We start from the raw sequence: 72,089 nt of genomic DNA, 5'->3' as shown, positions 1-72,089 counted from the left end.
CCCTGAATCTCTAGAAATATCCATGCTTCGTTAAGATGTAGACCTCTGTTCACACATAGTGTTATTTCCCTTGCATCTTCAAGATCTATAAGTTGAAATATGTGAGTCAGAAGCATGAAATAAAGAGAGCTCTATGAAATGGACGTTGAGAGGGCTAGAAAGGAAAACCCTAACAAAACAACAACAACAAAAATCTGCAATTCATCAATCTTTGGTTGAACTATAAATATTGTCTTTTGTGTAGACTTTTAAAAATTAACGAGTAACAACTATTGGTGTTTGCATTAGAACATGGGTCAAATCCTTTCTTACTTTTCTGTAGATTTAAAAGAGAAATCAGTTTAATGTTTCAGAATCCAAATTGCCAAAAGTACTTTTAATGTTGTTCATTTTCTGGAAACGTTATTTGTGTGAACGAAACCTTAGGTGTTGATCAAAATCTCAACCAGCACATTTAATGAGGACGCTCACTCCCACATATTTCTCTCAAAATGAAGTCACGTTCTTGCATGTTTTCAGACTTAATTAAGGGCGTAACGTTTGGAATCTTATAAGTATTCATGAATACATTAATGTGTGTGCACTCACAGTCATTTTTTTGTGTGTGAATAATGGAAGCAAAATAAAGTACTGGTAACTATACCAAGCATGGACTAATGTTTGCAATTTTTTGTTCTTCTTCCCAATTTGAGTTGTTTTGTTGGTTGGGTAATAGGGGTAGATTATAGAACCTATTTGCAATAATGATAGTCTGATTTCAGATTGTATTTTGTATAAATGAAATGAAATAGGTACCATTGCTCTGTGTTGATCTTCCTATATTCTAGATGAAATGATAAAATTAACCCATTGTTCCGGCTGTAGTAGTATATGACTCTGTGATGCAGAATAACTGTGAAATAGCACCTTTACCTCCAGTCATACTTTCAAACTTCTGAAAGGTCTTGTGACCCTGCCCACTAAAGAGGACCAGAATTTGGTCTAGTGCCAGAGACTTCCGAGATATCTCGTCTGGCGCCTTGTTTGAACGCCCTAAAGGGAAAGTCCACCCCCAAAATAAGTTTGTTTCGATAGAGACAGAATAATAAGAAAATCAGGTGAGTGAAAGTTTGAGCAAATTCTGAATGAAAATAAGAAAGTTATGAATTATTGAAGTTGTGATCAATCAAATACAAATTGGCAACTCTGTGACTTATTATACGAGCTCTCCTTCATTTGCTTTGTGCATAATATTCCATAAAATCATGTTTTCTTCGTTATTGATGACGGAATATATATTTGTTCCTTGCAGGTGGAGTATAGAAACATATTTGCAATTATTATATTTAGGGTGCATGTATGGTTGAAATTTTTCTTGAGGGAAAATGAAAATTTTAGATTTTTTTAGTACTGAGCAAATGGAAGTTGAGCTCACATGATACGTCATAGAGTTGCCAATTTGTGTTTGATTGTTCACAACTTCAAAAATCCTAACTTCCTTATTTTTAATCGGAATTTGCTCAAACTTTCACTGACTTGTTTCTCTCATTTTTCTACTCCTATTAAAACTAACTTAATTTCAGGGTGGAGTTCCCCTTTAAAGGGCCACTCTGACCAAAACGTGCTAAAAATTGAAAAAAAGACATGTAGAATAATTTTTGACAGAGATTCCGAACATGACAATGATATTTCTTAGACATCATCATAATTCTGGAATCTAGCTTTAAAAATAATGACTCAGAACGCTCAGGAAAAAAAGCCAGATTTCGGAGCTGTATCGCCCAACTGTTTATGATGTCACTGCAGGCGCCTCTCCCGGTGAAAAGGAGGGTGATTTAGGCATTATGATGTAAAAAAGGCAAACTATGATATTAATTGGGGGAAAAAGATGTTAATCCGAAAAATAATATGCACTTGATAATCCCAGAATGTTTCTGGCAATTTCATCATTCCTAATGCGTCATCAAGGCCATGTGACAGTATTACCTTTTTTCGAGGGGTGTAGCCCAGCAAGCGTGAGAACTGTGAAAAATGGATGGTTATTATCACTTTTGGTCCATTTAGAGATTTTCTGAAAAATCAGAGGCTGGAATATTAATAAGTAGAGATGTATTCATGTTTATAAAGGCTATGTTAGTTGGGTTAGAGTGGTCCTTTAAGTGCATTCAGATATATATCTGTGTCATATGTCAGTTTATTTTTTCATGACAGTTGTTGTTTTTTGCGGCAGTTTAAGTCGTCATATGTGAACAATAGCTTGTGGTTATAACTGTGCAGCAAAGCAAGGAAGTAGTTGTTCAATATGTTGCCATAACTCATGAATCAGGATTATGTTTTCAAGAAGTCACCTCAAGACCCTCTTCAGGGGAAATGTGAACGGAAATCGTTGATTGTCTGCTAATTTGTAGTTTTGAGAAGGGGTATCTTTATTCAGGTAGACCCAGTATAGATCTGTCATTTGCCATTACTTGAATGCTATTATTAACAATGGTCAGCACCACACCAAATTAGCTTGTCAAAGAAATGCTCATCAAAAAGTTACTGATCAAATTTACTAAGGAATATTAGGTACACATGGGGGCTTACTCACTTTTTTTGGTATACATGCTGCAATTGTTAATTCCATTCTTTTTTATGAAGCTATTTCTGATAAGGAATTGCTCTCTCAAGAATTAGAGTCGGACAGAATTTTAAATATTTATCAAGAACGTAATCTTCTTTAAAATGTACTTGTTTAGTTTTAATATCCTAAATTTAAATTCTTATGGCTCAAAAACTAAATGTGTTTTTTACATAAAATTCTTGTAAATCTTTACATGTCAATAATATTTGTTGAAGGTTTTTTGTTGTTGTTGTAATTACGAAGTCAAATATATATCAGCAGAGTTCATTACTACAATCAGTGCCCTTTTGAAAGCACTCTTACATCGGGTCAGGAAGGGGGAGTTCACGCTGGCATGACAGGACAAGGAACGAAAGATGAGGGGATGAAATATGAAGGAGAGAATTAGGCCCTGACCATTTCCCGTCAGTAATTGCTTTCATCTCGTCTCCTGTCACATGCATGCAGATTAATTAACCCATCAGAGATGCATTGCCAATTTGCCACCAACATGTTATTACAGAATCACTGTACTTTATCTTACTTTGTTTTTGTAACAATGGAAATTTAATTTACTCAAATAAGCAGAAGCTGCCAGATATGTGTACAGTGTCCTTTTTTGCTGTACAAAGTTAAGATCATTGAATTCTTTTGTATTGGGAAATAAGTATTCTTCTTCAAATTAGTAATACCAATTAAAGTCAATGCAGATAGAGCTTTTTCCTTTCGATCGGTGGACAACATTCTTACACTTGATAACTCTTTGTCAATTGTTAATTTGCAGCGACAACGATATTGATATTGATTTTGATGTCAAATTATAAAGATCAATCTTTGTGTTTTGCCATTTTTTTTTGTTTTGTTGAAAGACACAAAATATTGTGTTGTCTTTTGCAATTTACCTTACCAAACCCTTGCAGTAATTCACATTCTGTTGGATAACAATATAAAGTACGGTCATGAGCTGTATAGAATGGTACCGTTTTGCCCTTAAAAGTTATTTTTCAATTATTGATAAAGTAAAGAATGCAATTAAATAAAGATATTGGGTTTAGAGAGAACTTCCAAGGAGTAAATGCGAGAGGAATTTAAAATGGTCCTCAAGGATTTGTCTTCCAGTGACGTACGAAGCACTTCATCAAGAGTGAGATTGATCTTTTATTCCTAATATCATCTCTTGGCACATGCTCATCAATTGTCTCGTCAGAGATTAGTTGCCAATTCACCATATTAAATGGAATTATGATTTCATGTTGTGATTTATAATGTAGGGGGGAAAAAATTGCATAAGTCATCAGCAGCAGCAAAATATCACAGCACAATTTTCTATAGTGCCCTTTTTCCAGTCAATAAAGCAGGTTTGAGGTTTGATGATTTTTTTTTTTAATTACGAAATAATCATAGAATCTTGAAGAACACAATCGAAGATGATTGGTTGAGGGATAAAACTTGTCACGAGGGAATTTAAAGGATGCTTGAAATATCCTTGCAATGACGTACTATGCAGTTCATATCAACAAATGAGATTAATCACCTATTCCTCAATCCTCATCGTCACATGGCTGTAAGAGCCCTTTGATTAGTTCTGACCTTTTCAAAACTAGCAAGTGAAAGTGAACAGTCATCCAAACAATGGCACTTTAGTGACCATTAATTATCATCGTATTTTTCATCTCTCTGCATTTAATGGGTTTCAGTGTTATGCTCTCTCTAATCATGGACCATGCTGTAATGGAAAGTTGTTGTGTACATCTCAATTGCCTTCTAATTGTCTTGGTGTCACAAAGTACCAGTAAATGACACTAGTGTTGTTCCAAACTTCCGGATGCCATGGCCGGGAAGTGGGAATTTTATGTCTCTGTTGTAATTAAAACCGGAAGGGGGAATCTTCATCATTGATTGTATATAATATCCACATCTTATGTACATATGCAAATAGGAGGGGAATATATAGGATGCTCGGAAATTTGGAAATCTTTGCAATAAACCATTTTCTTATTAAATATAACAACGTTTAATGCACAAATCTTTGTTAAAGATGAAGTTGAGTTCTGGTCCTGCGATTGCAATGTGAAAGAAACGGTGTGGAATCGACCAGAAAAGGTTGATCATCTAGCATATAAGAATTTGTGTGTATTACAAGGTTCTGGAATCATCAGAATGATAAGAAATTGGCCAAGTCTTGGTAAAGTTACAAACACTGTACACAGAAAGATGCATATGGGACTACATGAACACGTGGTGTAAAAAACCTACCCCCGAGTTTTACGATGTACATGACATATTTTAGAATATGAAGGCATTTGAAGAGCCATGCTTTTCAGGAAACATGTCTTATCTGATGTTCTTCCACACTTGCATAATAAGAATGATAACGCTCACAAATTATTTTTCATCTCTTCCCAGAACTCAACCTTCTCTTTAAGTGCCATAAATAATTCCATTCACCTATTATGAATAATTGTATTTCAATAGTCAGAATGCAAATTGCATATATTAATTATTGCCAGGTAATGTATGCAATTCATATACTGACTATACAATTATTTGTAACAGTGAATTAAATAATCAGTAACATGGCACCAAAGATTTGTGCATTTAATTGGATTACATTACGAAAATGGCCTATTATGTACCATGCAGTTAATAAACAATGAGGTTAATTTGTATTCCTGATAGTTTTGCTGTTTATGTGATTAATATGATCATTCATGTTAAAGAGAAGGTTGAGTTCTGGGAAGAGGTGAAAAATAATTTGTGAGCATTACTCATTCTTATTATGCAAGTGTGGAAGAACATCAGTTAAGACATGTTCCCTGAAAAGCATGGCTCTTCAAATGCCTTCATATTCTAAATATGCATGTAACATCGTAAAAATCGGGGGCCGGCTTTTTACGCCACGTGTTCGTGTAGTCCCATATACATCTTTCTGTGCAAGTGTTTGTAACTTTACCAAGACTTGGCCAAATTTCTTATAATTTTGATGATTCCAGAACCTTGCAATACACACAAATTCTTATATGCTAGATGATCAACCTTTTCTGGTCGGTTCCACACCGTTTCTTTCACAATGCAATCGCATGACCAGAACTCAACTTCATCTTTAATGCTGCATGTCAACTTTTGATAATGTACTTCTTTACTATAGTTATAACCAGAATATGAAACCATCACTTACAAATATAATGGGCAAATACATGGTTTCGATGTATATTTCCAAAGCATCGATGCGACCCAATTGAATAAATCTATATTTATCATCAAATGTGAATTTTTCAAACGGTTGTGGCAGTTGATCAAATTCAGTGCAATAGTGGATAGTGTTGAGGTTTCAGATTAACATGACACAGAAAAAAATTGAAAATGTCATTGTTTTGAATCACAGGATGAACAATAAAAAGTTTTTAAAAAGATTTACTCTTCACAGAACAAATTTTGTTCATTCTTTTAAAACCTCACTATTTTTATCAATTGTTGTCATGAAATACCATTTCCAGTTTATTAGAACACAATCACAAAGACTTACATCCCATCGAAATCATGTTCAGATTGTGTAATGGATCATTGTAATGTTCGCTCATTGAAACGGGTGATGGACAAGGCTATTGATATTGCCTTAGATTAATGTTTACAATGTCTTTGTGAAAGTAAAACAGTCATTATTTTTACTTTACTATTGCTATTGAATAAAGCATATTTTTCTTTCTCTTTGATCAGGTACTTGGACTGCCAGAAGATACCCAATACCGAGCCTATTGAATGCGAGTACAGGTGGGGTCTGAGAGCCCAGAAAGAGATGGATAAAGAGAAAGTCCTGAACCTCGTAGCTAAGGTGTGCCTTTAATCCTCTTTTAAAGCCTATCTGCACTAGTTTGGCCAGGAGGGATAAGGGATTAGACCTCCCAGCTTGGTCACTGACGAGTGGTTATCTCATCAAATCAGCTCTCAATTAACAGGGGGACCATGGCATGGGGGACAAACGGGTACTGCTTAGGCGTTGTTTGCTATATATAGAGTACCGAAGCTGTGACGTCATAAAAATCTATTTTTAGAATTTCTCAATTTTTTCTTCATTTTCTGAAAGAGCATCAAAAATAATGTCCAAATGTCGAAAACCAATTGAATATGTTAAGTATTGGCTGAGATATGACCATCTGAATAAATATATGTCCTATGGGAACTCAGTGTTATATGCTCTGGCTCCTAGTGGTTAGGAGCCAGAGCATATAACACTGAGTTCCTATGGGGAGTATATTTATTCAGATGGTCATATCTCAGCCAATATTTAACATATTCAATTGGTTTTCGACATTTGGACATTAATTTTGATGTTCTTTCGGAAAGTGAAGAAAAAATTGAGAAATTCTAAAAATAGATTTTTGATGACGTCACACTTCACCACTCTATAGGGCCCGATATAGGGCGCAAGTAGCTACAAAACTACATGTAGTGCCGTCCTGCTTTAAAAGAAGATGAGAGCAAAGACTTTCAAAATCCACTGAAGGCCAAGTTCAGTACCCTATTGTTAATCCCATAGAAATCATATTCGACTTACGTAATACTTCTTTGCCAAGTTCACACGTGTTGATTGTTATTGGGCTAAGCTATCTGGTTGCTTACTTACAAGCATTTATGCTCTCTTAGCAGTCAGGTAAAATAAACACCACAATTCAATATGCCTTAGTCTCTGCGGTCATGTTAAGACTAACCATTCCTTGTTGTCTAGATTTTTATCCTTGTTTCTGTTAACCCATTCAGTTTCCTCATATTTCAAAAACAACTCATATCAGCTATTACACTGTAAATGTTTTGACTAAATGTTGAAGGTTGTGTGTAGTCCCAGATACCCATATGAGTGTGCACTGCTTTTCCCTGCATGTGATTTTCGGCAAGGTCAAGTCAATTGGTAATTACAGTCAAACCTGCTGTAGCGACCACCTGTCCACAAAGAACACATTTTGATGACTCAAATTTTTTCCACAAAACACAGTTATTCGCTCATTCTACATAATAAACGTTTCCCAGTATCTTCTAGACCATTCCTTTCAGAATGAAATTGCATCACCAGACCTCAACTATAGTTTTAAACTCCCATCACCCTTCAATAGCCCTCTGCAGCAGGTGTATTACAAATACATGTTAGATTTGTTTTATTGGAGGAAAAATAAAAGGGTGTTGTCTCTTCCTACAAGAAGTTTGGTTGAGAGCCCATGAAATTGACTAAAGAACAAAGGAAAGGAGTTGGGTACCCCAGGTTGACCTAGGTATGACCTTTTTATATTCCAAATGACTTCATTGTTTTTTTTGGTCTTAAAGGGGAAATCTCTCTTTCATGGAGTTTGAAGACATACAGAGAATGAGAGGAACAGATAGTGAAAGCTTTCAGAAAAATCTGATGGAAAATATTTTCAAAATTTGTAAAATGTAACAAAAAGTTCCCCCCCCCTCCCTGACGCAAACGATCACACTCAAATTGGAAACAACAATTTCCTTTTCAGGCAATTTTACCTTGCTTTGAGTTGAACCCGGCATTGAAATAATAAAAAATCTTCCATTTCGACCATCAAAAGAGTATGTTAATTTTGCGCAGAGTGACGTCTATGAACTGTTTCCACTGAACTTTTAAATTTGGGCAGGTTTTAGAGAGCATTATCTTTTGGAGAAAAAAAATATAAATTTTTGAAAAAGCTTGTCAGAAAAGTATGACCAAATATAGAAAATTGTCATAAAGAGAGTAACTCACAGAAGAAATCACAGTTGCTGATTTTTTTAAATCTTTAAAACTCTTTAAAAAGTTCATTTTCCTGTCAATATTTATCATGTCAATATTTATATTTTTTCTCAATCAATATGACCAGATTTTCTGCTTTTTATATTAACCAACTTGATCATAGGATTCCCCTTTAAATGAAGAGTCTCCATAAGATAACTTGTGGTAAGGGAATCAGAAAGACTGCTCAAACCACAGTTACTTAAAACCAAACCACATGTTCAGGGGATTAAAATTTTGCAAACCTGGATGGCCTCTTATCTCTTTTTCTTCAAGTCTTTTTTATTTTGTCTTCATGATTAGTAAGATTTTTTTTAGAAATGTGCACATAAATAACATGAAACTCTCATCTTTCCTCCTCCTTTCTGTCCTTCCTTCCCCCTTTCTATCCTTTCCTCCCCCTTTCTATCCTTTCCTCCCCCTTTCTATCCTTTCCTTCCCCTTTCTATCCTTTCTTCCCCCTTTCTATCCTTTCCTCCCCCTTTCTATCCTTTCCTCCCCCTTTCTATCCTTTCCTCCCCCTTTCTATCCTTCCTTCCCCTTTCTATCCTTCCTTCCCCCTTTCTATCCTTCCTTCCCCCTTTCTATCCTTTCCTCCCCCTTTCTATCCTTTCCTCCCCCTTTCTATCCTTTCCTCCCCCTTTCTATCCTTTCCTCCCCCTTTCTATCCTTCCTTCCCCCTTTCTATCCTTTCCTCCCCCTTTCTATCCTTTCCTCCCCCTTTCTATCCTTTCCTCCCCCTTTTGTCCTTCCAACCCCCTCTCTCTCATTCCCTCCCCTCTCTGACTTTCCTCCTCCATTCCGTCTTTATTTCTCTCCTTTTTCTTTCTCTGTCTCTATCTATCTCTCTCTCCCTTTCTTCGCATCCCTTTTCCTCAACTCTGTTTCTCTTTTTTCCTTTCTCTGTCTTTCTCTCTCTTTCTCTCCCTGTCTTTTCTTCTCCCCTCTCTTTTCTTCTCCCCTCCCTCTCTCTTCTCCCCTTCCCTCCCTCTCTCTGTCTTCACTCGTTTCATCTTCACCCCCTTTTCTCACCGTCTCTTTCTATCTCTCTCTCTCCTCCCTTCTTCTCACTTTCTCCTTCCATCTTCTTTTCACTTTCTCCCTCTCTCCCAATCTTTCTTCCTCTCTCCCAATCTTTCTTCTTACCACTTCACCCCCCCCCCCTCTCTTCTCTCTCTCTCTCTCTCTTTTCCTCTCTCTTTTCCTCTCTCTTTTCCTCTCTCTCTCTCTTCCTCTCTCTCTCTCTCTCTCTGATTTATTTTTATCTGTTCATCTCTGTTTTTTGTCTCCTCATAATCAGATCATGAAGGAAAACAACCCCAGCATCTGGAAGACACAGTATAGGGAGGTCCTCATCTCCAAGGGTCTGGACCCAGACAAAGCGGTTGAGAACGAAGAGGAGCGCAGCGATGATGATATGGATGATGACTAGGAGAGCAGACGATAGGTCAGCCATCGATGATGAAAAATTGTGCAGCTTTTAAATGCGACGTTCACCCTTAAACACCTTTATCCTTCTGCAATATTCTCACAACTACACAGCAAAATGTAGGGTCTGGTGTTTGTTGAGTTTTGGCTCTTCCATTGTTTTAGCAAAGGAGAGAAAAGGGGCAGAGAATCGAGCTCACATTGTTGAGACTGTGAAACCTGTATAATTATGAAGACCACTCTGGAGGGACAAGAAAAGTGGTCTTTATAAGCAGGGGTCTTTATGTACAGGTTCCTTCAGAACACAATTCAATGAGAAAGACTAGTGAAGGGAACCAGAAAAAGTGGTCTTTATATACAGGTGATTGCTATGAGGTTTGACTTCATAACACTGGCTGATTATCTTTGCAGAAAACCTTTTCTGTATGAATTGCCTGTTGTCAAAATGAATTGTGTGCAATTTTCTCATTTTTAGAGGTTGATTGGTTACCCTTCAAATACCATCAAAATGGGATCCAATTGCCTTTAGAACTGGATATAATCATCCAATCATGCAGCTGATTTTGAAATGCTCTGTAAAGTAATCATAGATGGGGGGAAAGTAGCATGTATGTAGGAACCGTTGTATATTTTCTTCTTTTTTACATGTTTTTGGAAGTACCCCATCTACTGGTGAACCCATGTAGAATGGACTACTCAGTATACAATAGCTATGTCTAACCTTCATGTCATGTTGTCTTTGTAAAGCCAGAAGGGTGTTTAAAGAGAAGGTTGAGTTCTGGGGAGAGGTGAAAAATTATTTGTGAGCATTTTCATTATTATTATGCAAGTGTAGAAGAACATCAGAGAAAAATGTTCCCTGCAAAGCATTGCTCTTCAAATACTTTCTAAATAAGACATGTAACAGCTTGAAAATTGGGCCTCATTTTTATGCCACATGTTTGTGTAGTCACATATACATGTACATTATTCTGTGTACAGTGCTTGTTACTTTTACCAGGATTAGGCCAAATTTCTTATCATTTTGATGATTCCAGAACCTTGCAGTACACATCAATACTTATATGGTACATGATCAACTTTTTCTGATCCATTCCACACCTTTCCTCCACAATGCAATCGCATGACCAGAACTCAACTTTATCTTTAACTCTGTGTAAAATGATACAGGTTAATTCCCTTTTGGCTCGGAACAGCCGATATGCAAGTCTTGTGATAAACTTGAACATACTTCACTCTTACGTGCCTTGTATAAAACAATATTTATAGTCCATATGTTTTGATAGGCTTTTTAATTTAAGGAACTGTTTCACTTCTGTAGTGTAAAATGAAAGTGTTTCAATTATGCATTAGCATCCAACCAGCTGTATGAATTATGATTTTGATATATTAACACACACATTTTTCATAGACTTTTTTATAGCTCTATTTAAAAAATAAAAAAAAATTGGGGGGGGGGGGAGGGCTTTATATTCAACAGATTAAACTGCTTGATTAATCATTTAGGGCTGTCTTGTGCCAAACAATGATTACTTGACTTATTGTCTTTAAAGATAAACTTGAGTTCTGGTAAAAAAAGAAAATGAATTCTCACAGAATCAATTTCACACCTTTTCTTTCACAATGCAATCGCATGACCAGAACTCAACTTTATATTATCTTTGAAGAGGAGTTTGCCTCATTTTGTTTAGTCTGTGGAGTGAGTTTTGTAAACACTAAATATCAAATAACTATCCAAATTTATTTGTGACACAAATATTTTCACTTTTCCATCATTGAATTCCACTATTATCTTTGATGGATATTTCATCATGGCCCCAAAAATGGTGATCAGTATTTTTTAAGAGTTTTTGCCTGTGCACAATTGCTTGAAATAATACAGGAAAGTTAACATTCTCTTTCCAAAATTGTTTCTAAATGCTCTCTTCTTTCTTGTATCCTAATACTAATATGTTTCCTTTTTTTGTTATTGATGATTATGTATACTTAGGTTGGCTCATCCTGCTTTTAGCCAAAGATGAAAATAAATCTGTCATAATGAAGTATTGAAGATATGTTCTATTTTTACCTTGACATCTGAAATGATTTCCTGGTTTTGTTTGTGAGCCATTAACTTCTACTGGAAGTATACACCTTGATAGCTCAAAGAACTTGCATGAATTATCGAATGTTCAGCTGAAACAAAGGGATTCTGATGTTCAGAAAATGATCTTGTAAATACATGTACAGTATCTGCTATTTAGTTTTTTTACCAATTTGTTCACAATGCACGTAGGCCTCTATGCGTAAAATGATAACAGACACTGTGCAAATACTTGCTGTGCTATAAATGTATCTGGACTTTGATGATTACTGGGTCAGCTGGGCCGAATTCCCAGAACAGCTAAGACCATGAATAAAGAGAAGGTTGAATTTTAGTAAGGATGAAAGAAAAATTTCATTCTCACATGGAAGAAACTCACAGAACAAAATGGAAATGAAAAGGATCTCTCCTGAAATTTGCTCTCCTTTTGCACGCAGGGCAAAGAAAAGTTTCAAAATTAGGACCCAATTATAATACCACATGTTTGCGTAGTCCCATATACCCATTTTGGGGTCCAGTGCTTTCCTTTGTATGGGAATGAGCAATTGGTGCCACTCCTATGATTAAAAATTCTCATACTGCACAATTGTTCCCTTTCTTACACAACCAACTAGTCAGAAAATACACCCTCCCCATTTTCTGCTACTATGTGCCTGTTACTTTTGACTGGATTATCTTGCCCACAAATTCTTAGTTACATAATATATCGTGACTTGATATTAGTGATGTCTCTGTCAAAGGTTCTTGTTCAAACATGTTTTTAGTTTTATTACACTGTAGTATGTACTATGTAAATATGTAGAAAGATTTTTATATTAAACATATTTCATACGTTTATACCATGCAAAGTGTTTTGTCTGTGTGTGTTGTGTGAATGTTATTTAAAATTGGCCCCTTTCAAGACTATGACAATGAATGAAATAAATGTTTGTTTCCACTTCAATTACTCAGTTGACCTATCAGTTCTCTCTTTTCTTTGAATAGATGGAAATCCCATCTCAAAATTAAGGGAAATCCAACCTACATGTAAATACATACATGTAGTAAACTAATGAAAGAGAAAGTAGAAAAGCATGCTGGTGAAATTTGAACAAATTCTGACAAATGATAAGGAAGTTATGAATTTTTGAAAATTGTAATCACTAAAGAGGTATGGGGATTTTGAATTGGTAATGAGGGCCTTTTCTTTTTAGAGGACCTGTAATGATATGCTATCCATAATATATGTTGAGTAATGCCTAAAGGGAGAAAGCGCTTAGATGATAAACAAAAAATAATGATATTTTTGTAGACGGTAAACGGAAGAGTAGTCTGTGCGTACGTCATAATCCACTGACCAAATTGCCAATTTGAGATTTGCATATGTATTATTGGTCTATTTCAAACTTTCGCTTATTCTGGTTCTCTTATATTTCTGCTTTCATACAAATTAACGTATTACAAAAAAGGTTTGATTGCCCTTTAAAATCTGCCTCATGTTTAGAATATCAATACTTTTAGCAAGTTTTCTTCATTAAACTCAAATGCACACATGCATTCTGAAGTTTGTCCCTTCACTGATGAATCATTTTCTACGAGGTTTTAGGTTTTAATATGAAACCAATGGTTATAAACTAAAATTTTGCTTTGTGAACTGTTCATTACTTATTGGCATCAAAAGGGTTGGTGTTTCAGTACGAAGGGGTAAAAAATAAAATAGTAATGTATATTGACATGAAAATCAATGCAAATCAACTTTCCTATTATTTCCTATTGTAATTTTCTATTTTCGCCAACATCAGTTATGACAAGTTGAATGTGAGAAAATAAAGTTGGCAAATTCACTATGTGAAAAACTATTTCACCCAGCACACATGAATGTGCATGATAGGTCATCATACGTAGGTCTTGCGCAGTCTCTAGCAATGACTGTTCATAAAAGCAAACATGCACTTTGGTCACGGTGTACCGTGCAATTATGGGTAAGCCTATTGAAATGCACGTAGGCCCTACCTAAGTTATAACAGCTGGTATTGAAATACATTGCACCAGGATTGCTCTCAATTACAATGTCCATATGGTTATATATGTACATGCATATCCCTTATGTAGGAAAACTATCAAGTGTCATGAAGACAGCATTCAAACATTTCATCTCTATTTCATCAAGGGAACTACATGTATTTATTTCATCAGATGATTATAAGAATACATGCATGTCCCACAACATGTGTGTAGCTGATAAGGCATTATGGCGAGAAGCTGTGTCATTAAGGGTCGATGTAAATTCTAGTCCTGATTTTTAAACTGATTTATATATCCACACTCTGAGGGTTAGGTTGTCCATTACATGTGTACCAATAACTGAAAGGCAATAGGAAAAATCTGGAACATTATTGATTTGCATGCTCATACAAACGTATTGAACAGTATTTCAACTACAAACGTGCAGGTCATGTGGATGTATTATTTGATCTGAAGCAAGAATTTTCATTTATCTTATTGCAGTAGTATACCTGTAGGTTGTTCTCGGCAAACATTGACAGCAAAAATAGTTGTGGTCTATATATAATGCCATTCTGTAAAAGGAATAGGCCTACATAAGAGTAGTAGAATTAGTGTATCATTGGCTGAAAGCTAGATATGTGTTGAAACCTTGGTTGCTTTCTTTACCTCTATGCATGGTTGCTCATTTTGCGCAAAACAATAGTCATCATTCAATGGAGGGATTGCTTTGTGCAACACAATTGCTTTGCGAAATTAGCCATTTCCGTTCTTGATTAGCTCTGTGACAATCCTTTTACCATCAATATAGATTAATCTTGCCCAGTTAATAATTTTGAAGCATTTGGTACATCAATCCCGTGATACATGTACATCACTATATGGCACATGAAGATGGTTGGTGTGGCGTACATAATGATTGTTTCCTTCGTAATATTATATCAGTGTGTACCCTTTTGGCACTCAGATGATGCAGGAAGGGAGATATAGCAGTCCCTGTACATAGTTTTTCAGTGTATTATTAGTGTAAACAAGCCAATGTATGCAAGGAACAATGACCTACATGTACCAGCAGAAACAGCCGAGGATATCCTGTTTTGTAACCACTCACCAACCAAACAAACGAGCACATTAACCCGACTAAACAGGAACCTCAATCCACCAAACCGACGACAAACATATTGCAAAATGGCTCACTTCGAATCAACGGGTGGTTGCGTCTGGCCGGGTGGTCGCGTTATCCCACTTTTCGTGGAACGAAAGCGGAAGATGACGAGACCTTACGTAGATTTGCTGTTGGATTTTTACAAAGTCTCTGGTAAATTGGACCAGAACATTTGTAGATAAGGGGGGTTTAAACTTTATTTCACAAACAGTTTGTAAATAAGTGGGGCACGTTTTCTCAAAAGGCGAGGTGACGTGACCATCTGACCTGAATACCTGATGATTCGAAGTAAGCTTTGTAAAATGTATACCTTTAATGTTATGTCTTTTGTCGACCCGTTGCCAGTTCCATCTCAGAGATAGAGCCATTGGTACAGAGTTTGGCCAACTTGGTTTCACTTGGTCACAATATGGCATACATGTACATGTACCCTACATGTATAATATTTTGCTTAGTGCTTGCCCAACAGAAAACAGCAGTATTTGCCATATTGTGCCCAGCTCAAACCAGGAGGCCAATATCTCCTTATCAATGGCTCTACTCAACTACACAATCCTTTCACACATAACCAAGCGACACACCCACTTAATATAAGTGTAGTAATTATTCTTGTCATAATTATACACACTATATTTATTACCACAGGATATTGATAAGAGTGTTGCTAGACCATATCATTTTTTAAGGGGAGTGGAGGGAGAGTTGGGGCTGATGAAGTGGATAAGCAAACAAAACTGCCAAGAATCTTCTAACAAGCAAAGAACAAGGTCCTCCAAATGTCCACAAATCCAAAATCTGAACAAAGATACCCCCCCCCCCCAACTTTCAAAACCCCTCAATATGAATACTCATTCACACTAACATGAAATCAAGCTTACAATGTACCAGATATAAAGCTTTAAAAATCAACAATGACTCTAGGATATTATGATGCATGAACAAAATAGTCTTTAATTTGAAGCTTTCCATTCAAAAAACAAAGTCATCTTTTAACAAATCTGTACAAGGTCAATTTTAATATACAAATCCAACTATTTTTATTACAGAACTGTAAAAAATATAGGTCACGCGTTACTCTCACTTTAATAGTTACACGCCATTGCACAATACAAGTGACCTGTCAAGATCCTTCAACGAAAGGGTGGAAAAAATTCTCAAAGATCTACAAAATATACAGTACATGTCAGAATAAACATTACATATTACTGCTTCATGTCATAGTCAAGGGAAAAATCAGGTCAAAACGCCTCGGTCTCGCTCAGTAAACAGCACCATAGCAACTTGAATACAACGTAAGGTACTTGTGTGATTTTTTTTTCTTATGTCTTTACTGTTTTGATAAAAAAATGATTGTGCATGTCAACATAAAAGGAACATATATTGGTACATGTATTTCAAAGGGGCATAAATGCAGTCATACATAGTGAGCACAATGATAGAAGGGTGTACAATTGTATTTGAAAAAAGCTTTGAGGCGGTGAAATGGTGAACAGAGCAAAGTCGAAATCTGCATGAGTGTATGGTGCAATAGTACCATACATTTCTGTGATAAGAAGCTATGAGATACGGCACAGATACGGGGTGAGCACACACAGCCATTGTTATAGGGGAAGAGGGACGTTCTAGAAGAGTACAAAGGGTAGGCAAAAATACAATAGTTACCTAGAGTGTGTATTCAATATGGTGTACATGTAATTGATGAAGTGGAACTGCAATAAGGAACAGGATTATCATTGATGAGTTATCGGACTGAAATGTTTTTGTAACTTGGTAACCATTCAATTAAACCTTTGAGTGTATTGTAATTGTAAAGAATGCAAATCAATGAATGTTGTATCTAATATTCTTTGGCAACACACCACAGGTAGGATTCATTTTTGTAAGTGAAAACGCCTCTGTGGATTCTAATTTTCAAGAGAAAAAAACAATTACACCAGAATATGGTTTAAAATAGGAACATCCTCATTTTGTGGGAAGGTGTAGACCGATTGTATTGAAACACCCCTTGAGTATGGTGTAGTTTGTTAAAACCAATTTACCTCATCACAGCAAACAAATTTGGTATAAAGTCAAAACTCCAGCAGTGAAATATTGAAGAAAACAACAAACATTATGGCTTGAGTACTAATTTAGGTTATCATTTCCTTTTTGAAGTAAAAATATACATGTACATACATTGTACTTAATTCTTTCTTTCAGTACACTACTATGTAGCCATTGGATTAATAAAAATAATTGAATACATGTTCTAATTTACAAGATATTGATGCTCAAGAAGTACTGATAAATTGTTAATTAAACCAATTTCAGAACAAATAATGATTTTTTGAAGAAATTAAAAACAATTGCCCAGCTGCTTTTCAGGCTTCATTACATGTCCAAGCCCTTCAAAATTAATGCCATAATTATTCCCATTTTGGCAAAATAAACAAATTGTAGGGTATTTGACATAAAAATTACAATGAAATGGATAATACATTAATATGATCAGCTCAATTGTTGATCTGTACAATTGTCGATAAGAAGACATTGATGAAATAACACTTACAGTGCATTGCACATTATATCTTTAAAAATGTATACATGTAGAAGGACATTGAATTCCAAATCGGATCATCTTAAAAACAGTGTACAATATTCCACAAATTGGACAAAATAAGCAATTTAGAAATCTTTCCAAAGCCATAAACTTGCTATTACTGTGCTAGTAATACTGATCTTGTCCATAAAAACACTTTAATAGTAGGCACATTGTGATGGGGAAAGTTCTGAGTTCTTGCACATGTTCAAATTGCCATTTGGTACTAAGTACATGTATGTATTTACTTTCATTCAGCAACATTTTGATAAACAACCATCAATTGTAAACAACCAATTACATTCTTCATTAATTTTACAAAACAATTCCTACAATCAAATGCGAGACCAGCTGGCAAATGAGAAGTTGTTTTTTTAAAACTTTTTTTTTCTGTATTCCAAATGGAATCGGTCATTTTGAGATACATATAAACAGTTATACACCAATTATGTTGCTGAAATTAAGTTCCAAATATGAATTCTTGGATGTAAAATTTGCAAGTACTTTATCAGTAAAGGCCTTTAGGATAGTTGCACAGGCATTGACAAGCCAGTGGATCTCTCTTTCTAGCTAAAACAATTTACCATTGCATGAAACGTGATTTAACATCTGTGTGACAATTTTCAAAAAGGCACATTTAGATCAAGCACCATTTCAGCACTTTCCTTTCAATTCCCCCCTTTTTCTCAAAAAAACAGAAAACGTGTGTACACAGAAGTGGACGGAGTACATACTACTAAGAAGATGACACACATAAACAAGAATATTCATTAATGAGTTGACAAAGAAATACGTTACTAATGCACAGTAGTCTTTTAGTTTCATCACACAAGTTTGATCTTGTTTGGAATATAACATAAATCAAGGAATGTGGCTCAAAACACAATCTTTAAAAAAATTGTAGAGACAGTGAAGAAAAAAGAAAAAAAAGCCAATGACTTTGTAGTTAGAGACATGTCTGTTGCTGTAGGTGAAATGAGTTCTTGCAATCTCGAAGCTCCTTCATCGTATTCAAGGTGGTTGCTACTTGCTATCGCCGAAAGTCTGTTCGGAAGTCGTTGAGGTCGAGATGTCAATGGAAGGCAGGTATCGGGCTATTGAAATTGAAGTCGTAATCAGCTGCACTTGTGCTGAAATGTTCCTGAGAGTACTGTGGAGGCGACGATGATAAGTCACTCATGTTGGACGACGAGGACGATGACGAATCTTCGTCGCTGCCATCGTAGAGTACGCAGATGGAACCTTCCTCACCTATCCTGTAGGAGACCTCCGAGGGATCGATCCAAACGGTAAGTTCGTGGGGGAGGAGGTTGTAGAGTGCTTCGTGGGACATGCCTACTGCTTCACCAGCTTTACCTACGACAGGGTCCATACCGAGTTGGGTTATCCTCACACACCTGTAAGCACTGCCTTTGAAGGGCTTCTCTGGAAACCAATGGGTATCGAACTTCTCGCAAAGACAGTTCACAAGAACACGGCTGAAATTGTCCACTAGAGCAGGGTCAACATTTCTGTTGGTGGTCTGTAGTAATCTCGCCACAAAATTTACTGCACTATATATTTCGCTTTTCATTGTAGGTGGAAGCCCCAAACCGAGATACATAACTTCTTGAAATATAAACCAGTCTACACTAACTCGCCACTACAAATGGCTGGACTGTTCTCGATGATCTTCGAATGGAAGTATGAATCAGAAAATGGCAAAATGTTATTGCGACATAACCAACTCCAAAATTCCCTAATCAATACTACCGTTTTTCCCTGAGCGGGATAACAAGCGTCGCGTCATATACTTGTTGCAAAATATATGTCTCTTTCGGAATATATTCCGTTTTTTCCTGAGGTATATTGTCGTTCAAACTCAAAGAGTAGATTGTTCAGATGATTTTGGAAGTCTTCCAGTCGAAACATCTGCATGGAACATGGAATAAAGCTGGAAATGTTGGTGATTTAGGCGATCGTGATGCCTTGTGTTGCTTGTGTCGCAGGAAAATGGCCAATGCATGGAAAGCGAAGCGAGCTTTATTATGATGACCACACTAGCGCGAAGTCCCCCAGCGAGTTATTTTTTACCTCTCGATCTCGTCTATGCAGGATTGTATGCAAAATAATAGGGGTACTTAAGTGACGTCAGTCGCGTCGGATCCTAGTAGCCAATCAGAAGACTGTTGTGCAGGGTTCGTGATCAGTCTCAGACCCCATAAATAGGCATATTGACTTGAGCCTTTAGAAAGCGACGACGTCATGCAAGGTCGATACCAAAGGCTACTCATTCATGGCAAGCGCGAGCGTCAGCTGATAGGCCGCATAGAGCAGACATGATCGCCAATATGCATTTCCCACCGATCTATAGCTTTGTCTGCATCCTGATTCTACGACAGGACAATAGTGCAATAGTGTATGCTCGAATGGGTCTAATGATATTTCAAGGAAGAAAAAAAAGTTTTGTTTCCTTTCTGCCCTACAACCTCTTGATCTCGCTTGCATTTGGGTTTGTTTACGTTTGTACTCTGTTTGTGGACGAGCCCATATGGCCAGCCCATTAATTTTTTGCTTGAAGATAGAAAGAGTGGGTAATTGGACGCGGTTTCATGATATTGCTGATCATAACAAAGCTTTTATATTAATAACATTCCACCAGACGAAATAAACGAGTGCGTTTGTGTTCGGGATGGGGGTACGCCTACATAATTATGTGCAACTTCTAAATTACATGCACTTATGGTAGTACATGTAGTTGTACACGAAATCAATGCAAAGAAATATTGTACTGCCATTTCAATATATGCCATAGTAACTAGGTCTCCTTGAATGAAATATTAAAAGGAATAGAATATCGGGAAGTCCCTATATTCGTTCAAAGTGACGGGGATCTTAAAGCATTTCAACTATCAATAATTCAAAATGACGAAAAATTATATGAAATCATTTGGCATAAAAAAAAAATTAAAAAAAAAAATAATATAAATCATTAAAAAGAAGTATCCCAGACTATCCTATAGTCCTGGCTAGAACGTCCCATAACGTTTCTTTCACTGGGATATTATTGTATCCGATCTGAAGTTTAATTGGGTTAAACTAAAAGCGATTATTTTTCCAAAATTATTTATAACAATCGCCGTTGGAACAAAGATTCAAGACCCCTGCATAGGGCTTAAAGGGAAATGAGAGAACAGAACATCTCTCCGTGTCGTAAATAATGGAACAATACAAACATCTAAATGCATGGATATGTCCATGGTAAATGTACACTATGCTTTAAACAGGATATGCCATATATTATCTACATGTATCTATTATCTACATGCCGACTGTTCACCTATAACACTACAGGACGCGATTCGCAGCCCTGGCCCATCAGCGATCACAACATGTGGGATCAAATCCTTGTATAAAACTTTACTACGCACAGACACCTGCCATAAAAGTTAACTCGATGCCATGAACACAAAGACAAGGTTCACAACCATTGATTGATTTTACACCCCATGATGGTCTTCAAGGCCTCGAAGCAGCACTTTCCATGGAAGGACGAAGAAGAAAAGTCCAAAGTTTACCCTGCTGATCAAGATAGCGTCACATCTTACATGAAAATAATAATTATTATGTCACACGATGACTTTTGATTAGGGAAGAAAGTAGCTTTTAAAGTTATAAACATAAGTAATAATTGTGTAAATAACTCACGCAAAATGTAGGCCTGTATCAACCAATGGTACTTTCAGTGGTATTTCTGAACAAACATTTTATTCATAAATTCTCAACACATTTTGAGGTTTGATGGCCTAATTACACGAAAACATTTTTTGAAGAAAACAAAGAGAAGAAATTGAAAAATTACATGGGCCTACCATAACATAATACCGTACGTCATTACTAAAACATTATGGCTTACTGACATTATGATTGTTGTCATGTATCTGTTGTGTACCTAGAACATTGTGTTCAAATAAAAAATGTTCTTCATTTTTGTGAAGCTGTTGTGACTCTGCCGAAATCGCATACTCACACATCCAGTGAGTTGCCATGCCAACGCTGGTGACCTGTATGAACCTATGGGCCAAATATTATTACACTGCATGAATTGCACGCCATGAGTGAACTAGAGTATTGCTGTAATGTAGACCCTTTCTACATGTACCAGGGTCCATTCCAACTCCCTGCTGCTACTACTTTACGACTATATAGCACTAAACTAATACTTGTCATAAATGCTATTTAGGCCTATAGTATATCACTAATCTTGATATTAGTTGGCGTATACTCGGTAACAATGCTTTTATTTGAATGGGGGGAGTTTGACGGCAAGACAACTATTTGCACAAGGCGACTATCTATATATTTCCAGCCAACACAAAAATCATTTAGTTTACAAATAACAAATTAATGGTAGAATTCAACCCGGAGGTATAGTTCATCAACTCTTTCATTAACATGTTGATTATTAACGAGCTTGGCTGCATCGTAACAAGTACTTCCCGTTTCTTCTCCCCGTATTATTAGCGAGAAATCCTTCATAACAGCCTTCCTTCCCAGAATAACGTTACGAGTCGTCAGAAGCTCGAGGGTGTGTAGTGTGCAAATAAAGAGTTTCCAGCCGATGAAGGAATGACAGACCATGGACCTAATATAATAATGATAGGTCCATGGACAGACCTATAAGTTCTAGAGCTTTTATTTTGTTATATCATAGACATACGAGCGACATGATAGTTTCGAGAGGTTAAGGCCTTTACATCATGCAAACAAATAAATCATAATGACATTGTTATGCAATTTTAATCGTCCTCGATCTTTATTACCTTATGATCACAATTATTGGTAATGACCACAAGTCTAACGTTGGAATCACAAGGTAAACCATAATTGTATATATACAGGCATATTATAATGATGCATCTCTATATAATTACTCGTGGGAATAAGTATTGAGCGCAGAAAGTCGTTGCCTTGACAACAAGCATAGATGGCAGTGGAGATTAGGCAAGTAGATTTTCGGGGATAAAAACCTGGGGAAATTAGCATTACAATCAGAGTTCATGAGAAAAGAGTTGTCACGTTTCGGAGCATAGGTCTCCGCTTTGTTGTGGAATACCTGATGCTGGCGAACCAATCACAGTCTTGTTGACAAGGAGGAACCAAACCAGGGACTGACTCGACCGCACGAGCACACAAACCGCAATAATTATCCCATTATCCACCAATGCCCCCCCCCCCCAATCAGAGCCCCTTCACGATACCAAACTCTCATGTCCCAAACACAAAGGTGTACACAGATAGACTGGTTTCCAGACAAAATACTATTTTCGGTATCGTGTTCGAAAATGGCTCTCTAATTATTACCTAATGGAGTGATTATTGATAATTCACTTACATTCTCTTTTCCAAAATTGAGAATATTATCCTGCCGAGTTTTTGTATATATATTATGATTTGAAAACATCCTTTTCATAATAATTATGAAGGGTATCATTGTCTGTAAAAGAGGCTTCCATGCATAATACAAAACAAAAATCTTTCTCGATATCTGGAGTCTGGCCTGGACTGGGGTCAGTCAGTCAGCAGGGAGTTCGAATGGTCAGAGAGCAACAAAGAGCAGAGTAGAGGGCGGGCAGGCACCTGGATCCAATATGAAATGATTGTGATATGACCAACAATCAAAATGGTCGAGTGTGATATAATACAATACTGCAATCACATGCCTATATACAGAGAGAGAGAGAGAGAGAGAGAGAGAGAGAGAAATAGGAAACACAGAGTTAAAGATAAACTTGAGTTCTGGTAAAAAAAGAAAATGAATTCTCACAGAATCTTAGAAACATTACACTGAATGTTCAAGATTACAAATAAATGTCATGTGCCAAACAATTTTGGAAGAAAATGTATACTGGCCGAGTAATGAGCATAGAAATGTAAGGAAATCAGGGTAGTACCAGCCCCGACACCATGTGTGTTGTCCCATATACATCTATCTGTGTAAGTGATTGTTACTTTACCAAGACTCTGCCAAATTTATGATGATTTTGATGACTCTAGAACCTTGTATTACACACCATTACGTACATGCTATATGATCAACTTTTCTGATCCATTCCACACCTTTTCTTTCACAATGCAATCGCATTACCAGTACTCAAGTTTATCTTTAAAGGGAAAGTCCACCCCAAAAATAAGTTTGTTTCGATAGAGGCAGAATAATAAGAAAATCAGGTGAGTGAAAGTTTGAGCAAATTCTGAATGAAAATAAGAAAGTTATGAATTATTGAAGTTGTGATCAATCAAATACAAATTGGCAACTCTGTGACTTATTATACGAGCTCTCCTTCATTTGCTTTGTGCATAATATTCCATAAAATCATGTTTTCTTCGTTATTGATGACGGAATATATATTTGTTCCTTGCAGGGGGAGTATAGAAACATATTTGCAATTATTATATTTAGGGTGCATGTATGGTTGAAATTTTTCTTGAGGGAAAATGAAAATTTTAGATTTTTTTAGTACTGAGCAAATGGAAGTTGAGCTCGCATGATACGTCATAGAGTTGCCAATTTGTATTTGATTGATCACAACTTCAATAATTCATAACTTTCTTATTTTCATTCAGAATTTGCTCAAACTTTCACTCACCTGATTTTCTTATTATTCTGCCTCTATCGAAACAAACTTATTTTTGGGGTGGACTTTCCCTTTAATTTGGAACCCTGTCATGATTGAATCAATCGAACCTAACTAGCAAAGCAATTTAACTATCTTTGTATGTGAATAGTAATGATTAGTAACCATGATACAAACAACAATATTGGCCTAATATAATATCATTCATGATAACAATAACAATATTGGTATAAGAATAAGAATAATAACAATAAAAAATGATGATGATGATGATATTATAGTAATAATGTTTTAAAGGCAATGTAGTCACGTGTTTTCACGTTAAAAATAATTGAAACGGGGGTTTTACTAATCATTTTTCACCAATTCAATCGAGGACCCTGTTGAAAGCAAAGTATTATAGGGTACTCTAATTAATAAGAAACCATGCAGGGGGGCATAGGTAATTGCCGAGGCCAAGGGTACTGCCACTTTCAATCTGCTTGAGAAAAAGCAAAAATATAACTCCTTCATGATCGACACTAGTTCAATACACCCCAGTCATGATTATAATATTGACAAAATACCCATAATTAACATCACTGTACTCTTGGAAATGAAATCGCATAAAATCTTGATGTCAATGAAATTTTACAACAATACTCTCTAAAGTATATAAACAAATATTCGGAGAAGAAAATTATTGATTGTACACTATAATAATTGTGTACGCTATTTCATTCTTACTGGGCAGTGTGTTCATAATAATAGTAAGTGTTGAGTTCATGTTTATTATGAGGCTACCGTGGGATCTGCACCTAAGCTGCTCTCATCCAGGAACTGGCGCATCCATATCCAGGCTCTACTCAGGGCTTTAGAATTCAAATCAGAGTCTGTGCTACCAATAGGATACCTATTTCTTTAAAAGTATCGAAGTCCGTAATTGTGACATGTTTATGCATAATAATGGGGATGTCGACATAATCATTGTTAAACTTTTCTGCTCCAAGCTCTTGACAACAAGCTTGCCTGACCCCCCCCCCCCCCCCCTCCCCACCTCACCACCCATCCATTCTATATCAACATCTCAACGAGCCTCGGCATGCCGGACCCCCTGCTGTTGCCCTATTCAACCCCATTAAAATGGAATACGAGCTCGTCAGACTTTATCTGAAGTTCATTGGTAAAAGCCCCGGTCACACCTCTCCCATATAATCGCAAGGACAATGGGTTGTATGAAAGGAACCCGCTCGACCTTGCGACAATTGTTGTGCCTCTGTGTTTTCTTATACACTGATCAAACTTCATCCCTGGACCCAACACTAACCTAACCTAAAACCTGATTGCAATCTTATCACCCTATAAACCCTGTTTTTTTTACGACTTAAAGCCCGGAGCAATAATTATTGTTGCATGTCGGACCATTGTTATTCGCAAACTACTTTCAATCGGTCTATAAAAATTTATTATGGAGAGAAAGGTATAGATCTTAGAAATTGCCACTATATAACCAGGGACTTATCCCAAGTCCCTGATATAACCGATCGTTTCAAGAGAAGATTTATTGTGGTAAATACCCGGGGTAACTTTCAAAACCCCCATACTTTGGTGAACAATAGTTTGGGAACTCTCTCATTCTTTAGAAAATAATTAATGTCCCGCGAAAAGGAATGCCCTCCGAATCATAATTTTTTATGAAGAGAAAAAAATTCAGCTGAAAAGTTCTGACGAATCTTTCATGCCACATCCCCCCCCCCCCCATTTCCCCATGATCCATATAGGCCTATTTAATTTCTGTATAAGGTGCTTGTAATTTTCAACAAGATTGAAACAATTTCTTGTCATTTAGTTTTCTTGAAAATCACTATCATAACTATAAGGCCTATAAACCAATTCGCCTAAACTGCACGACCTGCCTTTGCAAAGAGCTTTTAGACGGTTTCTTTCACGAATATCAGACCTGACCACTTTATACTGCTTATCGTTTTGGGTGAGATGTGACCCGACCCTTACGAGGAAGGGAAATATCGTTGGGTAGTCTGTAAGCACAGACTTAAATTTGATACTTAAACACAATTCCATAAGGTCTTGGGCAGAGCCTAGCTGTTTCAGTTTCTAGTTGTGTCAGAAGCAGATGTAATAGAGCCTATACTTTGCAGAATACCGTGCAGTATACATATTCTTATATTTCAGACACTACGTCAAACGCACGGCTTACAAGGGTTTGTGTCCGCAGACTACGTCAGCAAGCTAGAAAACACAATCAGGTGTTTGGCCCTATGTTTGGGTTTGGTATCGTCCGCATGCAATACGAGAGACCACTGACTGACAAAAACAAGCATGAAGAGAATGACCCACCGAGTGGTGGGCGTTCCATTCCGAATGCGGCAGACATGATCATTCCTCGTATACTATTTGTAGCAGCTCTTTTTATGAGTTGTGTTGGTGGTAGTTGTTATAGAAATTATGGAAATGTTTAATTCGGTAAAGAGAAAGAAGATCTTTGGTTTTAATGACCACTCATTTTCTATCAGATCATTGATTTCAACATTAGAAGCCACGACTCTTTGAAGCCCAATGAAACTGATGTAGAATGCGTAGTAGAATTGGCCTGATAAAGGTTTGTACGTAATACTATTCAGTATAGTACGTGTAGTGGGCTAGTTGAAGAGGTTGGGACGTAAAGAAAATAAATTATGTAAGCAGTCACGACTCACGACTCTTTGTAGTCGAAATACAATTACAAAGCCTGTACTACTACTAACAGTGATGTAGGGTCGCATGTAATAAAAGTAAGCCTATATACTAAAAGTAGGCCTACTAGCTTGTCAAAAAAGTACAAAAAGGTGGATAGTATTGGAAATACATGACTGTATTAGTGTACGGTTTATGTGTTAGTTTCGTTGTATATGCGTGTAATATGGCAAATGTTGCTTTGTAAGGCATGCACAGTTATGTACATGTACCACATAAACCGCATAATCGTTTTTTCCTATCCATTGTTGTTGTTTATGTTTTTGCTCAAATTAAATATGACCAGTTATAAAAGCGAGTATTCCATTTTTGTTGACGCTGATCGAATTACATTGCAATATTTTGGCACATTGCCAATTTCATTGGACCCACCCACCCTGCACTGCACCGTACCCGTCTCGTATAATCGTATTATGACGTCATGCGACCTCCAACACACACACTGCCAGTCAGGATATTGGACGGGTGAATTCCGAGTAAAAGCACTATTATGTGTGTCTGCATGCATGTCTGCTTGCGTGTAATCGAAAAGTTTCTGTCCTTGTATTGATACTTAGAATCGGATATGGAGTCAAATATCAACAATGAAAGCGATACTTATACTTATCCATTTTCTTTTCCCGTTCTGAAATCTTTTTTTTTATCATATTATAATTTTCCATTTTCAAGAGCGACAAGAAAACCTTTCTTTGAAAACAATATTATGATCATACCCGGAAGTTGCGTGCCATCAACACATCCAAGTAATTTTGTAGGGAAAAGGGAAAAGGAAAATTACAAGAACGTGTATATATATTCCCATGATAGCAAGGGAATTTTATTCACTCGAAAACATTTATTTTTCATGGGCTTATAACTTTATATCAGGCAAAATAATGACATTTTATTGTTTTGTTTTGTTTATCTGTCTTTCTTTTTTTGTGGGGGGGGGGGGGGGTCATGTGCCCATTTTCATAGATACTGTTTGATGAATACAATCGAGAGGAAAACGTATACATATCAGGACGATTTTGATTTTAATCTCTTCTGGGGGGGGGGGGCTAGGGCATTTGTCCATTTTCTTTCCCATTCCTTTTCACTTTACTTTTGTAACATACATTTCTTTTGTCTGCATGAGCAAACTATTGTTGTATAGATACCGTGGTCAGTGCTCCACTGCCTAACTCCTAGAAAATCTGTTAATCACTTGATGAGATTTTCTCAAAAAGGTCTGCCCCATTTGATGGATACAGAGCCCATTTAGTCCACTATCGATGTTTCTTTCTTCAAAAACAAGTGTCGACCGAATGTTACTTGGGATTACCATAGAAGCGTTATTTCTCTGGGATTACTAAGCACTGCAAGAGTAATCGGATTATGCTGTGCATTTCAATGGACCTAAAAGCTAAAGGTTTGTTTCCTGATGAGTGAGGTCAACAACAAGAAGAAACTTGACGTTGGGGTCAGTGGGAATACGCAATATTATCAGACAGGGGGTAACACTAAAAACTGTGTATGATAATTATGCAAAACCAAACTAGTAAATGACTGAAACTGTTTTAACTGCGATCCTATTAGTTTTTATCGTATCACAAAATGTATTCTAAATACAATATATTAACGTTTAACGTTTAACGTATGTTTTCGATTTGTTTTTAAAGATACACAAGTCATGAGGATTCCGACTACACACCCCTTCATGTAATTATGAAACAGTCCATTGTAACAACACTTGCCGATTCTCCAAACAGAGCCCCCCCCCCCCCACTCCCATTATTTCTATCACAATGTCTGGCTAATAACAGTAAATCTGATTAAAAACAGGTGTAGGCCTCGGGGCCAATTATTCAAAGTCTCAAAAAGCAGTCATGATTCTTTTAAGATACCATTAACCCCCTTTTTTGTAGGGGGTGTTACAATTCATACATGAAAGAAATATATTCGAAATGATATCAATTCGTGAAAAAATTCCTACTAAGTTTGTTCTGCGATGTCGATGTCTCTAAAAGGACTTTTCATTTTATAATGTCTAAATACTTGTGGAGGGCATTTCAACAGGTCATAATTATAGAGTAATTTGATGCAATTTAAATGTGAATAAAATATTTGATTGCGTTTAACTCACAGCGAGTTAGACGGTATGCTATGATTTTTACCTTGTAATGTTACTCGCCGACCCAGCCCATATAAGAAATGAGCAAAAAAATAAAAATAAAACTATTCACAAATAATCATAATAAACACAAAATGATGAACCTAACTTAATATTCAACCAGTTAAGAAAAGAAATTGTGTACACGCTTTATCCAGCGAGAGACCTCAGAACTTCAATCAACAAACATTGATCCTCCTTAAATTGAAAATATTGACATTTCACCATAAGACACTTGATTGCAAAACCCCTCTCTTTTGGTGAATAGTCGGCACTCCCATTGTTATCGGAAAGCTACAAATGGAGTCTTTTCTCTTGATTCTAGAAACGCCCAACACCATACCATCACTGTCCATTGTGAGCCCTTGCATTGTGCAATCTATACAACTCCTTATTTGCTCATACCATTTGTTTAGTTTTATGTGGGGTCACTGGACCGTACGGCAGGTGTAATGTTATCATGCATTGTTAGTGACGATGGAGAAGCGTCGCGAAAATATTTCTGATAAATGGGGGGGGGGGGGGGGGTGTCAGGTGAATTTGCCGACCAGGGGCTGAACATTTCCCAACAAGCAAAGAAAATGAAGGTCATAACAGTCATGTTGAACTTTATCTACTGTCTAATATGCTGACAGATAATTCTTAATGGAGGGGAGGGATATGCAACAACCCTACACCCCCTTTAACGACGCCCCTGTAGTAGCGACCTCAACTGGGCGGAACGTCTGTGATTCAGAAACGGTGTTGACTAATTTAGTGTGGAAAAAGTTACGCACCGGCAAAACCAGAATATTTCCTCTATTATTCTCTCAATTGTTGATACATACCCTTACAAGAGCCAACCACTCCTCTCCCCATACAGTGCATGGTTCATTCTAATTTTTGATTGCTTACATTCTCGAGGAATAGGTAATATCTTATTTATACAAATTGGTGACTGTACATATGGAAACTCCCCAAAACTGTTTACCATACATTGAGATACTCCTTATCAAACACAATCTCACTCTCAGAGGTCAATTTTATTTGGTGTTGGCAAACTACTGATAGTCAATGTTAAAGGTATTACAAAGTGTTGGTAAAAATATTTAATTCATCTGAAACTCTTTGATGTTATAACAAGATGCTATATGAATATCTTTAACCAATCTCCACCGCTGAAATACTTGCTGATCCCATGCCACCTTAAAGTACAGTGGCGTAGCGATCGACGTGCCCGCCAACAAACCCCTCCCCACAAAATCTCATGGAGAACAAACGGATAGAGGAAAAGACAAGGAAAGAATTAGCAAGGCAATGACGTTATGATGGGCCGACATATTTTTATATTAAACCCTCACAGGCCACTGCCTTTCAATAAATGGCTTATAGCTTTCGCATTTTATGAGAAAGATTCACGCCCCCCCCCCCTCAACCCCCCTGCCGCACTGATGTTCCCTCGGTGGCTGCATGGTCCCATGCACGTAATGGCACTGATAAATGATGGCACTCACTTGCAAACTGAAGAAAGGTCACTGCCACTAAAATTGCTTCTCAGGTATATCAAACTTCTCTTTTCTTTTTTTCTCCACCCCCGCCCCCCCCCCTCCCCCACCCCCTCCATCATAAAATTAATTTTCTTCCTTTTCGTGAAAAACGAGAAAAGGAGAGTTCACGGTTACCGTAGTTATGGGAACCCAACATCAAGTCGTAATATTGTTTATGTATTGTTTGTCTATCTCGGCTTCGGGCATACATAAATAATACCAGGGTCATGACACCGTGACGTATGTATGTTTTATGGCCCATTGAGCGGACGTGACAGAACTCGGCGGCTTGGAATAAAAACGAATTGTGACGTATCCAGACCTTCGCCACGGGAGGGGCAAAATATCTTAGCATACGGGGGTCTCTACATTTCAGCAAGGAAACCTCCAGGGGCACTGCTTTGAGTTACGAAGGGGAAGGATACCATCCCTCCCAAAAAAAAAATGGGTAAAAAATGGAAAAAAAACGAAAATAAAAGAAGAAAAAATAGAAGGAAAAAGGGGAAAAAATGTTTTGCTAAGGAAATTGGAATTCAAATCTATATTTGGTGGATTGAAAGAGTCAAATCTTAGCAAATATGAAAACCTAAAAATGTGGTTCTTTTCCCATGGTTATAATCTGTCAGGAGGGGCTCCTGTTCTTTTAAAATAAATGCGCTGGAGCATGAGTGCTGACGTCTGCTGTTGATCGGGAAAATAACAGAGCGAATTGGACTTGTCTGTTTGTATAATGACGTACATGTAGGCACAGCAGCTCGATCTTTACAATGTTTACATGAATAAACGAACTCGTCAGATTGTCAATGGTGCCTTGTATTTATTCGATTTGTGCGAACTTTGGTACAGCAACTGGGCATATTCACATCCAGAACGATGCATGTTGTGTGAAGTTCTTTCCTTCCTTGCGTCAGAGGCGCAGAGTGTGAACAATACAAATGTGGGGGCGTCCGGGCCGGGTGAGCTAGGGGTTTTGGGACTAACCATGGTGGAACTAATGCTAGGGAGCATAAACCGCGCCCAACAAAAACTTTCCGTTCCTCACTCGTTTTAGTCCCCCTTTCTATCTTTAAAATAGTCAAGCGATTGGGACGTGTAGGTAAGAAAAATTAATGGTTACACCCTCACCCCTGTATAATTTTTTCCTTTTAGAACTATTATGTGTCGTGTCAGGAGTGAAACGGAAGATGATGAACCCAAAGCATGAATTGTAAAAAGAGCAATTTTATTGTTATCACTTAGCCAGCGCACCAAACTATCCTTCTGAGAATTCGTTATCTATACCTTCTAATGTCAAAGAACGATATCGCCTGGAGAGGAAATTCATAGAACCAACTGTTGGCCCCATTCCCGAAAGTATTTTACTTCATGGATATTATAGTCTCACCTCCCTGGTGTCAGGAAAAAGACATGGGTTTGGTGGAATGTAGGAATTTTATGCTCCCCTTGTTGCTTGCATTCTGTATAGGTTCATGGAAAATGAAGTACGAGATATGAACAAATTATACAATCGGATGTTAACCAACATCTGATGGCAACAGCTGCAGGAGTGTTTTATTTTTGGCACAAAATGATCGACATCAATCAATTAAAACATAATGGAATTTGACGGAACTCACGGAAGGGTGGGCTGGTGCATGCCTTGATATCATGAACCGGATAGAATCGACATTTTGTTTTTAGAGATGATTGTCATTGTCATTTAGCAAGGCGAGACGGAGACTGACACTTTGAAATCGAACTCCTCTGTATGAAATCACGATCCATATCTGCATGGAGAAGGCCAAGTAAAATTGAGTCCTAGTTTCTCGTCCGAATTTTTTTGAGAATGGTTCCATTTTATTTGATATTAGATTTTTTTCCTGAACATACAATGCAGCAGGATCAGTTTTAAGACCAATCTTGTTTGATATAATTTCCTTTCATTCATACAAACTCAAAAGATGCTCGAATATATATTAATGAGTTTTGTTAATCCGATTGTATAGATATCATATCCTCTATTATTTCTTTTTAAAATGAAAAATATCACATAAACACACACAAAATGAAGGAAAAAAAAGAGGGAACAAGAAACTAGGAATTAATTTTATGTGGCTTAAGGAGATTTGTTATTGTTTTGTAATATATTCTTATGAATATATCTCCACGGATGATTGATTTGTAATTACGATAATGGGATGATATCTATAGAGTTCGTTTAATCTTGCTCCGTTGAAATGGAAGAGTAACTTTGATGAATACAAACAAATAACATTGCCAAGAAACTGCTGGAATTGCTGATGGTTCAAAGACAATGAAAGAAGAATACAGGAATATGATCGACGATTAAAATTACTTTCGAAAGTTTCACAAACCACTTGTATGTTAACAAAACTTAACCAAAGTGGTATTAGTCTTTATGATGATAGTTCAGAGATGCAGATATGTTTTCATTTCTTTCAACAACAAAAAATTAACTGTCGGCGTACCAAGTTAAAAAATAATACATCAGCGCTGACTGCTGCCAATTAAGCTTGTTATTGACAGTGACGGACGTTTTTGCTTTCTAGATTCATATATGATTGTTTGGGCTTGGTGGAATGTAGCACCAAGATTGACAGTTGTGTATACTTGTTTCGGCAATTTAATTAGATGGAGAAGGGGGGGGGGGGACATGCACATGTATGTCAAAATACAATTATCATCCTTTTGCAATTGAATAGAAGATCTCAACAATTATCCATTGGTTGATCATGTGCTCCTGCAATTGCTCTGGATCAATTTCCAAAACTAACAGAACTAACTTCAAATCTATTTCGAACCAATTATCAAACCCTTACTCTAAACCTAACCTGAACCCCTACTCTAAACCTAACCTAAACCTAACCTATTACCCTTACCATAACCCTAACTCCTTTGAAAAAATAAAGCGTGGAGTAATAATCGCAGGAACAAACGTTGGATCATCAATAAGTTAGAGGAACACACATTTACATGATGCCAACAAATAATTTCAAACTTTTTTGAATCCATACATATCATTTCATACCTGTTTTTATTTTATCCGACATACATTATATCCTTTCAAATCAAAGCATCCTTATTCTTACAACAGAAAAAATATTTTTCTTTGAAATATGGTAAATGATGGGACATTCTTCACAACTTCACATTCTTTCTCTTCATATATCTCATTCAACACACAAGATGACAACTTAAAAGTTCTACATTAGCACTGTATCTTATAACGGTTTCCTGCCTGTCATATGAAAATATATATACAATATCTTTCTATTTACATTTCAACCATATAGAATATAAACTCTTACAGCGCATGTGTAAACAGTGTCTTCAACTTAAAGTTGTCATTACCAGAAAGTATAAAAATTAGAAAAAAATGAGAAAAACAAATAATCAAAATCAAAATGGTTAAAAGCTACTAGAAATTAGATTAGCTGCATGTTCAGTCACAGTTTCCAGGGCATAGGATCAATTGAATAACAAAGACCTTTCGAAAGCAGAATTTTATAAAAACACAATGATTCCAGAGTGTTCTCGAGAATGCTCTAATACATAATCATAGCACTATCATAATCATGTTCAGTTCATGTATATCAGGATCTAATACACATATCTCAGATAGGGACCCCGTTGACGGAGGTTGGTTACAAAATCTTAACCTGACATAGCAACAATGGGTTACACACACTTTTACTTCACTCTGAGAGAGAAACAGTACAATCTCAATGTTTAATTTGTTGCTGTCATACCAAAGCATGAACATACCAGTCAAGTTACAGCTTATGGAGGCTTTTTACTTTGTATAGGCTTCAATTCAAATCATTTCGGGCTACTAACCTATAATGCAAAACTAATCCAGAGTATTACTGGTACATTACCATGAGAAAAAGATATATATATACATTAACAATTTGATGAAGAAATTACTCATTGCAAATGGTATCCCTGAAATAATATTGTAATAAAATCAATCATTCAAATTCATTTCATAACAGAAAGACACTGTTAACTAATTCTGTAACAGCATGACAGGTTATTATCAATTCTGCAGGGCCTATTAAATGGAGTTGCTCCCATTGAATTATCAATTCTCTTTCAAATTTAATTTCTTGAATCCTAGACTTGGAGCCACAACAATTTTTAAAGCCATAATTGCGTACTCATATCAATTATTTTCTTTGACCTGAACAGTAAATAAACAGGGCACACAACACCCTCTTGCAATGTTGACATTATTTTGGCCACCTTCAAAAAAGAAACTACAACCACTCATTAACGGCTTGTTTACATTGAAGTTTGCCTTATTGTTGACATAGATTTCCTGCCTTTCATAATCAAGCTCTATATTCTTCCATGATTATCTAGCCAAACTTTCTATTGCTGCCTTTGTAATAAAGAGGTGAACAAACAACCCCCCCCCCCCCTCTTCCCCCCTCATAAAAAGAAAAGAAAACCAAAATTAAAACCAACCAACTAACCAACAAACATAAACAGAGTAAACAAAACAACCCATCGTTAACCAGGCCTTTACAAAATAGATGACCATCAGGAACTAACTTCTAAAGTAATTGGACACCGACACTGGTTCCAAAACCTCAAAAATATACAACTATTCTTATTTCTTGCATTCATAATCGACTCAATTCAGAATCAGAATATCTTCTAGAAAATTCATTTCAGGATGAAGTCTTGGAACGAGTATTAACACTTTTGATCAATGATGTTACATAACATCTTCAAGTCTATCGCTCTGAAAATTACTTAATTTTCTTACATCATTCTTATGAAGTTATGTACCAAGGCTCCTTAGGTCAAGCAGCATTTATGACATTCATTTCCTGTCAACACAGGGTCCTTGAGCTTTCTGAGTAATGTTACATGATTGCCTTTCGCTATCCTCTGACGCAAGTCCATGTTATTCATGGAGGTAACTAAGGCTTCATTTGCCATTTGTTAAATGCAAAACATGTTTTTCTGATATATTCTGATGAATATTAACAACTTGATGTCATCAGATTAATTATGAAGCAAACATTAAACAAAAAAGATAAAAAGTCGTATGTTCATTTGAAATGCAAAAAAAGATGCAAAAAATGAAAATCATAATAAACATTTTACTTGATAGAATTGAGGGCAACATAAGGATTATTCATGAAAAATATACAAAGAATTGAAGACAAATGAAATTTTTTCTTCTTCTATGAAACAACTACACAGTAAGCTGCCTGTGTAGGAGACGTGCTTTTGAAGCCATACAAGAAACGGAACTTACGTTTGATGCAATTAGTCAGAAATGAAATTTGTAGATAGATAAGATGTCATAACGTAAATAGATCTCTTGGGATTGATCAGATGGCATTGAGAAGGAAGAATGGTTCTGGTTCTGGTTCTGAAATAGATACTAATTATTCCTTTAAGTCATCCTAAGGACAAATATAAGCCTCAAGCTCTGTTAGTCCACTTATGATAATTGCATGTGGGCAGCGTAAGATGAAAATATGTATTGTTTCCATGAGGTTAGTTATAAATCCACTAGAATATTTTAATCTCTAATCGATCACGAGCCATACCTTCAATAGTATCCTTGGGATTGATCAAATGGCATTGAAGAGCAGGAATTGTATGGTTCCGGTTCTGACATACATCCTTTGAGAGTAGCTAATTATTCCTTTAAGTGGGTCCTAAAGAGGAATATTGAATAGATGAATAAAAAAGGGTAGTTTAAAGGTATTACAAAGTTTTGGTATGGGGTCATGAATTTGGTTCAAATTAACATATTGGAAGCATATGCGTTCCTACAATATTCATTGATCGTTGACTCCATTGAAATCGAGTCTAAAGTTATGAAAATATAAATAATAAACTCTTTATGTTGTATAGCTCCCTCTCAAGGTCAAGATATCAATTTAGCTATGAAACAATGTTTCTTGACTAAAATCGACCGATTAGCTATTCCCGTTTGGAAATTATATATCACAACTACATATTCTGAGATTTTTTATGGTCTCAGCTACCATTGGACGGCCGAATACCTGCATCAGATGACCTTATGACCTTTCATGGCTATTGGTATTGAACTGTTTATTATTCCAGTGATCTTCTCTCTCTCTCTCTATTTCATTTTTCTTTTTTTAATCCTGAAATATTCATTAGTGTTCTACCCTCCATCCAAAATGTGATAGCATGTCATAGTTCTGGTAATGCCAGAGTTGGGAATCACAGGACTCATGTTTTTTTTTTTACTAAATGCAGTATTTTACCTTGAAAAAAAAGAGTGTCTTCTAATCATTTTCAGTCCTATTTGAAATATCAAAGAACATCAAGAGCTATAATTTTCATGAGACATAGCTAATATCATGTTCTCAAAAATGGGAATAAAATGAAAAATGTCATAGATTATTTTGCATCTTTACCGCAACTTAGCCTGTCTGAAGCTTACCATGTAAGAAAACATTTCTACTAAAGACTTTTAGTTTCTCCTTCAGAATAGAATCTTTGAAAGAAATCACAGATAAAAGAACACAAATATAGTGAGAAATAAAAATTAAAAAAAATAAACAATAATACAAAATAATCACATCCTGACATTGTAGTTTTAAAGAAAAACCCACCAAAGTCTGGATTGCTGGCAATTGACAATATAGATACATTTCATTATATAAAACCTACTAAGCTATTTACTTGCTATACGATTCCCTTCGTAATCAAATTATCTATTCTCTTATAAAGCAAATTTCTGTATACTTTCTTGTTTAGTACATATTATATATTCCACATTATCTATCTAGCTTTGGCAATTTTCTTTTCTTGAAATAGCATAGCGATAGCACCAATAAACAAAATCATTAAGTATTACTCGAAACATATCTATTTCTAACCGTCCACATATAAACACTTGTTACAAAATGAATTTCACACAAAAAGTACATCATATTCATGGTCGAAGCAGGATCAACCATACCACTTCCAGACAAAAAACAAAGCAAAGAATAAGAGAATAATCTCTCTCTTACGGTATATACTGCAGCTCATGTTTTCACACATTTCGATGCAGAAAGACAGTAGCAAAGGTGAATTTCAACCCAAGTCTTGATGCTAGTACTTACATATTCCTACTATACCGGTAGTCTATATTTCATTTTAGTATAAGGGCAAGCTATGTTCTTTTTAATTCTTGTTATTAGTATTAAGTATTTGTCATCAACTGTGCCTGAGAGGGGAGAATATTGACTTATATTGACTTATCTCACTCTCATGATTGTTATTCAATAATTAGCAAATGTAGCTCCTCACCCTTCACAGACTTATTACATTGTATTGAAAATGATAATGTACAGCAGCATACATGATTGCAAAAGCAGAGAGAGCTTTCATCACTACTACCAGAGCCCTGCAAAGTAAAGGATCTCCAGAACTAGGCTGGTGAGCCTTTGGCAAGCACTCATGACATGTACTACACTTACAGAGCTGCCAACCTTGTGCGACCAAAAAAAGGAATCATGATGGCAACCACGCGCGACACACTTCCAATGCAGAAATGTTCATTCATCATGCTGTTTTTTCCATACAAGCAGGTAATTTTTTTTGTGGTTATTTTGGTATTATCGGCATTTATTTTCTTTTGAGAATATTTTTCTCTTCAAGTATGTTTTTAAATAAGTTTTCTATTGAATTCGTGATCAAATCACCATTTAAGGGCAGTTGTTTGACGTGTGGTATGTAAAAAAAAAAAAAAAAAAAATTAAAAAAAAAAAAATTAAAAAATTATTAAAAAACATATTTTATGAAGAAAAAACGTAGTACCGTAATTTGGAGGAAAAAACGGAGTAATTCCGGCAAAAACGGAATGGTTGGCAGCTTTGCACTTAGGATATCATCTTGACCCTGATATCATCCACCATCTATCACTGATTGTGCCCTTCTGCAGAATAAAAACATGAAGCAAAGACGGTATTGACCGGTTTCCTCATGTAGTGTTGTAGTGTCAATAGGGTGCTTTCGCAAAGACGATGTAAGGCAAAGACGACGGTAATGTGAGCGAAAAAACAATCTGCACATGTGCGAACCAGAAGTTTCGCTGTCGTGTTGATTTTCACGACCGTACGCGGCTATGATAGCGTTCGTTCCCTAAACACGACGGAAGAGCTGTATCGCCGTAATTCTCCCGCTGTCTTTGCGAAAGCGCTCTAATGGCTCATTAACACACCCGTCCTGTCTTCATAGGGGAGGTTGTGATAACTGGCGAAACATACAACACATAGGATGCAATCTTAAGTCTCTTCTCACCATACAGTGATTGTGTCCTCCCGGCCAGACATTGGAACAGTAAGCAAAGGTAGCATTGATACATTTCAGCAGTACGGTAGAGTGTTCATGTCACATCAACTCTTTTTTCGCAATGGATTGAAACCCTGGGCCGCTGGGAGACTGTTTGGGAGTACATTATACATATAGACTATACATGTGAGAAAAGTTGACCGTGGCAGTCCCATTTGTTCCATTGGTCTACCCAAACCAGTTAAGACTTCATGTACGGTAACCCTCTGGGGGGCGTTTCATAGAACTTGTCATCAGTGACAAATGACAGTTTTTGTTATAAGCTACTGAAATCCTTGCTTCTGATTGGTTATCAGCAGTTTTGTCATTTGTCATTGAAAAAAGGCTTTGTGAAACCAATCCCTGGTCTTCATATAGCGAGGTTGTGGTAACCGATGGGTCAAGGATGTCATGATGCATACTGCTCATAGAATGCTATCTTAACCCGTTCAATGTGATGGCATAGCTTGATGGCAGGCCCTAATTTCAGCTCCATGCATTCTTGTACTGTAGGCAGGGTCAGTAGGAGAAGGGCTTGGCCATCAATCTCCTATGAATGAAATGAGAAGTAGGAAGAAAGCCATATTTGCTTATTGATGATCAATTGAGAAATATGTGACTTTATCACAAACTGTCATTGCTTTGCAAACTTTGCAGAAAATAAATACTTCTTAGGAAATACCCCCAATTAGCTTTAAGTTATTGAGATTCTTTGGTTTAAAGGTACCATGTTCCTTTTGCAGCCAACCTCAAATGCTGTAGAACTTTGCTGGAATTATGAATATGTCATGTATGTCCTATCTGTGAAATTTAAACGTTAGCAGTGTCCTCATATTCAAATTATGCAAGGAAACCCGTTTACTTGCTAGACTTCACTGTCAGTCACTATTGAGTGACTGACTGGCTTTTTTTCTTCTTTGGTAATAACATACATGAAAAGAGTTGTAAAGGGTACATGAGCATTTGTCTACATCAATAACCCACTTCTTGTGATGGCCAAGATTAAACTGATTGAATCTTTGCGCAGCATATAGTGTATGACCATTCGGTACAATTGTCTGAAAATCAAGACTATTACTTTTGGGCTCTATAGCCCTAAAGTCGATTTGGCAACTAATAGTTGTTATTTTCCCACTTGAAGACATTTTCAAGCCCCACCTTTTTTAGGGAAGTTCTAAATTAGTATTATCTTTCAAATGCAGTTGGAATTTAACTTTTTCATTTTTTTGGCCTGCACATGGGACATAGTACCTTTAACAAGGACAGCGCTCCAAATAATAATTCTATAATAATGTCAAAACAAATTTAATATATGAAATATAATTTTAAAGGTAAAAGCAAATAATCGTTTCTTTTTGTATATAATGACATGGATATATATCACTGGAGGATAGTTCAGTACAAGATACATTTTGTCACATAAAGGCTGAGACTTGACAAAGGTATAGGTTTCGGGATAGGGTTGTGAGTGGACTTTTAGCATGGTTTATGATTATGGTTCAAAATTGGTAAATGTATGTGTCAGGTCCGAGGTTAAGTTAAGAATTCTGTACTTAGGAATTCGGTTAGTGCTGGGAAGTTCCTGGACAGCTATTGTCACTGAAGTATGTGTTGTGTGACCTCTTTCTTACCTGGTCCTTGAATACTTTGGCAAGACTGGCACAGTCTGTCTTCTTGATAAACTTGACGACTCTGTCCACGCTCCAATGGAGAGGGTTGCTCTCTAACTTCAAGCTACTCTCAATCTTCACTGGACTGGGTGTCTGCAGAAAGAAAACAATATTATCACTCATCATAATTCAATATTCCAATAAATCCCCAAACTATAATGGAGTAGAATTACATTTCCTATTAAAGTACCGTATCCACTATGTAGCCCAAAAATATAGAGTTGTATCAATGTTGTTGTATACAGATGAAAACGCTTTTGAGGAACTCCCTCCCAAATGCCGATAATGGAAACTGACATTTTATGTTTTATTGACAATTAGGTTTTAATTCCATTACCGGCAGTTATGAAGTAAAAAAAAAAAAAAAAAGGGCTCCAACAAAATAAATCTAACCAACTGATTTTCAAATCCCAAACTATCTAAAGGTACTTTTGTCCATGAAAGCATGTGATCATATTATTTTGTTACATAATGACTCATTTAATAATAAAATCATGGTGGGTGCTATAATTTGGCATCAACAACTTTCCATATAACCTTAAAGACGAACCTCTTTGAAGAATTAGGGGATAACTGTTTCTTGAATTTCCCATGGTTGTACACATGTTGATCCTCAATTGGAAGTACATATTTACTAAAAATTAAAGTTGTTAGGCGAACTTACTTGTTTCTTGTCTTTGGCATGTTTGTGTTTGTGGTCCTCTGATTGCTGCTGCTGCTGCTGCTGTTGTTGTTGCTTCTGCTGTTGTTGCAACTTCTTTTGGTGTTGCTGCATGAGTTGTTTCTCTTGTTGCTCCATCCTCTCCCTCTCCTCCTCTTTCCTCTGCGCTCTAGAGGATGTGAGTCTGGCAGCAAAGTTCTTCATCTTGGTTCCTCTCTCCCGATGGGGGAGGATCAGCTTAGGAGTACTGTGTTGGAGCTGCAGAATCAAGCGGGGAAAGAACATGGTATCATACCAGGGGAGTGTTTCACAAAGAAAGACTAAGATGGACTTTAAGTTGGACTTAACTATGGCAGGCCCTTCATGCCACTAGTTCCTCTACCCATTCCATGCATTGGTTTCTAAAGGGACATATAAATCATGGTCACAAATCTACATTTTCTCGATAGTTCATTATTGAAGGAAAAATGTTATCTAAAGATCATAATGGCGAGACCAATGGTGAGTGTAACCAGTGGCATGAATGGCCTGCCATAGTTAAGTCCAACTTAAAGTCAATCTTAGTCTTTGTGAAACACTCCCCAGGGCTTGAGGCAACCAACTTCTCACTAGAAAACCTGTGATTCCTTTCTTTGTTTCCCCAAGTAACGACAACAAAATCTTTACTATGCTTTCATGTCAACTTGTATACTTCCATCAATGAAATGTTATAAATAAATCAACTACCTTTGTTCGCTTTGCAGAGTCCAGCAAGGCTTTGGCTCTGCTGACTAGTGGCTTCTTTGCTGAGTGTAGTAGCTCCCGTCTCCTTGCCTCTGCCTCAGTGCTGCTCAATGCTATGGCAGCATCCCCTCCTCCCCCTCCCTGCACCCCTCCTTCAGCCTGTGTCTTATCGGGCGAGTCTGGCTTGAGGTTGTTGTGTTTCTTCCGGTGGATGAAGAGCTGGCGCCTCTTCTTGCGCCGACGCCCGTTCCCCTTCTTATCGCCTGACTTGGATTGGGCCTTGGGAACGGGTGGTCTGCCAAGACGGGCTGGCTTGTGTTTCCTTCCATATGCTTGTACTACAAAAAATAAGGTCAAGGAAGATAACGTCAAGTGTGATAAGTATTTCAACAGTGACAAAAATTATAAACTAAATCAATCTTTAATAAAATTTGACTTAAAGCCCGTCTATACTAGATTATCCAGGAGAGATTAGAACTCCCTGCAATATCACTGACAGGTGGTTATCTCATCAAATCAGCTCTCAATTAACATTTAAAAAAGGGAATCATGGGTGACCAACAGTCACCGATTAGACATCGTTTGCTATATAGAGGGCGCAAGTAGCTATTAGTGGTGCAGTGGGGCTTTAATACTATGACCATATTCTACTTGAATCTTTTTATCAATAGCTGTAATGAGTTGTTAGGTATTCACAAATATATTATGTAGCATATAATAGGGCAAAATTTTCAAAGCCATACAGCAATATAAAAAGGTTTGACACTAACAGGGTTAGGTACGTGCCCCAAAATTGAGAAGTTTAAACAAGGTGTGCATGGAAACATATGTAGGCCCTAAAAATATGAATATGGAATCCTGTGATGATATCAAGCTGTGTGGAGCCCTCTATAACTTACTGTTTTTACACAAAATGGATGCAACTATTACTTATAACATGAAGGCAGATATTTGTTTGTTTCACCTCTACATTAATAATAATAATAAATAGTAATATTGGATTCTTACATAGGGCACGTATCAACCTTACAAGGTCCTCAAGGCGCTCCAACATTACCCGGCTATGCTAGGCTGCCGATTTCGACGCTCACAGCATTTTAAGGAATTCCTTCCTATCTTTGAGATAATAGGGTTCATTACCCTAGCAAAAATACAATGGGCTAATCTGGTAAACACAGTTTACAGAATCTCAAAAGATATTCAAGATTTCAACTTACTGTATTTACTCTTGTTTAGATTGAAACACTGTTCTGGGCAGGAATCTTGTACTTGATGGAGCGAGACCAGGTTAGGACAGCATTCAAGGTTTAGACAGGTATTTCTCAGGAAGCTTGGTACCTCACTGGCCGTCTTGCACAACTCAATCATGGCACGGTAGCTCTTGCCCTTGTATCTGTGGTTTACACACAGCCAAAGTAATCACATTAGGAGAAGTTAATCCAAAGCAAGTCAAGTCAACTCCTTATCAAGAGGTTATTAATTGGGACCAACAAACTAGTTTCAAATTGCAAATCTTTAACAAAATCACAAGCTCCAATGGAAACAAATGTTTACATTTTTGATCCAGTAATTAATTTAGCAGTAATAAATGAAACCATTTCATAAAACCTTATACAAATTACAAATTATAAATGTTACTTGGTAAGGAATGGTTCAACAATATATGTTAAGAAATACCTTTCTGTAATTTTTTTTGTATTAGAACCCTGTTAGACTAACAGTATTTTGCATATGGTCGAAGGGCCTGCAGTACTCTAACATTACAATGTGTTCACTTTGGCACTATTCTAAAACATGCAATTCATACCTTTTTTTAAACATAAAACTTTAATGTGGAAAATGGCAGACACATTCATTTTAGCTCAAATGGCCTCATTAATCCACTCCAAGAATCCATCCAAGTGGTTGAGAATCTAACAGCAGGGACCCGTTTCACAAAACTTGTCATCAATGTCAAATGACAGTCTTTGCTATAAGCTACTGAAATCCTCGCTTCTGATTGGTTATCAGCAGATTTGTCACTGATACTTGTCATTTGTCATTGAAAAAAGGCTTTATGAAACACCCTCCAGGTCACTTACTTAGCCTTCATGACGTGGAGGGAGCCGTTCATCCCTGCCGTCTCCTCGTTCTCCACCTGGAGCTCGCGGAGCACCCTGGGAGGCTTGTAGGCAGCGTTGATCAGCATGTGGAGCACCTCCCTCAGCACCAGGGGTACCATGCCTGGACCAACAGACTTGGGCAGCTCCGCAATGCGCCCCTTGTTCAGGTAAGGACCAGAGAAGCACTTGTGATTGTAGTAGACCTTGTCAATCCAATCTGGTATGTGAGGAGAGTAGAGGATTGTGTGAGAAAGAAACAGTCTAAAGAGAGATATGTTTTAGGAATGATTTCATTTTGTGAGTATTTTTGTCTTTTATTTATCATCATCCAAAGAACTGCTGTCATCATCAATGTCACTATCAGTTGAATATTATACAATTCTTGATAATGGTTGTCTAAGATACATCGTTCTGATCATCTACATCATAAGTTCTTTTAAGTCATCTCCACCATCATCTTTCATTCAAGAAATTGTATAACTTGATTTAATTTGTTAATGTTCTCTCATTGTATGACAACTGTTACAACAGTGGTGTGCAAGTTGAGTTGTTTTTATCTTGTAAAGTGAATGTAATTCAGCATAAGGACTGTCAGGTTCGGTATTTCAATAAAACCATAAAACCAATCTATATCATCAGCAGCACCACCACTACCATCTTTATCACCATCACCGATATCAACAACATCTACATCATCACCACCAAACTACATCAGCAGATCAACCCATCAGGGTGAATCTTGAACAGGGCTTGTCCTGATCATACCTTCTTCTGCTCCCTCTTCCTCCTTGGCTGCCTCTCTCACTTCCTGTACTCTATGGTAGAGATCCCGTCCAGGGCTCATTGGGGCAAACCTGCTTCAAACAGAAAAGGCAAAGGTTTTTTCGTTATTTTAAAGATTATTTGTTCTAATTTATAGGAGGGTTTAGACCACCCTGCAAGGTCACTGGACAGGTGGTTATCTCATCAACTCAGCTCTCAATTAACATACGGTAAGAAAAAGAGGATCATGGGGGACCAATGGTCACCAATTACACATTGTTTTCCATATAGAGGGAGCAAGTAGCAAAAAGTAGGACAGTGTGGCTTTAAATAAATAAAAAGACCACATGCATTCAGTAAAACAATAACAAATAGAATAATGATTTACAAGATGAAATAAACAGCAGGATAGCCCATATTCAGCGTTATTGTTATGATGTTGCTGGTCTTTCACAAGGACCAGAAATGGTACAGTAAAACAATACAATATACATAAACAAGCGACAAATAACAATGGCAAAGCATCAATTTCCCAAGCAAAATATAGTAAGAAATGAAATGTCCAAGACAGACAGTAGAGAAAAAGAAACTAGTAAAGGTGATTTTAATTCTGTTAATGAAGTGGTTTTGGGGGGCGAGAGATTATCTTTAAACCACTGTAATTGGTTTACAGCACAGTAATGGATTCTGGAGAAGAAAATAAACTGCCATAGCATGACAAACACTTACTAAAAATCACATTACATTTTAAAATAGTATATTCAGATAATAATGAAATATCCTAGATGCAGATATGCTATTTTCTACCTATCAACACGTTTTCCTGATTTGCAGAATTCACAAACGATACAGTAAATGCATCTAAATGCAGTAAAATGTATGATAACGCACATAAATGATTTTTGTGGTGATCAATTCTTCTTTCAGGAAATAGTAACATGAGGTTCGAAAGAGCAATTTCATTTATAGACTATAACTTCCACATGCATATGGATTGCACTCTATTGCATTAACATTCCTACTGTATCACAAAACTAGATGGAATTCGACTGCGCGCAGTCGAAAATGATGCCTCCGTCATAGAGCAATTTTACAAACCAAAACAGAAGAAATTTTTCAAATTCAAGTTCAATTGTAATCCATTAACAGGTTCTCAGAATATCGTGATTACAAACAATTTCTCATTTACATATATGACCCTTTGAACTTTGACCTCATGATCCTAATATCTACTCAGCTCATTGGCTCTGCAAGATATCCAGAGTTAAATAGTAATCCATCTGTCAGTTCTAATGAGAATGCGTTCACAAGCTATTTTTGCATACATAATGAGCCCATGACCTTGGACCTTATGAACCAAGAATCTACACAGTTCATTGGCTCTGCAAGATACATAAATGATCTAAGTTTGGCAGGAATCCATCAATCTGTTCTAATGATAACGCGATCACAAGCTGTTTTTGCATACATAATGGGCGCTGTGACCTTTGACCTTTGACCTCGTTACCCAAAATCTAATAAGTTCATCGGCTCTGCAAGTAACATACATGACTTAAGTTTGGCAGGAATCCATCAATCGGTTCTTGAGATAACGCGATCACAAGCTGTTTTTGCATACATAATGAGCCCTGTGACCTTTGACCTCGTGACCCCAAAATCTAATCAGTTCATTGGCTCTGCAAGATACATACATGACCAAAGTTTGGCAGGAATCCATCTATCGGTTCTTCAGATAACGCGATCACGAGCCGTTTTGCATACATAATGAGCCCTGTGACCTTTGACCTTTGACCTCGTGACCCCAAAATCTAATCAGTTCATCGACTCTACAAGATACATACATGACCAAAGTTTGGCAGGAATCTATCAATCGGTTCTTCAGATAACGCGATCACGAGCTGTTTTTGCATACATAATGAGCCCTGTGACCTTTGACCTTTGACCTCGTGACCCCAAAATCTAATCAGTTCATCGACTTTGCTAGATACATATATGACCAAAGTTTGGTAGGAATCCATCGATCCGTTCTTCAGATAACGTGATCACGAGAACGGGACGTACGTACAGACGTACGGACGGACGGACGGACGGACAACCCGAAAACATAATGCCTCCGGCTACTTCGTAACGGAGGCATAAAAACATCTTATGTATACAATAAAAATATTTCATGGAAAGCAGTACTGTAATATATTCATTTAACAAAATAAAAAAAAGTGTTGACATATGATGAAGCTTCCAATGAGAATAATTAAAAGTTCTCACCTTTGCTTTTCAGGCCAAACAATGGCGACTCTCTTTGTTTTCCTTGCTGTATGGAGAAAAAAGAACAAAAAATTGGTAGCAAAAAAGAGGTTTTTATAGTATTGATAGGTTTTAAACATACTTGCTTTTTCCACATCCAACTTCTCACATTTTCTTAGTGCCTGTAAAAAATAAAATTAGGATATTCAAGTTTATACGGTATGCAGAGATAACACTGGTGTGAAGTAAAATTGGAGTTTGATTCAAAACTAAAAGACTCCATAAGCACTCTCTATTTCTATACATTTGTGATTTAATATACATGTATCATCACTTTAATAAGTATATTGCAACTATGAACAAACAAAACAACTATAAAGATGATATAACAAAGTGATATAACACAAAATCAATTATTAACTGAACTTTTCTCACACATACACAGTTGCAACAAATTGGCAGCCCTGGTGCCTGCAATAGCAATTCATCATATGGTCAATGGAGTGATGATACGATCAAATGATTCGCACCAAAATAGCAATCAAATGCTCACTAGTCTTTATCTTATTGAGCCCAGGGATTTAGAACCTGGCAAACAAAGAATTAAAGCCAACTCTTCAAAAACTCACCCAGGAGTTTCTTGGGTGTTCTCAAAGTGTATCCATTGCTATCGCACCACCCTACAGGGAAGATCTCCGTCGACTCTATGTCAACAATGTGGTTGGGAAGTTTGCTACCATCAAAGTGTAACCACATGTGGCGGCCAGCTATCTTGGTCACCGTGGCGGGGCAGATCTGGTTGGCGTTGAAGGGGTTGACAGCCTCTAGCTTCATGCCGTGCTGGAAGTCATGATCAGATGTCTGGATGGATGAAAAACACAAATCACAAGTAGGAGGATTGTGTATGGGGCTAGTAAGAAATCTTACCATTTATGAGTTGTGGTTACTGTTTCCTTTCTTGGATACAGACTCACTAACATCTAATTTCAAAACCCATGTAATAATCTCACTCAATGGAATTTCAAACGGGTCAGTCTTGTGAGTATTGTTTTCAAAAAAATTTAATCTACCATACATTCTTAATATCTTTGCATGACATTTTCTATATATGCATTAATTTATTTCTTCAATTAACTTTGTCCAAGAAAAAGAAGAGTTAAATTGGACACCCTACTAAATACTTAATTTCTATTTATCATGATATAGTTATCTCATTAAACAAGACTATATAATGACTAGACTCACCAGCTTGAATATACTCCTACTCGCAGGCTTTCCCTTCACATGTCTGAGGTATATATTCCAATCGAAGTGGCTCCCTTGCTGTAGATTCACATAGCCTGTTGTCAATCAAAGTGGGGTGTAGAAATGGGTTTTAGTCATTCATTGGACCATTAAAATATTATTCAAACAGAAGATTTATAGCTTTGTAAGCCAAACATCATATGTGTATACAAGCTTCTTCCTTGTAACTAGACACACATGCGAGTAGAGCAGAAATTTAAAAAAAAAAAAAAAAATCCTTTTCAAAAAATAATTTCATAACAAAATTGCAACTGTTGAGTTTATAGGCTGCCATAGAAATGATGGCCTACAAAGTTTGTACAAGTAACTGTTTGTGTTACCATTAGTGTGTAAGAGAGCTATTTATGACTTTATATTATTTTATTATGACACTCATTTGCAATTTGCAATTACGCTTTCTCTTCCTAGCTCCCTGTTAATGTTAAGCCCTGCATTATACCACCATCAAAAACATGTGCAATTACCAAGACAAGGTTTTACTGTTTGTTGTTGTTGTTGTTTTTTGTTGATGTTGCTTGGTTTTCTTTTAAAATCATTAAATTATTTGCAATTAAGCACTGGTCCTTAACCCCCCCCCCCCCCCCCCTCCTCTCTCTCTCTCTCTCTCTCTCTCTCTCTCTCTCTCTCTTTCTCTCTCTCTCTCTCTCACAAACGTACACAGACACTACATAAACACTGTCACACTCTTTTCTGTAAGACTAGAGCAGTAAAGTCACCTTTGGGTGGGGTCACAGTGACGCCGGTCAGTTGAGCCCAGCCGACGGGGAAGATACCTCCAGACATGCCATGGCAGGTGATCCTGACCTCCTCCCGCTCGCCCTCAGGTCGAAGGTCATCCAGGGTGACCCGGAAGAAGTAGATGTTGAAGACCTCGGTGACGGTGGCCGGGCAGATCTGGGAGGGAGCCTTGGGATTGACGGCCTCCAATCGCATTCCAGCCAAGAACTTGTGGATGGTGATTTTGTTATGCTCCTTCAAAAAAAGGTAATAGATAGTATAAAACATTTAAAATCATTTAGGACAATTTAGAACATTTATAGAAATTTCATATGGGGAGTAGCCTATATGTAGTCTCATTCCGATATCTACTGCTTCTCCACTGAGGAATACTCTTTGTCACAGAACTCCTCACACCTTCTTTGTCAGCAAGTTATTAGTCATCTTCCCTGTCCTATACTATCTTCTACACTGCTTTCATTGCTAGTCTACTCAGTCATCTCTGGAACACATAACCAACTCTACACCAGTTAACCTATTCTCTAAATTAGAATTTTCTCTTTTGAATCAACTGCTCCAACCATTCACACTGAAATGGTACATATATTAATCAGAATACAAGCAAGAGCATCATAAGGTTCTCAAGAGAAGGGGGATACTGTGCACGAGAGTGGACTAAGTAGGGGTGGTTAGGAGATAGACTGCCCCCCCCCATTTCCACAAAAAGGAGTTCTATAATTCGGTTGTTATCAATTATGCATTCTAATGCACTGTACACTAAAAATCTTCCCCCCCCCCCCCCAAGAAAAAAAAAGAAAAAAGTGTGAAGTGGGGACGAGGGAGAAGCAAAAGGTACAATATCCTCTCCCAACCTTTCGACACCCTTGAGTACATGTATGAGTCTGTGAACCATCAGTTTTTGTAGAAAACTAGACAAATAAATCTAAGAGTGGGATATATATATATATATACCTTGAATAGTTCAGCAGGTAGGTTGAGGGAGTTTCCCGCCTTGTTGAGAGCATGCTTGTACATGGCCTGGTAATGTGCAGCTGTGCAATGAGGATTGTAATCTTTCACCGCTGTAAAAAGAAACAAATCATTGAAAGACAGTAGAACATAAGACATCTGTGTCAAATGTAGAATTACACAGTGTTAGGTTCATGATGAAACCTAGCTATAGTAATGTGCAGTCAAAAGGTAAATCACACCCAAATCATGGGATGTAAATGTAGTTAACTTCACAACTATCCCACAAAAAGCTGGGAATAATTCTCCACACCCCTTTGTTTTTTTTCACAAATACATGGCACCAAGGAACAATCTAGCTCTTGCTCCCCAATTTGTTGACATCCTGAATGGAGGCATGCAGACTTACGTTTTGGAGGTCCGATAGCCACCTTCCTCTCCTTGGCCCAGCCGAGGGGATGCACCCTCCATGACTGGTAGAAGAGCCAGAAGTCATGATCACCGTCAGGATAGCCCAAGCTGCGGACCTTCAGACGACCTCCACAGTTATCAATGATTGTGCACACCCAGGCCTGTAGAGGGCACTTGTCGTCTATCACGTCCACCTGGATGTCTTTCTTGAGTCTCATGACCGGGTAGAGGCTGCTGGGAGCCTAGGTTCAATCAAAGATAGAGTGTTATGTAATGTTCAATCAAAGATAAGTGTAATCTAGTGTTCAATTGGGCACTACAAACGACACAACTTCACAAGTTGTACATGGTTGCTGAATCAGTATTTATTGCAAAATGCAAAATAATATATCTAAAAACCTAAAATATTTGTGACCAGTTTCTGGGAAAATTTAATAGGAGCTGGATCTTGGTTTGCCGTATCTCATCTCGTCTTTTAATTTTACACTTAAAAACAATCACATGGCATCTTTTAGGGGTCACCTTTGCCAAAGGGTTGGTAAGACATGAGCAAAGAAACACAACATCTAATCACTTGTTGTGATCAGTTTTGCTTTAATTAAATTTCATCTACAATTTACAAAGGAAAGTAGAAATGAAATGCTTTGACAGATAGCAAATCAGGTGATATATATGTGCCTTCTAAGCTGTATTTTAAAAGATAAATGAACCTTCAATTAAGGTGCATGACATATTTATTGGTTACATACATTCAGGCCCAAATCAAATCATTTGTTTTAATGGTGGTTATTTTACCCGACTACTAAGAAAGCATAAATGCTTGGTAGCAAGCAACCACAGGACAGACGGCTTTAGGTCCTCTCCAAGGGACCTGGTAATGAGGATTAATACCTTACCAAAGGACACTAGTGCATCGATCGCCGGATTACGAGACCACTGCTCTACCAACTGAGCATCAAGTCTCTCTTTAGATAGAGATATCTTGGGATGTTTTACACTTGCTCATTATTATGCTTTATTCTTACCTCCTTTAGAATCTGCTCTGGAATGGTCTTTGTGCCTGTCAGTGTCTGGATCAGGAATTCCTGCCAGTTGATGGGTTTGTGGATAAGAGCTGTGGAAATCAAAGGACAAGATAGGTTATATTAGCTGGTTAACAAAATTGCAGCACAGCATATTTTTGCACTATGCATGTTGCAATTAAAACGAATGAGTAAAAAAACTAGATGGAACTTCGACTGCGCGTAGTCGAAATGATGCCTCCGTCATAGAGCAATTTACAAACCAAAACAGAAGAAATTTTTCAAATTCAAGTTCAATTGTAATCCATTAACAGGTTCTCAGAATATTGTGATTACAAGCAATTTCTCATATACATATATGACCCTTTGATCTTTGACCTCATGACCCTAACATCTACTCAGTTCATTGGCTCTGCAAGATGTCCCGAGTTAAATAGTAATCCATCTGTCAGTTCTAATGAGAATGTGTTCACAAGCTATTTTTGCATACATAATGAGCCCATGACCTTTGACCTTTGACCTCATGACCAAAGAATCTACTCAGTTCATTGGCTCTGCAAGATGCATACATGATCTAAGTTTGGCAGGAATCCATCAATCTGTTCTAATGATAATGCGATCACAAGCTATTTTTGCATACATAATGAGCCGCATGACCTTTGACCTTGACCTCATGACCCCAAAATCTAATCAGTTCATCGGCTTCGCAAGTAACCTACATGACCTAAGTTTGGCAGGAATCCTTCAATCGGTTCTGGAGATAACGCGATCACGAGCAGTTTTTGCATACAAAATGAGCCCTGTGACCTTTGACCTTTGACCTCGTGACCCCAAAATCTATTCCGTTCATCGGCTCTGCAAGATACATAAATGACCAAAGTTTGGCAGGAATCCATCAATCGGTTCTTCAGATAACGCGATCACGAGCTGTTTTTGCATACATAACGAGCCCTGTGACCTGTGACCTTTGACCTCGTGACCCCAAAATCTAATCAGTTCATCGGCTCTGCAAGATACATACATGACCAAAGTTTGGCAGGAATCCATCAATCGGTTCTTTGGATAACGTGATCACGAGCTGTTTTTGCATACATAATGAGCCCTGTGACCTTTGACCTTTGACCTCGTGACCCCAAAATCTAATCAGTTCATCGGCTCTGCAAGATACATACATGACCAAAGTTTGGCAGGAATCCATTAATCGGTTCTTCAGATAACGCGATCACGAGAACGGGACGTACGGACGGACGGACGGACAACCAGAAAACATAATGCCTCCGGCTACTTCGTAACGGAGGCATAAAAAAAATCTACATGAATAACTTTGCACATAACTTCCAACTGTGTGAGTTTTACGTACCTCTGAGATTGCTTAACAGTGAGACGTCAGAACAGAAGGATCCTCGCTTAGGGCCCAATATCCGTAATCATTGGAAGTCATGGTCAGGGCCATTTGCACAAAACTTACCATTGATGGTAACTACCATGGAAACCTTGATTTTGATTAGCTGTTGAGCCCTGTTACTATGGTAGTTGCCATTGATGGCAAAGTTACTATCAATGGTAAGTGTTATGCAATGGGCCCATGAAAACAAGAAAATATCTCACATGTACATGTATCTTATGATACAGGTAGAGTATTAGGAGACTACGTACATTAAACATCTTTCATCACAATTTCCTTTTCACTACCATTAATGTTTATTATCTTCATTGTTAAGAATAAATATACAAAAAGATCAACAACATGAATACTCACAGTTTGGGGGCGTCAGGACATAGCCATTCCTGGCACACCATCCGATGGGATGGACCTCCATGGAGACCAGGTCCCACCAGAAGTCTCCCGACCGATCCCCTTCCTCCCATCCATCATACCTCAGCAGCATGAGGGAGCCAGAGAGGGCCACGATGGTCGCTACCCAGTAACTCTTGACGTGGATAGGGTAGGTCATGATGGGGTTGGGCACCTCCACCTTCATACCAAACTTGACGTAGCATGTCAGACTGGATTCCACCTACGCAACAAGAAATGATGGGATGGGAAATGTTGGAATGAAGTACTGTGGATGCTTGGTATTTGATCTCGAAGCCCAGTAGAGCCCTTGTCCCACCACTAGGACTTGTGATGGTTGTATGTAGTGCTGTAGTCAAACGTTTAACCATCCGGTATCCGAAAGCCCATGGCACTATCCGTTTTCAATTGGACGGTTTCGTTTTCCCGGTTTTTAATTTGTTTTTTTTTTAAATCGTTTAACCGAAAACTGTTCGGTTTTGACTGGCGGTTAAACGAAATTGGAGATATCTGTGATGTTACAGCACTAGACTAGTTGTTTGGCACATGCTTTGGCTACAATTTCTCCACTGTCAACTCCTACACTAACTGATTTCCGAACGTCAGTCCTGAACCCAACACTTTACCCAACCATAACCCTAACCCTAGACTTAACCTATAATGCAATTGAAACCCTAACACTTTTATCTTTGACAATTAAAGCCCGAGCAAATGTTGATAGACGAAATGTTAGATCGCCCTTGTGAAAACCTACAATTAGATTACCTCCATTCTGCAACTGAGAAGTGTATTCAGTCATAGAAAGGTGTTTTAAAAGGTCTCGGGTGATTGCAGAGGGAATACAGCTTAATAACATGTGAGCCTCTATGATTACAAGTCAGCATGGTAAAATGAACCTCTTAAAGATAATAAAGGTTTTTTTTAGACAGGAAGGAATATCATATATAGGCTTTCCTTTTGTTTAAAATAAATGATCTGTTTCTTTGCTCCAAATTTTGCAGAGCAAATTTCAGTGGCGGAGGGTTATTTTCAAAGTACGATCTGCCTTCAGTAGGTACATGTAATAGAAACAGTCTTCACAAGTCATATACAGAATGGGTGTATTTGTTCTATCACTACTATCATGAATGCTAACATAATAGACGTATAGAAACATGTATGATACAGCCCATAGCTTTATAGCAAATGGATGAAGAGAGGATCATGACAGATGTCGTGGTCTAGTGGATACGTCACCGGACTGTGGATCACATGATGCGTGGTTCCAGTCCCGCCTCGTTATTTATGTCCTTAGGCAAGACATTAATCTACATTTGAGACTCTTCATCCAGGTGATGTTAATGGGTATCCGGTAGGAAGAATTTCCTTTAAAAGCCAGAGCACCTTAATGGCAGCCAGGCTAAAACTGGGGTAATAATTGTGGAGCACCAATAGTGTAAAGTCTGACAGACATGAGTGCTATACCCACTATTATTATTATTATTATACTGTAGCAAAAGAGACGAATGACTTACATGAGGGAAGCATGAGAAAGGGGCAGTTGTAGCTCCAGTGATATCCAGATACTCTTCCCAAGAGAATTCTACATTCTCTTCTTCTGGCTTGTTAACTAACAAATCAAAACAAACAATTTACAAATTAATCCTTGTCAATATAATGATAAACATAATGAGACCCTTGGTTACGTGTTGCATTGGGTATAATATTCAAAGCACATGTACATTATTACGACATGTAATACCATCAGATACCTAAGTGCTAAAAAAAGTCTGTAAAAACTTCTTCTTGGAGTGAGATTTAGGCAGACACTATCACAAAATACAGAATCGTCACCAACGAAGCTTTGCCAAAAACATACCGTTATTTGTGTTTCATAACCTGATCAATATTGTTTTGAATATGATTGAATAAACAGCATTGAAATATTGAACATTAAATTTCACTTTTTTAAATTATAAAGGCCTTGACCAGATACAACTGTGCTCAGTCACTCATTCTCAGAGTTTATGATAGACAGGAGCAAAATCCTGTTTCAGTCTTCTTCATACAAACCAGTTCATAGTTAGCTCACAATACAAATGACCCCAAATAGTCACCAAGTTAGCCATAAGAAGTTCTACATGATGCATTTTTAGAATAACCAATCCCAAAGTGATAAAAGTGGCTTCCTAAAGAGCATTTTCTCCCTTTATCTCATAATGTATACAGTTACTACAATTCAATTCAATTCAATTAAACATAATGGTCAAATTGCCTGATATAATTGGCGATGAATTATATCAAAAGTTCAAAGATTTCTACCAACAAAGCTATGGAAATTGTGATTCTTACCTTCTACTTTGAGTGCTTTGTGAATATTGTCCTCTGATTCTGATTCCTCCATCATCTCAGAAGCCTTGCGTTTATTCATTGGGATTGGGGCCTGAGGAAACGTTCCATACCTGTGTGCAGAATAGAAAATAACAGAAAAATTATAGCGGTACCTGATGATTTTTTTAATTCAGATATAATACTTTCTATGTGTCATGTAATTGTTTGGAAAAAGAAATGTAGTCATATAATAACACATACCAAACCACAGCATTGGTCTACTGTATAAGCTGATATTTTTGCCAGATCTTTTCGCTAATGACAGGCTAAGAGACATTTTCTCTGCAGTACTAGTAGCACACAGCAGAATTAATGAATGGGTACGACGTATTCACAAACTTTATCACGCCAACACACACAGACTCAGTACACGTAAGTACACACACAAGTTTGAGCAGCCCATCACACCACATACAGCCGAGTCCCGTACCGACATAGAGCGAAAAGGCTGATCGATTTTAAGACCAAGACTTACTTTAGTGCTACATCGATGCTAGATAATGGTTCCTTCGACTCATTCTTGACCTTGACTGGCTCTTCCTTCTCACTTGGCTTGATTGGTTTGACTGGGATTCTGAGAGCAGGGGCAATCGGAACGGGTGTAGAGGGATGTTTGACCTCAATCTAGACAGACAAACAAAGATGTGAACAGTTCAGACTTCATAGCAAAGGAGAGATCAATGTACCATTATGTGTAAAAAAAAAATGAGCGACGTTCCTGGTTTCAATTTTTGGGGGTGACGGTCGCTATTTTGAGGGAGGGGGGATTTTTTAAATTATTAATCTGACCAACCGACCCAGGTACTGGCACCTAAAGGGCAATACAACATCTTTTTAAGCCCTTATGCAGACAATGGTAAAGAAACTAATGTTGGAAGACACTATTGATTCAAACATGAAAAGAAGATCAAATCTGGACAATGGTATTTTGATTTGTCTTTGACCACAACAGTCTCTTCCTTTTCACTTGATTTGCTGATTTTCACTAGGACCTTGTTAGTCAGGGACATTTGGAATGGATGTAGGTGCATGCTTAACATCAATCTTGAAAAATGACAAGGGTGTGAACAGTTCTGGAGGCTATAGCAAAGGGGGGAAACGCACATTGGCAATGTCCAGTTTTCACAAATATGGACGGAGCTATAGGGTTAGTTAAATATATTATAGAAAGAAAGTGAAATGCAGAGTTTATTTTCTCTCTCTTCTTAGGGTTTGAACTTCATACAAAAGTCAAGTAACTTACTTCTTTGATCGCTGGCGAGAGCATGGGTACTTTTCCTGAAGTCTGGACTAGCTGGAAGATTTGACCGGGAGAAATGGCATTGCTTGACACCAACTGCGGGGTGGTGTTTCCACTCTTGGCGAGGATGCTACCAGAATGACTATGGGTCACATTGGTTGAACATGCACTAGACTGTAGCTGGATAGGGTGACCAATGTTGACCTGGAAAGGTTACAAATATTATGTTTAAATAGGTGGCCTTATGTATAAGTTATTAAATTGAGAATTCAATGAGAAACACTGTTCACAGGAGGAAAAGTGGCCTTTGTACACAGGTGGTTGATAAAGCAAGTTTCCCTATAGGAAGCCGAAGGAATTTCATGAGTTAAGACCACAGCTATCACAATGGTAACTACTCTTTTATGTAACGGCACCAATTTCCTCTCGACCACCTCCAAACTAGGAAGAGAAGAACCACAACAGGTTTAATTGATCTGTAAGACCTATCTTTTCAGGACATCGATAATAAACTTCTTCTTTAAACATGGGCAAGTACAAGCTATTTTGTCCTGTTTGTTCCCTATTTACATTTAAGATTTAAGTTTATCTGATTACTGTACCATGTTGATTGCCTCACTTGAATCAGACAAAAACTGTCTTTTAAATTTAATTCATGTTAACAATTTCACAATGCATGTAGAATTCACCAAGACTTGGTTAAAGACAAGGTTGAGTTCTGGGAAGAGGTGAGAAATAATTTGTGTGTGTTATCATTGTATTATGCAAGTGTGGAAGAACATCAGATAAACTATGTTCCCTGAAAGCATGGCTCTTCATATGCCTTAAAATTCTAAATATGGCATGTAACAGCATAACAATCGGGACAGATTTTTATGCCACATATGCATGTAGTCCCATATACATATTTCTGTGTACAGTGCATGTAACTTCCCTGTAATAATGTATGGGTACCCTAAATGAGATTTACCATGGGTACCTGGATGAGTCCAATGGTAGCCTGAGCACCACAGGTCTGCAGCAGCTGGGGCTGCATCATGGTAGCAGACTGAAGGCTGCCTGATTGACTGACGGTGCTGGGTGTCCCAGCCGGTGCCGATAGGGGTGGTGGTGGCATGGCCGAGTTGTCTGGTTGCTTTGAAAGAGGTTTGTTACCATGTGGAATGGACGGAGAATTCGAAATCTGTTTTTTTTTTTAAATACAGGTGAATGATGAGATTGTGAGAACAAATTACATGTATATTTTATTTGTAAAGCTGCAATAAAAAAGATATGCATGTAAAAACATTGAGAAAAACATAAAACATAAATCATTTCAGAGATATAAACTGCATCATCAATTCATCAAAAGTTTAATATAAAACAGTTTTGTGATTTATAAAGAGAAATGACATTACCTAGGAAAGAGTTTCATTCTAAAAGTTTTCAATGCCAGTGCTTATTTTTTTTCATAGACATAGGTCTGGTCTTCAAATTTCTAAAGCCTTTCTGGTCAACTAAATAAGTGCAAATGAAAAGGAAGATTATTTTTCAAAAACAAAAATTAACAAAGCTACTCAATATGTATTCTTATTATGAAAAGAATCAACTTTGATTTCTAAAACATGTACCTGTATTGGTGCCTGAACAAGTTTAGTCCTGATTTGCTGCGATGGCATGGTTGACTGGATCAGAATCTGGTTGTTCCCTCCTATGATCTGATGAGGGATGAGTTGCTGCAGAGTGCCACTTGTATTCTTTGGTTGCTGGTTGCCACTCCCTGGAGGCTTGGTCATTACTATGGCATTCTTAGCACCCTGGATGGGAGGTTGGTAGACAAGGTTCATTGATGTAGTGGGAGCCGATGTTGGTGTAGATGGACCAATGGTTCTAGGAGGTAGCTGACCTTGCTGTTGCTGCTGAGGACTGCCACCCTGTTGGGAGTTTGTAAGAGCACCGACTTGCCCAAGGGTAGTGATCTTTGCCTGAGGTGACTTCATCCCTGGTGATATCGCTGTTGGAGTACCACTGGCCAAGGTCAACCCGGGAATTAACTTGCCAGAGGGAAGTATCTGAATCCTCTGCCCCCCAGCAACTTGGGCAGAGGCAGCAATCTTTGCAAGAGCCTGTTGAACAGGCACTGGCTTACCCTTCACAATTGACCCTGATACTTGTTGTATAAATGGTTTGACATCTTGACCACTGCGGCTTTGAACTACCTGTGCTCCAGAACTAAGCTGCAGAGTAATAGGTTGATTGCCTCCAGCTATTGAGCCAGCAGCATTTGCATTAGCAACACTGGTCTGCACTGGAGTAAGCGTCCCCTGTGAGGTTGTGGTAAAAGTGGGAAACAGTGAAGATGTAAGAACATACTTTTGTCCATTAGCAGCAACAAACTGGAATTGACCTCCTTGAAGTTTGGCAGATGACACAGTTACCTGCTGCGGTTGGTTTGTAGTATTTGGCTGTGCAGTAGGAATGGACTGCTGTACTGTTTGAATTCCAGAGACTTTCAAAGGATGTGGTGCACCAACTTGTGTTGGTGTAGCAGGGGCACCCACAACTATCTTAGGGGATATTGAAGCAGGTACAAGTCTAGATTTTGGTAAGCCATGTATAACCTTACCAATTTGAACTTTTCCAGAACTGTCCACATGAGCTGTCTTGATATGGGTTTTGCCATCTCCTGCACCAAGTGCTTGAGGATTGGCTACAAATACTTTAAGTGGTCTAAGCTGCTGTTGATGTTGTTGTTGCTGCTGCTGTTCAGATTGTGAAGCCCTTCTTAATATAGGTACCTGGGGAAGAGACTGTATGTTCACTTGTTGTAAGTTCTCTGTCTGTCCATGAGGAGCAGCCGCCAGAACAGCTAGCTTCTTCAGTGGAGGCTGCTGAGGGGAGCTAGTCTTTGAGGGTGCTGGTGTTGGAACAGGTGACTGACCCTTGGGTATTACCTGGTTCAATATGTATCCTGAAGCCTCTGTTTTCTTGATTTGGATCACTTTTTTCTTGGGAGCTGCAGATGGAGCCGAGGTTATTCCACCTGAGCCTGGGTTTTGAACAAGAGGCTTTGGTGCAAGTTTAGAACCAAGAGGATTGAAGGAAGGTGGAGTCATCCTGGCTCTTGTAGCTGCTGCAGCAGCTGCAGCGGCGGCGGCAGCAGCAGCTGTTGCCTTTGCAGAGGCTACTGCATCTGCTTCTTCTCCTGCAGGTGTAGACTTTGGTGGTTGTGCCTTGACTCCTTGCAGCGGAGAACCTGGTGATGGTAAGCGCTTCTTAACAATCACAGGCCTCTCCTTGAGGACATTCTTCTTTGGCATTATACCGGTTGGTTTCATCTTGATTTGCGGGAGCACTTGGGCTTGCTTGAAAGACCTTACAAACCCTGGTCTTGGTTGCTGAAGAATGACGATACCCTGAGGACCTGGAGTTCCACCGTTCCTCTCACTTGCCCCTGGAGTGGGTACAGCAGAGGGTCCAGCTGCCATACCGGTAGATGATGGTTGAGGTGAAGGTTCAAGCCCAGTTGCATTTGTTGCAGCATTGATGGGTTCCACAATCAGGTTGTCAGCTGCTTCACTTCCATCCATCTTTATACCATTAATCTAAAACTTCTCATCAGCCCTGCAAAAAAGAGAGAAAAAAATGTTCCAATTTTTTGCTCACTAGTAAAAAGGATGAATGGAAACTACTCTTTTCACTCGAAAGTTGTAATTACTGATACCAAAGACTGAACAGGGATGACACTGACATTTCCTCGAAAGAATATTAAAAATCATATTTCAACTACTTTCAATGCACAATAACTGAAAACTCAACAGGAAACAATAAGGTTTATACAGTGCGTCCCAGAAAAAACAAAACCAAGAATTATCGTTGTTTTATCATAACGTAGTCAGATTTATAATTACTAAATGACAAATATTTTTAAAGCTTAGATCATCCTCTTTCATTTGATGCAACTCATATGATGCATATTTCACGCATGAGTGATTAAAATGAATTTGAAGAGAGGAAACCAAAAAGTCATATGGCGGACAGTATCTGAATTTCAAAGAGAAAATTACATTTCTAGAAAGTTGAGGTTCTGCCCTTTTATATGACACCTCAATCAGGAAAAATGAGCAAGGAATGGCAAAGTTCTGTTTGTTTAAAGTAGTGCTTGCATTTCCATAATTCTATCAAACAAATTCGTTTTCACTTTGTGCCTGCCATAGCAACATGCAGAATTGACAACAGACTTAACTCTGTCTGGTTGACAATCAGCCATGCATGAAGTCTTTCGTCTACGGCTGATTTTCAACGAAATGGAGTTTTGTGAATTCAATGGCAAATGTATTGCCTAATTTGTATCATCATCTCTGATAATGTAATGGTTCTTTTGGAGTTTTAGGTAACTTTGAAGATAAACATCATATTAAGGCGATGCATGGACATAGGCATAGCTAAAGGACCCTCTGTGCAACCAACACTACATGTATGACGTGTTTCCACAATTTTGTGGTGTTTATCTCAATTTACCGCTAAATTATCCCATGTTGAAGGAAAAATTTGCATCTAAACAAGGTATATGACTCCAACAAGTTTCTCTTGTTTCACACTTTATTTAGGATGTGTACTACAAGCATTTCATTATAATGCTCGTAACACATATAACATGATGTACACCGTACATGTACATAATTTACTACTAAATTGTTAATGTCCTTGAAATTTCAGCATTTGCAGGAGGGTGTGGTGGATGCAACAAGAACAGATGTGAGCGTACATTTAACACCTAGACCAATCAATAAAGGCCACAACCTAATCATAACTTATTGAACAGTCGGCACAAATCAAATCAACAATCAGAAAAGGTTATTTTCTTACTTCATAAAAGAGTTTTTTTCACAGTAAATGATATCAAACATGTGACATTAATTCATGAACATTTGAAGGGAACATCAAGTTCATTTTTGACATAATCTTACAGAGAAACAAATAGTCATGTCTGGCTATACCACCAAGAATACATGTAGATCTGCTCAAGTTTTGAGAACACAGGTCACTGCTCACCAGGTTCTATGCTGTAAAGTTATGAATGCCTGCAATTTTTTGTGGCGGATGTGAAAAAATCACATGTGAATGGACATTTTCAATTACTACCTGATACACACAATCCAAAGAGTAATTGAATTGATCAAATATCACAGTGCCTCTGAACAATCACTGCAAATAGTTTTTCTGAATATGAGTTCAAATTTTCTCACAGTTAATGATATTTTACATGGCGGTGTGACATAGTGAACAGAATCACCAATTCTATCTCTCTTATTGTGTGTTGTGGTCGAGTGGATACGTCGCCGGACTGTCGATCACGAGGTCCACAATTCGAGTCCCGCCGCCGGACTAATGTCCTTTGGCAAGACATTGATCTACATTTGCCACACTCCACCCAGGTGAAGTAAATGGGTACCTGGTAGGAATTTATTCTTTGAAATGCTAGAGCGCCGTATGGCAGCCGTGCTAAAGCCAGGGTAATAATCGGGAGCGCCAGGAGGGTCAAATCTGACTGACAAGAGTGCTATACAAGAACCCATTATTATTATTTATTTAAAAAAAATTATTTTCCACTCACAGGTAATTATTAACCAGTAATTTTCAAAACCACTGTAACCAAGGTCACTGCTTGCTGTAAAGGTATGAATGCCTGATATTCCTTGTGGCAGCTGTGATTTTAACATACAATGTACATGTAGATATGAACAGATGTTTTCAACTACAATTGCAAAAGGACATTTACACTAGTCAAATCAATAATATTTTATCAAGAATGTACTGAGCAATCATCTCGAGGACAATGGAAGAATACACTCCATACGTGTACATGTATATAAAATTTATTCTGACTGTGATCAGGAAAATATGGCTTTTTAAAAGTGACAAATATGCGTCACAGGTGCCCATTACAAAGTGTGCCTGGAATATATTTAAATTGAAATTGAAATGATCTACCGGTATATGTAAATTAAGATTTTCCAACCCCCTTGTCTTAATTTGAATTGTAATAAGTTAACCAAATTTGACACAAGGGTACAACTGTAGGTATGCATGTGGTAAATTTTGATATTGAGCCATCTGAAATTCTGGCATAGAAGCCCATGACAGCTACAGGTATCTTTCCAAATGATTGCCATGATATAAAAATAAATGTGTCAAGCAATTATCATAAAAGTCTCCTTGATTGATACATCCAATGTAGAAACATTGGGACCCTAGCTGTCCTAGCAGTATAGTACCTCAAAGGTGTGAATAAGAATTGAATGGCACCTGTCATGGTATTTTCTTGAACTTGAGGAAACAAGTAATTTATAGTCCCTCCAAAATATTTGTTCCTTGCTTGTGAATAAGTAAATTAGGCCTGCGCTATCCAGGTGCCACTGGTAATATCTGAAGCTACGCAATGTGGAACCAGCTATTTTGTGCACTAGTTGAGAAGTGAGTACCCAACAAAAAATATATTGTTAGATGATGAGGTGTGGCAATCTCTCAAGTATCAAGCTCATATTGTCATACCTCTGTATGCTTCTGTATTATTTACAATTGCAAATGTATACCGGTAATGATTGTAATCTAGTGTTTACTAGTGTAAACGGTTGAACCATGCAGAAATAAATGAATAATTAAAAAAAAAATTAAAAAGGTGCCAATCACCCACCCAAGATGCCCACCACGGTTTCTCATGGACATGGCCCTTAGTCAGTAACTCAAATTTAATAAGCCCTATATTTTTGTTTTCCTAATCCTGGGATGACAAGTTAATGTTTTGTTGTTGTATTTTACTGGGCATTGTCATAAAATCTCATGAGCACATCTGATAAGAAAAAGCAAACTAACATTAACTAGATGGATCTTCGACTGCGCGTAGTCGAGCATGATGCCTCCATCACTGAGCAATTTTACAAACCAAACAGAAGCAATTTTTCAAATTCAAGTTCAATTGTAATCCATTAACAGGTTCTCAGAATATCGTGATTACAAGCTATTTCTCATTGTACATGTATGACCCTTTGATCTTTGACCTCATGACCCCAAAATCTACTCAGTTCATTGGCTCTGCAAGATACATACATGTTTTGAGTTTAATGGTAATCCATCCATCGGTTCTAATGACCATGCGATCTCAAGCAATTTTTGCATACATGAGCCCTGTGACCTTTGACCTATGACCTTGTGACCCCAAAAGCTAATCAATTAATTGGCTCTGCAAGATACATACATGACCTAAGTTCGGCAGGAATTCATCAATCAGTTCTTGTGATGACACAATCACGAGCAATCACCACAAATAAGTATTTACAGTGTAGGGGTCCTGTCATAGTTATCACCCTCCCCCCCCCCCCCCCTCCCCCCCCCCCCCCCTCCCCTCCCCCCCCCCCCTCCCCCCAATAAGTCGAACTAGCCAAAAATCATCCAGATGAAATAGACTATCCCTTACTATTCAAAATGAATAGTATTCTTAAATAAAATTAAGTCGGATTGCATACAATATTATATTTTTTTTGGCAAATAAGACCATATAAACAGCATGTCATATGGTATAGCTTTAAAAATAGTTGTCTGGTATGAATTTATAGTATCCACAATAGTCAATTTCAGGACCCTTTTAGGGAATCTGGCTTACATGTACAATCATGTATTCAAAAGAGGTTATATTTTCAAAATCATAACAAGAATTAACCTATTTTTCAAATCAATAACTTTGATGGGCATATGAAGCTTCTTTTCAAAATTATGATGCCTAGACAATTGAAATGTTGTAATAGCTATCAAGGAAAATGTTGTTCGTGTATTTTATTTACTTCATTCTTCTTGAGAGTTATCAACAATCATGTATGAAATTCAATTTCTCCAACCCTCAATCTAAATTGACAATTCCAATGACTTTGGATCCATGATTTGACAGAGTGCTGTCTTTTGTTGTTAATAATAATAATAATATGTCTTGTTTACCCAGGGTAGCCTCATCACCTACTCATCAGTATTCATACTGCTCTCCCGAGGGCCCTGCCCAGCTACCATGAAAAGATGCTCACGCATTCAAGGAATTTCTTCCTACCGGGTACCCATTTACCTCACCTGGGTGGAGTATGGCAAATGTAGATTCATGTCTTGCTAAAGGACATTAATGCCATGGCATTAGGGGATCTAATGCTAAACAATGCTCAGCAATTAAGAGAATAAGCAAAGTGTCTTTGATATTAAAAACTGTCAAATCCGCCACATAAGCTATCAAGATTATCTTGAGTCCATCAGAGAAGAGAGGTGCCACAAATGTCACTGAAGAGATAATGACACATTTTCAGCCTATTTTATGTGATTAGTGTGCTAAATTGATTTATATACCTCACTTAAGTAATCCAGCAATCTGACTGGTCGAAATTGCATTCATAAACTTTAACTGTTCCTGAAAATTCCCGGTAACCATGGTTAAAAAACAGTTCAAAATCCCAATAACCATGGTTATTGGGAAAATAGGTCAGTCTCCATGGTTACCCCATAGGTTTACATGTTAAAAAATGGTCTGAGCGATCGAGGATACCGTACGTGTGCGAAGAATTGGTCGGTAATTTCAATACAATTGAATCTCGATCGATCTTACCGACAATTTTATCTTGCATTGTTGACATGAAGACGAAAATAAACTTCCAAAAACAAAAAAACAACATCTGCCCGATAGATCTTGATCTAAATTCGTGCCAATATGCATTGCAAAAGTAAAAGAAGGGCCTGTTTAATGGAGCAGCCGCGAAGCATCGACCATGCGAAGCCGTTTTCAATTCATTTTAATGTATATATTAAAGAAAACTACTGCGCATGGTGACAGAGCACGCTGGCTGAGTGGTTTAATGCGCTGACTTTAATTACATCACCTTTGGTACGCAAGAGTTCGAATCCCATCTTCGACAAAAGCTGTTTTTTTTTTCTTTTTTTTTTCCGGCATATAAAAGTATTAATGACTGCTTTAATATTTGAGAAATAGTTGTTTTTAAACGTATAAAAACAACTATTTCTCTCAAAGCAGTCATTAATACTATAATATAAAATTTTGGCTTTCACAAACTCAATGGAAAAAGCATGTTCCGTCCTCCCTGTAAATAGATATTTTCATGTAAAATTTAGGGGGATGTATGTTGAACTGACTGAATTAGCTCCTTCTCTATGACATGGCAAAGATGTTTCTTTTTAACTCTCAACATGTTTTTGTTCAAAATAACAAGTTCTCCTACCTAATTCTTTTGAAAATTTCCATCAAAGTGTCAGTTCACACCTGAAAACGTTACATTCGCCATGGCATTTCAAGCATTTAAGAAGTTTTACAAATTGCATGTCACACAGCAATCTCTACATTAGATAAATCACAAGCTTATTACAGAAGCTATAACATCTTTAGATTCGAACTTTCGAAGTGTATCATCTTTGAGATTACAGAGATAAACACTATGTATTTTCTGGTTCTTAGGTTTTAATACAACTTTTTGTGTGTAGAACAATAGAAATAAAATTAACTAAGGCTGATAACATTTATCATATACTGTGAGACAGGGGCAGCGCTACGGGGGGGGGGGGGGGGGGCAGGGGGTCTGACCGCCCTCCCTATCATTTTGAAAAAAAAGGAAGAGGAAGGGAAGAAGAAAGAGGAAAAGGAGAAGGAATAGGAAAGGAAAAGAAGGAGAAGAAACAAAAAGGAGAAGAAAAGAAAAGGAAGGGGACGAGAAGGAGGAAGGCCAGGAGAAAGAGAACTATAAAACGTAAATTATGACGTAAGGGAGGGCGGGGGGAGAGGGGAAAAAAATAAAGATATAGAAAATTAAGAAAAAGAGAGAAAAAACTAGCCAAATCAGGCGATCAGATTTTATAAATAGATGTGTCATTATTACATTCACATTACCAGAACATCCCCCCTCGGACACCCCTGCGTTCTTGTTCCTGTTAGTTGAACTTAAGATTGTTTTCTTTTTAATTTGGCAAAAGGTATGCACCAAATCGAGCCATTTATAATGTATGCATCAATTCAATAACAACAAATCTTCAACTTCTGAGGGGGACATGACATCCCCCTCAGACACCCCCCTGCATTCTTGTTAATGTTAGTTGAACTAAAGACCGTTTTCTTTTTAATTTCGCAAAAAGTATCCACCAAATTGAGCCATTTATCCATCAATTTTAAAAAAAATCTCAGACACCCTCCATTGGTGGTGCGCCCATTCGCCCCCTCCCCCCTCCCCCTAACAAAATAACCTGGCGCCGCCCCTGCTGTGAGAAGTATTAAGCTCACATAAATGTGAATTTATGTTTTCAATACTGAAAAACATGAAAATATTACCCTTTCAGATTATAATCGACTTTACCAATGAAACAAAAACAAAATCTAGAACAAACAAATTCCTAAAAACTAGGTTCCCCTGTGGACGTATCAAAATATTGCCATAAATTCTTCCTTAAAAAAAAAAAATCATGAATACATGCAGTTTCCATCTGTGAAAACAAAAATTTTAAAGAGTAAATGCAAATGTATTTCATGCATTAACATGTAGTTTAGCACTATACATCCAGTGATAGACCAATGACACTGTGTGACAATGTGTCTAAATTATTATTTAAGCAGTTGCAAATAGTAAATGATTAGCTCAGCTGACATATTAATGTGTGTATAAGGCAAATATTTGTAGGGACAATCCCTATTTGATGTCTATAAAATTCAGCATAGATTATCCCAGAAACAAAAGGAATTGTGACTGAGCCCTGTTGAATCATGTATCAGGGACCCTCATGCATGAAACTTACCATTGATGGTAACTTTGCCATCAAGGTTTCCATGGAAGTTACCATCAATGGCAAAGTTACCACCAATGGTAATTTATATGCAACGGGCCAGATATTTAAAACAATCAAGCTCAGTGATTCTATAGTGGAAGAAAAATTGTGGAAGCCTCTGAAAAATAACTATACTTGAATAACTTTCTATCAAATGAATCAAAGTATGGAAAATGGGAGAAAGAAATTGTATTTGTATAGGTCTATTGATAGTTTGCACACATTCTGTGATTTTTAACAATATGAAAATAATAAAACAAACACTAAACTATCAACCATAACATTTATAAGCTTGCCTCATGAATCTAGAATTTGATATAACATTTTTCTCTCATCTGTTAACATCTGTTATTTTGCTGGTCGCATACAACTATGCGTGGATATGTGTCTGAAGAGGACATTTTGCTGAACATACCATACAAATACAGATACAGATACAACTACATGTACAACATACATGTATAAGTAAACTAAAATCTAGTTTCATTATGCCAATTATGCCATGGCAGTAATGGCACTAGCTGCATATCGTATGATGGGAGTTGTCACTTCTGTCTTTGGATTTAACGAAAGTTACCGTATGCATTAAATAGCAATAATCATCATAAATACTTGTCCTTCAAATTATTGTCTAAAATAATTCTCAAAAGATTTATGAAATAGTGCATGTAAACCTCTTTAAATTCATAGCAGTCCAGATCTACACTGCACATTAATCCTCATTACCTGGTCCCTCGATCGGAAAGGACCTAAAACCGTCAGCCGTCTGGTTGCTAATTACTTACAAGCATTTATGCTTTCTTAGCAGTCAGATAAAATAACCACTATCACTACCTGTGTGACAAACAAAATTTAGATAGGCTATACTGATAATGTATTTCAGAACCCTGTGCAAATGGACCTTGCGGTGATGACCATCAATATTTTTGTTAGCTTAATTAGCTTATCTTTAAAATCAGCTTCACTTTACAAGACGATAGGAAATTAAATGTCATATGAAAATAACGTAACAATTCTAATTTCTATCTCGATCACATTTTCCTGGCAAAAAATTACTTTACAGTCAATTAGTGGATTTTGTTTATTTTCAAAACTAAAAGATATAAACTTCAGTTCTAGGGAAGTCATACAGGTGTGGTGGAGCTAGTGCTGAAAAGAAAATTATAGATTACACAACGACAGTATGGAAATAATGAACATGAATCTGGTTTTAGAAAACAATGTGCGCATGCGCGATGATTAGCATATTCAATAGAACGCTCCTACCATTCGCACACTGCACGAATCCTCGTGCATTGACTTGCGAAGTAAAAATCGACACATAACCTTGAAATTAGGTGAAGTTTGCAGACACACCGTGTATAGCCAAACCATGCAAACACTACGAAACATTAGTCCATTTATCGTAAAGTGTTTTCCTGGGGTACAAATGTCGAGGCAAAGAAAGAATATAGATTAAAACGTAATATAATTTGCTCCTTTCCGCTTGTTGATAGCACTATATTCAAGAAGACCACCGCACATAATACGGTGGAACGAATACGCTTGTTAGTTTACATCAAAATAACACACGCCCACAAACAATTTTGTATGCAAGAATTGGGACATGAAAACACGTTCTCTTATCTAAAAATGCCAATACATGGGTGCAATATTACATATTGTGTGTATTGCAAGTTTCTTCTACTTACCAAATTCACTTTTTAGCCTCGAAAAACAATTTTTCTTCCCTACAAATTCCACGTAAAATTGCGATGTCTACGCCAAGATGGCAGCTCAAAAGTATACTGCGCATGTCCGGAATAGTCAATTTTTCCATCGGGAGTTCTTATCATTTCTTGAACGGGGTTTTCTGCCAATGAATAATACTTTAGAATGTCTTGAATATTAATTTTGTTATTTTTAAATTCCAAATAAGGATAAAACTCAATTAAGAATCGTAAAAATGATTATCCTTACGTTAGAGGTAAAATGTATCGATTTTAAAGTAATTGTGTGGATTGCAACTTCCCGTTGACAACGTGTTGGACGAATCCATTAACAGTTTAACCTGCTTGCTGTAAGAGCACCAGTCATACAGACGATACGATGTGAATACCCTTATTGTAGTTTTTCCATAGTGAAGAGGGTTATGCTACGTGTTGTACATTTTCGACTCTCTTTTTCCTTTTAGCAAATACGATTGTGATGTTGTGATTCAGCGCATGTTGTGCGTTACATTCATTCCCTTGTCCATGGTCGAACCCGGGAGGTAGGAGGAGCTGGATCAAACCAATAATGTAGACATGATAGTGTTGAGCAGTTATTGACACAGAGATATTTCAAACGAGAAATCGTCTGCATTCAAACGACCATCTATAATTTAGGGTGTAAATTCCAACTCGTTGGAAGTCGTCCAAAATAAAAAAAAATGCATACAATTTCGTTAATAAAAGAAGCAAAATCATTAGATTAGATACGAAATTATCACCGTGTCAGTGTGGTAAACTTAGATCCGTGTAAATCAAAGTCAATTTTATGATTGGGTATGGGAAGGGGGGGGGGGTCGAACGTGCAAATGTTGCAAAATTAGGAGGCATTAATTAGGATGGTCTCCCGTGCATATTTCACGGAAAAGACCCAATAGTTAGCAAAAAGATAGCGACTTTCTATACTGCATATATGCAACCATCACTTTCAATGCAGAAAAAATTATTGATTTGCGCCCACATTTTTTTTTCACTGAAAAACAAAATCATCTTGTCTATAAAAAAACAAAAAAAACATCCCGTTCTTTAAAACATTTTTAAAATTATTAATTCATAAATCGACTTCATTTACAGCACATTCGACACGAGGGCACTTACTGAATATGCCTAAAGGCCTACGTGACTGGACCGGGGAGGGGCGGCACAAGGTGCTGTAATCCCCCCTCCCGCTTTGAGAGAAATGTATATGTATTTTTGTAATATGCAGAAAGTTAAAATGTTGATATAAAATGGCTTAACGGATTTGTTGATTGTTGAACTAAAAAAGTGGAACTAGAATTATTTAGTATCGGAGGGTGGAGGTAGGAGCACGTCCACCGATTCAGTAATAGCGAGACTAAGGAAGTGAAGGGAAAGGCGGCGGGGAAAGGGTGCATGAGAAGCGAGCGATACCCCCCCCCCCCCCCCCCCCTCATTCCATACCCCCACTCAATTGACTTGTTCTGTCACATTTTATTAATCTATAATATTTAGGTGCCCTCCCCCTATGTATACGATACGAACAGTGTCATGCTTTTGTGATATCTTTCTCTCAAACTATTTTCAAAATCACTTTAATATTTTCCGTTAAATGTGTGTCGAAGAAAAAAAAACACTCAAAGGTAAATTGATACGCTACAATTGATTTTATAAAAGGGCGCCTGGGGCATTGAAATGAAATTCTTTGGTTGCCATGAAAGACATCACTGTGTCATGACCGAGTTGCTAATTTTGTCTGTACTAATTCGATCTTCATATCATAAAATAATCATGACTTCCTCGTTAATCGTATATATTATTTCGCCTTTAAACCTTTTGTTTGGAGGGGGAGGGGGTTCGTTGGTGTTTTTTGGTTAAATAATGATAATAATAATAGGAATTTGTATTGTGTCATCTATCTAGAATTTCATCTCCGAGGCGCACAAGGAGAATTAGATAAGAAATAAGAGTCCGAAAAAGTGTCATTATTCTCGTGTCAAGCATTGTTAAAAAAAGGTATCTAAACTTGGACTTGAAACTCTATATTCTTCTAATGATTTAGTAGTTTTCAACTTTGTTTGTATTTAGTTGTTACTTTCTGTGTATTCTCGTATTTTGTATTTTTTATATTTTATCTTTTGTTTTGTTTTGCTTTATTTTGTTTTATTTTGTTTTTGGGGGTCGGTATTGCCCTTTAATAGTTTATTGTGTATTGAATAACTCCCGTTCTATAACAGGAGGAATATCTACACAAGTAAAGCTTATCAAGAACGATTTCGTCAGATATATTTTGTCGAAAGATCAGAGGATTGTAAAAAAAAATTGCATCACTCTGCAAATCGTTGTTGTTGTTGTTGTTGTTGTTGTTGTTACTTCATGTTGAGAGCTATGGTAAAACAATCTTATTGATCAACTGGTGTGACTTACAGATAAGTAGATACTTCGTGCACCATGGTGCATGACTGATGATTACTATCATAGTGCATAAACGGCACAAAAATATCATACTTGTTTGTTGTTTGTTTGTGTCTTTGATTTTGTTTTGTTTTTAGTTGTGACGTTCTGTAATTTGTCTGACTAGTTTTGTTTTGTTTTGCTGTGTTTTGTGTTTTCTTTTTCTTTAATAAGGATAAATTCGGGGTCGG

At 37.3% G+C, this 72,089-nt stretch overlaps 3 protein-coding genes across 6 annotated transcripts in view; 1 reads left to right on the top strand and 2 right to left on the bottom strand.

Moving 5' to 3' along the window:
• The window catches only part of LOC100892588 (non-structural maintenance of chromosomes element 3 homolog), a 24,150-nt gene extending 13,363 nt beyond the window's left edge, over positions 1–10,787 (top strand). For both annotated transcript variants that reach the window (XM_003726635.3, XM_030972705.1), the window contains 2 exons: positions 6,299–6,413; positions 9,652–10,787. In XM_003726635.3, coding sequence (XP_003726683.2) covers positions 6,299–6,413; positions 9,652–9,783 — 247 coding nt within the window. In that variant the 3' untranslated portion in view covers positions 9,784–10,787. The remainder of the gene's footprint in view (positions 1–6,298; positions 6,414–9,651) is intronic.
• A 5,148-nt stretch (positions 10,788–15,935) lies between these two features.
• On the bottom strand, positions 15,936–19,661 carry LOC581217 (protein BTG1). Its single transcript, XM_781229.5, has one exon. The coding sequence runs from the start codon at positions 19,189–19,191 to the stop codon at positions 18,661–18,663; it is 531 nt and encodes a 176-aa protein (XP_786322.2). The 5' UTR covers positions 19,192–19,661; the 3' UTR covers positions 15,936–18,660.
• Positions 19,662–39,236: 19,575 nt separating this feature from the next.
• LOC581269 (scm-like with four MBT domains protein 2) lies at positions 39,237–69,536 on the bottom strand. Of its 3 annotated transcripts, none has more exons than XM_030971975.1 (22): positions 69,430–69,536; positions 58,513–60,505; positions 57,873–58,085; positions 56,906–57,106; positions 56,138–56,286; positions 55,624–55,733; positions 54,807–54,901; positions 53,257–53,515; positions 51,501–51,589; positions 50,474–50,717; positions 50,068–50,177; positions 49,095–49,350; positions 48,319–48,413; positions 47,703–47,934; positions 47,095–47,140; positions 44,833–44,924; positions 44,047–44,284; positions 43,183–43,358; positions 41,969–42,303; positions 41,246–41,500; positions 40,543–40,674; positions 39,237–39,461 (listed from the first exon to the last, which is right to left on the bottom strand). In XM_030971975.1, the coding sequence occupies exons 2-22, from the start codon at positions 60,469–60,471 to the stop codon at positions 39,321–39,323; spliced, it is 5,427 nt and encodes a 1,808-aa protein (XP_030827835.1). In that variant the 5' UTR covers positions 60,472–60,505; positions 69,430–69,536; the 3' UTR covers positions 39,237–39,320. The 3 variants fall into 3 exon arrangements, with proteins under 3 accessions (XP_030827835.1, XP_030827836.1, XP_030827837.1); XM_030971976.1 differs by having other exon boundaries at positions 44,833–44,921; XM_030971977.1 differs by having other exon boundaries at positions 57,882–58,085.
• Between the last annotated feature and the right edge of the window lie 2,553 nt (positions 69,537–72,089).

Source organism: Strongylocentrotus purpuratus, unplaced genomic scaffold (assembly GCF_000002235.5).
Source record: "Strongylocentrotus purpuratus isolate Spur 01 unplaced genomic scaffold, Spur_5.0 spur5_scaffold_6, whole genome shotgun sequence".
Classification (NCBI taxonomy): Eukaryota; Metazoa; Echinodermata; class Echinoidea; order Camarodonta; family Strongylocentrotidae; genus Strongylocentrotus; species Strongylocentrotus purpuratus.
Note: the sequence above shows the minus strand (reverse complement) of the source record. Positions and strands in the feature narration are given on the sequence as shown.

Coding starts and splice junctions, on each gene's coding strand:
- LOC581217 (XM_781229.5), bottom strand. CDS start 19,191: ATGTATCTCGGTTTGGGGCTTCCACCTACAATGAAAAGCGAAATATAT.
- LOC581269 (XM_030971975.1), bottom strand. CDS start 60,471: ATGGATGGAAGTGAAGCAGCTGACAACCTGATTGTGGAACCCATCAAT. Junction 50,178..50,473: donor GGCTATCGGACCTCCAAAAC/GTAAGTCTGCAT, acceptor TTCTTTTTACAG/CGGTGAAAGATTACAATCCT. Junction 41,501..41,968: donor ACTCTGCAAAGCGAACAAAG/GTAGTTGATTTA, acceptor TTGATTCTGCAG/CTCCAACACAGTACTCCTAA.